Source organism: Bubalus kerabau, chromosome 23 (genome assembly GCF_029407905.1).
Source record: "Bubalus kerabau isolate K-KA32 ecotype Philippines breed swamp buffalo chromosome 23, PCC_UOA_SB_1v2, whole genome shotgun sequence".
Classification (NCBI taxonomy): Eukaryota; Metazoa; Chordata; class Mammalia; order Artiodactyla; family Bovidae; genus Bubalus; species Bubalus kerabau.
Window position 1 is genome coordinate 43,487,428 of NC_073646.1, and position 67,273 is coordinate 43,554,700.

Below are 67,273 nucleotides of genomic sequence, written 5' to 3' on the forward strand. Positions count from 1 at the left end.
GACTAAGGATTGCAGAGAAAAAAAGATGTTTGTCCTTTCCTCCTCCTTGAGAACTCCAGACCCCTCTCTCCTCGGCTTCCCCCGGACTTCTTATCAACCTGCCTAGGAATTGACTCACTTTGAGCACCTCTTCAGCCTGTGAGCTCCATGAGAACATCAGGCCAGAAAGAGAAAAGACCTTGAGTAAATGTTATGATGACTGAATAACTGTACAGATAAAATGACTAAACAGAGTCCATGTGAGGGTCACATTCACTGAAGATCAGCTTTTTCTTCCTCCTCTGTCCGTCATTCCAGAACAGAAGTTCAAGGGACCTTATATCATCCTCACCTCATAAGGAACTCCAGTGGTCTGGGTGATTTTTATCTTTTCTTTATTTGTACACTGGAAGACATTTCATGACTATACCCCTCAAAACTGAGAAAATCACTACTTGAGGGGCAGGGACCCTCCATGTTGTCTGAGTCAAAACAGAACACTACATGAACACAGGATATTGAGGAGGTGGCTGGGCCCCTGGGCAGCTGGAAGGAGGGAGACAAAGGCCCAGGGGTGTTGTTTCCACCTCGCTCCTCCCAACATGACACACTTGTCCCTCTTTGTACTTAATCAATCTGATCCTGATTATCTGGAAATTGACATGTCTGCTGGCAGATGGTGTGGTCTTAGATCACGGCATTAAAGGCCACCAGACCTCAGTTCTGAGCTGTTTGCAAGACCTAGGACAAGTCTTCAGTGTCTTAGGTCTGCTGTTTTTATCCCTAAGCATTGATAGCAGTACTACCTATGTGAGGGTCCAGAGGTAGAGGCATAGGCACTTGGGATTGGTCACTGGGAAAGGCTGCAACCCTATGAAGGCTGCCCCTAGAATTCCAGCCTGGAACACAAGTGGTATGTGGAGTATCTGGATGAAGCAGTGAAGATGTCAGCGAGAGACACTCAGTTGTGCCAGGACAGCATTGAATTAGAGCACTGGGCTTTTCTCCACTCACTTCCAGAGGGTCAGGCCCTATTGCCACTGGCCACATACCCTGAGTGATAACCATCTCCTGGGAACTCCAAGTCACAGCCTGATGGCTGAGCCTCCACAGGGCTGAAGGATGTGTCAGGAGCAGTTGGCCCACAAATGCTGGGCACCCCAAGGCTCTAACAGGGGCTGGTGAGGCTGGCATGGCAGGCCCCACAGCACAGGATATTGGGGTGCCTGGTCGGGGCTGCCATCATCTAGGGCCATGCCACCATGAAGGCACCTGGTAATTTCTGAGCTCAGAAGCTAAAGCAAGGTTGAGCCTGATTAATACTTGGTTGCAAGACCACCTGGAAAGACCAGGTGCTGTGGACTTTCCCGCTTGTCTCTCCTTTCATCTCTCTCACCCTTGGCCACCGCCCCCTCCCCTGGCAGAGACGGGCTCTCCTTTGGCCATGGGGAGGTGCACCTATTGTTGAGTCTTGGCCTGGGTGGGTGTTGTGGGGGTTCTGAGAATGGGCAGAACAGTGGGGCTAGCGTCCTCTGTGCTTGCTGGCCGCTGTGGGTTGGTGGGCAGGTTGAGTGCCCACAGGAAGGCAGTACTTTATGCCATGGAACTGTGTGCATAAAATGGTTCTAATGGTGACATTGGACCTCTGTGCATTTTCCACATATTAAAAAATGTAGCATGCCTGTGTGTGTGTGTGTGTGTGCGTGCATGTGTTAAAGACTTAGGAAAATTCTGAAGCCAAACAAAAAATTGGATCCATGATAAAATATGAATAAGCTTCAAAAACATGACACTGTGTAAGAAACTGGACATAAATGGCCACAGTTGTACAAACCCATGTGCTTGAAATACACAGAATAGGCAATTCCATGAGGATGAAAGAGTGAGGAATGTGGAATTTAAAGTCACTGATTAGGGAACACTAGGTGTTTTTGTAGGGAGATAAAATATAAACTATTCTGGATCATAGTGATAATGGCTATACAATATAGAGATAGGCAATCACTAAAATACAGTGCTCAAAGGAGAATTTTTTGGCATATGAAATATATCTCAACTTAAAATGATTAATTTGATTTTTTCCCCCCAAAATAACAAAACCCACATATTTCCTCAGTGCTGTATTTGGTTCGAACTCTAAGCTCTGTAGACAGAAAAGAAGACGCCTGTGTCTGTGTGTGCATGCACAGTCGTGTTTGACTCGTTGTGACACCACGGCCTGTATATGGCCAGGCTCCTCTGTTCATGGAATTTTCCAGGCATGAATACTGGAGTGGGTGGCCATTTCCTTCTCCAGGATATTTTCCCGATCCTTCACTGTTTCTTCAGAATTTGTCTCCAGAGCAAGGAGTCAGACACCACCACTCGCCTAGGCTGAGACTCAGGGCACACTTAGGAGTGGGGACGCGCTCTGGTGGGAAAGAGGGGAAGCGTGTCCTGCTCAGAGTGTGTAATATGGGGTAGCCGGAGGCAGGCTGGCAGGAAGAGGGCCGTCCCAGGTGACTGCTTAGATGACAGATTTGGTTTCCCCCATATTGTACTAAATTGAAAGGAAGGAAAATAAGTAAGGTGGCAGTCACTGACCACGCACTGAATCCTGGAGCCCATTGCTTCAGGGGCTGGGTCTGGTTTTCCAGGTCGGTTGCTGCAGGGCAGGGCGTCATGGCTGGAAGGAGAGTTTCCCCGACTTCCCAGTGTGTTAAGAAAGTTCTTCATTTCAACATCCTTCTCTGGTCGTCTTCAATTGGATACTCTGTGGATAAACTTGAAACAGTGTTTCTTAGATTAACTGCAAACAAAGAATAATTACGTTATTGTTGAGTAACAATGATAACGGTGATTTTTATTTTAATTAATTTCAAGATTTCTCACTAAATACCCACATTACAGTACATATATTAAGAAAAATCCACAGCAACCTGTCAGGCCATCTGGTCGACCTCGCCACAGCAGCCACCAATCTGTCGGCTTTGTGATCTTCACACAGATGTATCCGTGTCTCACACCCGCGAAACACAGCGCCTCCACACGGACACCATCCTTTCTACTTCTGAGCCCGAGGAGAATAGAAGGGACGCCTGGCGCCCCTCGAATAGATGCAACCCGACCCGCAGGAAACCCGTCTGCAGAGTCCTGAGCACGTCACCGGGAACCGTGGCCGCCTGGGAGCAGCCTCAGCGCCACGAAGGCAGCGGACGGCCTTTCCCCCAAGGTAGCAGGGGAGCGCTTCTGGGCGCCCTTTGGGGAGGAGGAAGGGCGGCCCGTGGTCCCTTGCGGTGCCTCCTGTTCTGGACACCAGGGCCGGCCCTCTCCGGGGAGAGGACACACGTTGTGAATCGGGACTATCGGGGTCCATGGGGGAGGCTGGGAAGACTGGCCATGTCTGCGTGCGTCCCTGCGGCCCGCACCTCCGGATGAGTGAAACATCGAGAAGGTGTAACCCCGCGGACGCTGGCGCCGTGCCCTTTCCTGCTCGCGGTCAGCTGCCCCGGATGTGCCGGCGGGCAGAAGGGGCCCGACGGCGCGCTGGTCCACCGTGCCGGGCAGCGACACCGACCGACACCGCCCGCCGCCGCCCGCCCAGGCCGCGGACCTGCAGCCCGAATCTCCGGCGACAGCAGGCTCTTCTCCGGTCTCATGGCACCGGGAACGTTGCCGCTGTCCCCGCTGGCCTCTGGAGCTCTGCCCCTAGCTCGGCGGCCGAACCGTAGCTTTCGCGGGAGTCGCCAACGTTCCCCAGGAAGGGACCGGCTCACGGCGGCCGCGGAGTGGCTCCCGACGGGCGGCGCACACGTTCCCGGGCTGACCCCGACCGCCGCGCCGCCCTGACGCTCCGCTTGTCCCGGGCGTCCGCCTGGGAGCCGGCTCCCGGCCCGGCAGGGCGTGGAGACCCAGACACCAGACGGGAGGGCGGGAGCTGGGAAGACCTCCCCGGGCAGCTGCAGGAGAAGGCGCGCTCCTCAGCGGCTCCCGAGGCTGGGACCCAGGCGGCCCAGAGGGCAGGCCCTGCTCCCGGGCCAACTTAGGAATTTAGTGAGACTTAGACTGTGGGGACTGTAAAACTGAAACCATGAAAGGATTCGGTAAAAACATGTATGAATGATTTTTATTCTGTGGAATAAAAAGAGTGGAATCTTGATACAACATTAAAAAAAAAAAATCCAGAAGCCATTAAAGAAATGAATGATAAACAGCTATATATCCACCTTTTCATATTCCACACGGAAGGTCCAATGATAATTCAGCGTGGGAGGAACATTTGTGCAAATACTTGTGTAATAAGATTATTGATATTAGTATCACTCAGTATAAAAACAGAACATTCAGGAAACAGCCATTAAGAGGGATCTGGTAAGGAAAGTTTTATTGGTACTGACTTGGAAAGATCTATATGATGAATTGTTGGATAAAAATAGCCAAATTATAGGATTTCCATTGGTGCTAAAGAAAAAATATATACATTTGTACATTTATCTTTTAAATGAACTAAGATGGAACGGCAAATGAATTAGAACAGCTAAAGCAGTTTTATAAAAAGAATCTTTCCCATAGCTTGGCACCTGGTGCCAGAAAGAAGTGTCTTCAGAAACCAAGACGAGCCACACCGCCTGCTTTTCTGCCCCCTCCTCCTGTGGCCTCCAGGCAAGCAGCTGGCATCCTAGCCCCTTAAAGTCACTGCTCCACTCAGTCAGACGCAGATCCAAGGAGGGGTTGGTATGACCTTGGCTCTGCAGACTTGGGCTCCTCAGCCTCTTGCCTCATCCTGGGAGCCCCCAGCAAGTCAGTCATCACCCCAGTCTTCCCCACCAGAGGCTACTGGCCCCACTCTGCAGGGGAGAGCCCATGTCTTTATGAGCTCTGAGCTGTTTTCCCAAAGGAAGGATTTTCCCTTTGCACAGCAGGTATGAAGCAAGGGGATAACTGATTTTTGCACCTGGACCCATCGCACACTTTGTCCTCACATCTGGCCCCAATTATCCCGATGAGGGTAAAAGAAGGTCCTTCCCTTTGCATAGGAGGTGTGAGTCAATGGGACGCCTGAGCTTTCACATCTGGACCTTTCATGCACATTTGGTATGCACTCAGCTTCTGAAGACACAAGACAGAGACAGGGTTAGGCCTCTTAGCGAGGTATGGCCATTGATTCCATGAAATATCCAGGGTCCTAAGCACCTCCAGGGTGGCAAGAATAAAGAAGCATGCAATCATTCAAGCCACACACACACACACACACACACACACACACACTCAGGCGAGGCTATAGAATTCACCTGATCCTAAGGGAAAATCCAACTCTGGAATCAACCATGTCAATAAGTCATGTAGAAGTAAGATCATCTAATGACTTCATTCTTTAACAAATTTTCAATTATCAATAAATATTTAATGTCCTTGTGTTTATTCTGAGATTACTGAGAGTAACGTGATCAGTTTAACATTACTTAAAAAATATTTATTTCATGGGGCAAAATTTACAAAATTTTTACATTCTTCAAGCAAAACTCGAGCATAGAGTATTTAAAATACTACTAATTGGGTGGAGTTGTGAGCGAGGACACTACTTCTGTTACGTCCGAGCGGGCAACGGCCAATGGTATAAGATGGACGATGCCAAGGTGACGGCCTGTGACGAGACCGCTGCCCTGAGCCAGAGAGCCTACGTCCTGTTCTACGCCCGGGAGGGTGCGTGGGAAGGGGGCGCTGGGCGAGAGGCAGCGGCCCCCGTCGGGGCTGACCCCACAGACCCCGGGCAGCCTGCAGGAGACGCCGGCGGCAGAGCTCCTGGTTCGGAGGAGTCCCCGGGGGACACAGAGGCCGAAGGGATGAGCTTAGAGCAGTGGAGACGCCTGCAAGAACTCAACCGACCGAAGCCGGCCTTGGAGCTCCGGAAGGTCCAGTCTGCCCTGCCTGCCGGCGCAGTCGTGATTCACCAGTCCAAACACGGAGGAGGGAGAAACCGCACGCCGCCCCAACAGGAGCACGAGCGGCTCGACCGTCCCAGCACGGACACCCCGCCTCCGGGGCCGAAGAACGTCGGCAACGGCCCTTGTGCCAGCGGGAGGGCCAGAGCGACCAAGGGGAAGAACAAGAAGCCGCGGCCATCTCTGGGGCTGTGGCGGTAGGTCGGCTCTGACGCACATGCGTGCAGACGCCCAGGCACACGCTGTGTGCGGCACGCCCTGTGTGACGCACCAAGAGTTCCGACGAGGAGCGAGTTCCTCTCGGCCGTGTGCATGATGCAGCCTCCTGGGAAAAGGCAGGGCCTGGAGTGTGCCCGGGGTCTCGCTGTTCACTTGGAACGGGCTCGTGCCTGAGCGGCTGAGCTCTCGAGGGCTGGCTCTGCTGGGAAGTCGCTGGAGAGGATGGGGGGATGGGGTGCACGAGCGGGTCTGGGCACGGGCCGAGGGCCTCGCACTTCCGCGAGGGTGGGAGAGTCCTCTCTGGATGGGACTTCGGGTGTGGGTTTGCCTTTCTTTCCCCGTCTCCGTTCCCTGGCCGCACCGCTGGCCTCGGGTGAGTGGCGCGGCCTGGAGACGCCTCGCAGAACGCCCCCAGCCAGCCGAGCAAGGAGACGATCTCCGGAGCCCTTCGGGGGGCAGGGAAGAGCGGGTGCAGGTCCACGCACCGACTCCTTCCGGCCGGTCAGGCTCTCGAAAAGGCCCCAAACGTCCGGAGGCGTCCGGGGAGGAGATGGGCAAGCAGTCTTTATGGGTGGCTGTCCTTTGGGAGGCCTCGTGCTACTTGGCAGAGGGTCCGGCAGGAATGAGGCGGGGATGCGTGCGTCCCCGGCACCACGCTCGTCCGCAGAGATCCCTGGGGCTCCATGTCCGGTGCGAGGAGTATGCCGGAGAAGCTCCAAGTGCCAACAAAGGAGAAGCGATCCACAAGGCCGTGAGCACCGCCACCAGGCCGCCCAACCAGTCCCAAAGAAACTTCTCCACCAGCATCGCACTGGTGCCTAAGTGGAGGTATGTCGCGCCACGTTCGTTTCTGAAAGCAAAGGTCCTCCCCGCACTGAGGAAAGACCCAAGCCTACCCTACATCGTGATAGCAAGACAACTGGACTTCCGACTCTGCCCGTCCTGTCTGGCAGAATCAGCCCGCTGGGCCCCGGACAAACGCCTCTGGACGCCAGGAGATGCGGCCGGCCTCCAAAGTGCCTGGGGCGGTGGGGAAGCTGTCCTCCCCTGGCCGCTTTCTCGACTGCCTCATGAGCCCGTGACGCGCTGGAGGGGCACCTGAGGCCCCTTATCGACCACCTCTTGCGTTTTCTTTCTTTTGCTTGGCTGCTGGCTTCAAACCCCAAACCCTCCATCAAACGGCAAACCGGGAATTTGCGATGTAGCATCTCAGACCTCGAGGGGGCAACTCTGGCTCCTGACTGCGCTAGTCGGCGTGGCAAGGAACAGAGAACGTTCCGATGGCTTGTTTCCCCCTCACGGGTACCTACACCGCAATTGCCCTCCACACGTAGAGAGGACAAAGAATGATGCGCGGTATCTTCCCCCAAGAACATGTACAGGCGTGCCCTGCACGAGGAAGTGGAGCCACCTACAGCCCGCCCTCATCAGCACCACCCATCTTCCTCTGCCCCATCGTCTCAAATGGACTTACTGCTTACCCCATCCACACCCTCTGAAGAAGGAGGAGGAGGAGGAGGAGGAGGAGAAAAAGGAGAAGAATGTCGATTGCAGCTGCGGGGCAGAGGGAATGGGAAGGTGGCCTTATGCTGGGTGAAATCCGGGCAAAAGAGAGAAAAATCCTGGCTGATCTGGCTTCTCTGTGCCACGGGAAGGAGGCAAGAGGACAGGAAGGGTGTGAGCACTTGGATCATAAATCACAAAGCGGTAGGCTCCTAGAATGGGATGGGGGAGCGGAAGGTGGGAGGGGTGCAATAGGCTAAGGAAGAAAGCAGGGTCAGGGCTCTCCTTTCCTAGTGAGGATCAACAGAATCAACACTTCAGCTACGGTAAACCCGTGGACGGTCAAACCCCCATAGTCCTGGAAGGCAAGCATAATGTCCAGGACGGGAGAGCAAACAAACACACATGTCACACACCGAGAAGGAAAGCAACAGTCATCCTCCTCCAGGAGGGAAACCTTTTTTATACCTTGAGTTATAGCGCATTTTGAGCCCTGGCGTTTGAAAGACGACTGTATGAGTCAACTGGTGTATATAAAATAGAGAAAGAGAATAAAAGCAACAAAAAAAATTACAAAATGAACACAAAATAAAAAAAAAAAGTTAAAAAATAAATGGAAAAAAAAAAAACTCAAAAAACCCGAAAACACCAACCAGAAAAATAAATAAATAAATAAATAAATAAATAAATGAAGAAAAAAGGCAACGGAGAGAGAAAAGGAGCTGCAGAAATGAATCCAAAGTTGCAGGGAGCCTATGCCTTTCCAAATGAGCTCGCTTTGGATCTTGACCAACGGCCCTGAAGGAAGAAAAGCGTATGTGCCACTCTGTCGGCATGTTTCGGTGCTAGGACCCTGAACGCTAGAAGAGTGTCCAGTGAGAACGCATCGAAATTGGGGAGGGCCTCACTGGAGTGCAAAGTTGAGGCGAGGGTTTATTGTCGTCCGGGGAGGGGTTGTTCAGGCCGGGGTCGGGGGTGGGGAGACCCCTAAAGGGGAGAGGGTCGGTGGGCAGACATATGTGTCCACAAGTGTGTTAGGATGTGAATGGTGAGCCCACGGAAGTCCTGTCCAGCCGGCATTTGTGTGCTGAACTTGGAAGCCCCGCAGTGACTGTCCAGCGGGCAAGGCTGGAAGGCCCAATGCCCCCGAATCATTTGCATCCTGAGCCCTTTGGTCCAGGGGGTCAGGTCGGAAGTGCGTGTGGGGCCCGGTCAAGGGGAATTCCCCGAGAAAAGTGTGGGTGGTTGGATGGCGGGAGTGGGAGTGGCCACGCCCTCGGCCGCCTCAGCCAATGAGGAGCTTGCAGGTGCGGGGGTGGGGCTGTGGGGAAACCCCCAGAGGCCCGAGGGGGCGGGGCCCAGGCCCTTTTTTGGAGCCGGACCGTCTGAGGGAAGGAGGCGTCGGCGTGCAGCTGCAGGTAGGAGATGGAAACCCTCGTGGGCCTCGTGTGCAGAGCCCCGGGCGCTGCTTCTGAGCACGGGGGAGCTGTGTGTCCGTCTCCCTTCGACGTCTTCCCCGGAGGGCAAGGTGGTGGGCCCAGCGCCGCTGGTGCGGATGCCCTTCGGGGACCCTCTGTCCCTGAGGGGCCGTCGCCGGCGCTTGGGCGTCCGCAGCGGGGTGACTTGGCTCCTGGGTCGGCAGGGCTGAGGCCTGGCCAGACAGGCGCCCTGAGTTGGAAGGGGCCGTGGGGGGTGGGGGCTGGGCTTCAGAATCTGGGGAACACCTGCTACGTGAACGCGGCGCTGCAGTGTCTGAGCCACACGCCGCCCCTGGCCAGCTGGATGGTGTCCCAGCCGCACGCCACCCTCTGTCCGGCCCGCAGCGCCTGCACGCTCTGTGCCATGCGCGCTCACGTGACCCGAGCCCTCCTTCACGCGGGAGAGGTGATCCGGCCCCGCAAGGACCTGCTGGCGGGCTTCCACAGACACCAGCAGGAGGATGCCCACGAGTTTCTGATGTTCACTCTGAATGCCATGCAGCAAGGGTGCTTGAGTGCATCCCAGCCGTCGGGCCATGCCTCGGGGGACACCACCGTCATCCGTCAGATCTTCGGCGGGACGTGGAGGTCTCAGATCCAGTGTCTCCACTGCCTCGGTGTCTCGGACACGTTCGACCCTTATCTGGACATCAGCCTGGATATCACGGCGGCTCAGAGTGTGGAGCAAGCTCTGAGCGAGCTGGTGAAGCCCGAGAAGCTGGACGCGGACAATGCCTATGACTGCGGCGTCTGTCTCCGGAAGGTGCCTGCCACCAAGAGGTTGACTGTGCACAGCACCTCCCAGGTCCTGGTGCTGGTGCTGAAGCGGTTCACACCGGTGAGCGGGGCCAAAAGGGCTCAGGAGGTGCGCTATCCCCAGTGCTTGGACCTGCAGCCCTACACGTCTGAGCGGAAGGCAGGGCCACTGGGCTACGTGCTCTATGCCGTGCTGGTGCACTCCGGGTGGAGCTGTGAGCGAGGACACTACTTCTGTTACGTCCGAGCGGGCAACGGCCAATGGTATAAGATGGACGATGCCAAGGTGACCGCCTGTGACGAGACCGCTGCCCTGAGCCAGAGCGCCTACGTCCTGTTCTACGCCCGGGAGGGTGCGTGGGAAGGGGGCGCTGGGCGAGGGGCAGCGGCCCCCGTCGGGGCTGACCCCACAGACCCCGGGCAGCCTGCAGGAGACGCCGGCGGCAGAGCTCCTGGGTCGGAGGAGTCCCCGGGGGACACAGAGGCCGAAGGGATGAGCTTAGAGCAGTGGAGACGCCTGCAAGAACTCAACCGACCGAAGCCGGCCTTGGAGCTCCGGAAGGTCCAGTCTGCCCTGCCTGCCGGCGCAGTCGTGATTCACCAGTCCAAACACGGAGGAGGGAGAAACCGCACGCCGCCCCAACAGGAGCACGAGCGGCTCGACCGTCCCAGCACGGACACCCCGCCTCCGGGGCCGAAGAACGTCGGCAACGGCCCTTGTGCCAGCGGGAGGGCCAGAGCGACCAAGGGGAAGAACAAGAAGCCGCGGCCATCTCTGGGGCTGTGGCGGTAGGTCGGCTCTGACGCACATGCGTGCAGACGCCCAGGCACACGCTGTGTGCGGCACGCCCTGTGTGACGCACCAAGAGTTCCGACGAGGAGCGAGTTCCTCTCGGCCGTGTGCATGATGCAGCCTCCTGGGAAAAGGCAGGGCCTGGAGTGTGCCCGGGGTCTCGCTGTTCACTTGGAACGGGCTCGTGCCTGAGCGGCTGAGCTCTCGAGGGCTGGCTCTGCTGGGAAGTCGCTGGAGAGGATGGGGGGATGGGGTGCACGAGCGGGTCTGGGCACGGGCCGAGGGCCTCGCACTTCCGCGAGGGTGGGAGAGTCCTCTCTGGATGGGACTTCGGGTGTGGGTTTGCCTTTCTTTCCCCGTCTCCGTTCCCTGGCCGCACCGCTGGCCTCGGGTGAGTGGCGCGGCCTGGAGACGCCTCGCAGAACGCCCCCAGCCAGCCGAGCAAGGAGACGATCTCCGGAGCCCTTCGGGGGGGCAGGGAAGAGCGGGTGCAGGTCCACGCACCGACTCCTTCCGGCCGGTCAGGCTCTCGAAAAGGCCCCAAACGTCCGGAGGCGTCCGGGGAGGAGATGGGCAAGCAGTCTTTATGGGTGGCTGTCCTTTGGGAGGCCTCGTGCTACTTGGCAGAGGGTCCGGCAGGAATGAGGCGGGGATGCGTGCGTCCCCGGCACCACGCTCGTCCGCAGAGATCCCTGGGGCTCCATGTCCGGTGCGAGGAGTATGCCGGAGAAGCTCCAAGTGCCAACAAAGGAGAAGCGATCCACAAGGCCGTGAGCACCGCCACCAGGCCGCCCAACCAGTCCCAAAGAAACTTCTCCACCAGCATCGCACTGGTGCCTAAGTGGAGGTATGTCGCGCCACGTTCGTTTCTGAAAGCAAAGGTCCTCCCCGCACTGAGGAAAGACCCAAGCCTACCCTACATCGTGATAGCAAGACAACTGGACTTCCGACTCTGCCCGTCCTGTCTGGCAGAATCAGCCCGCTGGGCCCCGGACAAACGCCTCTGGACGCCAGGAGATGCGGCCGGCCTCCAAAGTGCCTGGGGCGGTGGGGAAGCTGTCCTCCCCTGGCCGCTTTCTCGACTGCCTCATGAGCCCGTGACGCGCTGGAGGGGCACCTGAGGCCCCTTATCGACCACCTCTTGCGTTTTCTTTCTTTTGCTTGGCTGCTGGCTTCAAACCCCAAACCCTCCATCAAACGGCAAACCGGGAATTTGCGATGTAGCATCTCAGACCTCGAGGGGGCAACTCTGGCTCCTGACTGCGCTAGTCGGCGTGGCAAGGAACAGAGAACGTTCCGATGGCTTGTTTCCCCCTCACGGGTACCTACACCGCAATTGCCCTCCACACGTAGAGAGGACAAAGAATGATGCGCGGTATCTTCCCCCAAGAACATGTACAGGCGTGCCCTGCACGAGGAAGTGGAGCCACCTACAGCCCGCCCTCATCAGCACCACCCATCTTCCTCTGCCCCATCGTCTCAAATGGACTTACTGCTTACCCCATCCACACCCTCTGAAGAAGAAGGAGGAGGAGGAGGAGGAGGAGGAGGAGGAGGAGAAAAAGGAGAAGAATGTCGATTGCAGCTGCGGGGCAGAGGGAATGGGAAGGTGGCCTTATGCTGGGTGAAATCCGGGCAAAAGAGAGAAAAATCCTGGCTGATCTGGCTTCTCTGTGCCACGGGAAGGAGGCAAGAGGACAGGAAGGGTGTGAGCACTTGGATCATAAATCACAAAGCGGTAGGCTCCTAGAATGGGATGGGGGAGCGGGAGGTGGGAGGGGTGCAATAGGCTAAGGAAGAAAGCAGGGTCAGGGCTCTCCTTTCCTAGTGAGGATCAACAGAATCAACACTTCAGCTACGGTAAACCCGTGGACGGTCAAACCCCCATAGTCCTGGAAGGCAAGCATAATGTCCAGGACGGGAGAGCAAACAAACACACATGTCACACACCGAGAAGGAAAGCAACAGTCATCCTCCTCCAGGAGGGAAACCTTTTTTATACCTTGAGTTATAGCGCATTTTGAGCCCTGGCGTTTGAAAGACGACTGTATGAATCAACTGGTGTATATAAAATAGAGAAAGAGAATAAAAGCAACAAAAAAAATTACAAAATGAACACAAAATAAAAAAAAAAGTTAAAAGATAAATGGAAAAAAAAAAAACACTCAAAAAACCCGAAAACACCAACCAGAAAAATAAATAAATAAATAAATAAATAAATAAAGGAAGAAAAAAGGCAACGGAGAGAGAAAAGGAGCTGCAGAAATGAATCCAAAGTTGCAGGGAGCCTATGCCTTTCCAAATGAGCTCGCTTTGGATCTTGACCAACGGCCCTGAAGGAAGAAAAGCGTATGTGCCACTCTGTCGGCATGTTTCGGTGCTAGGACCCTGAACGCTAGAAGAGTGTCCAGTGAGAACGCATCGAAATTGGGGAGGGCCTCACTGGAGTGCAAAGTTGAGGCGAGGGTTTATTGTCGTCCGGGGAGGGGTTGTTCAGGCCGGGGTCGGGGGTGGGGAGACCCCTAAAGGGGAGAGGGTCGGTGGGCAGACATATGTGTCCACAAGTGTGTTAGGATGTGAATGGTGAGCCCACGGAAGTCCTGTCCAGCCGGCATTTGTGTGCTGAACTTGGAAGCCCCGCAGTGACTGTCCAGCGGGCAAGGCTGGAAGGCCCAATGCCCCCGAATCATTTGCATCCTGAGCCCTTTGGTCCAGGGGGTCAGGTCGGAAGTGCGTGTGGGGCCCGGTCAAGGGGAATTCCCCGAGAAAAGTGTGGGTGGTTGGATGGCGGGAGTGGGAGTGGCCACGCCCTCGGCCGCCTCAGCCAATGAGGAGCTTGCAGGTGCGGGGGTGGGGCTGTGGGGAAACCCCCAGAGGCCCGAGGGGGCGGGGCCCAGGCCCTTTTTTGGAGCCGGACCGTCTGAGGGAAGGAGGCGTCGGCGTGCAGCTGCAGGTAGGAGATGGAAACCCTCGTGGGCCTCGTGTGCAGAGCCCCGGGCGCTGCTTCTGAGCACGGGGGAGCTGTGTGTCCGTCTCCCTTCGACGTCTTCCCCGGAGGGCAAGGTGGTGGGCCCAGCGCCGCTGGTGCGGATGCCCTTCGGGGACCCTCTGTCCCTGAGGGGCCGTCGCCGGCGCTTGGGCGTCCGCAGCGGGGTGACTTGGCTCCTGGGTCGGCAGGGCTGAGGCCTGGCCAGACAGGCGCCCTGAGTTGGAAGGGGCCGTGGGGGGTGGGGGCTGGGCTTCAGAATCTGGGGAACACCTGCTACGTGAACGCGGCGCTGCAGTGTCTGAGCCACACGCCGCCCTTGGCCAGCTGGATGGTGTCCCAGCCGCACGCCACCCTCTGTCCGGCCCGCAGCGCCTGCACGCTCTGTGCCATGCGCGCTCACGTGACCCGAGCCCTCCTTCACGCGGGAGAGGTGATCCGGCCCCGCAAGGACCTGCTGGCGGGCTTCCACAGACACCAGCAGGAGGATGCCCACGAGTTTCTGATGTTCACTCTGAATGCCATGCAGCAAGGGTGCTTGAGTGCATCCCAGCCGTCGGGCCATGCCTCGGGGGACACCACCGTCATCCGTCAGATCTTCGGCGGGACGTGGAGGTCTCAGATCCAGTGTCTCCACTGCCTCGGTGTCTCGGACACGTTCGACCCTTATCTGGACATCAGCCTGGATATCACGGCGGCTCAGAGTGTGGAGCAAGCTCTGAGCGAGCTGGTGAAGCCCGAGAAGCTGGACGCGGACAATGCCTATGACTGCGGCGTCTGTCTCCGGAAGGTGCCTGCCACCAAGAGGTTGACTGTGCACAGCACCTCCCAGGTCCTGGTGCTGGTGCTGAAGCGGTTCACACCGGTGAGCGGGGCCAAAAGGGCTCAGGAGGTGCGCTATCCCCAGTGCTTGGACCTGCAGCCCTACACGTCTGAGCGGAAGGCAGGGCCACTGGGCTACGTGCTCTATGCCGTGCTGGTGCACTCCGGGTGGAGCTGTGAGCGAGGACACTACTTCTGTTACGTCCGAGCGGGCAACGGCCAATGGTATAAGATGGACGATGCCAAGGTGACCGCCTGTGACGAGACCGCTGCCCTGAGCCAGAGCGCCTACGTCCTGTTCTACGCCCGGGAGGGTGCGTGGGAAGGGGGCGCTGGGCGAGGGGCAGCGGCCCCCGTCGGGGCTGACCCCACAGACCCCGGGCAGCCTGCAGGAGACGCCGGCGGCAGAGCTCCTGGGTCGGAGGAGTCCCCGGGGGACACAGAGGCCGAAGGGATGAGCTTAGAGCAGTGGAGACGCCTGCAAGAACTCAACCGACCGAAGCCGGCCTTGGAGCTCCGGAAGGTCCAGTCTGCCCTGCCTGCCGGCGCAGTCGTGATTCACCAGTCCAAACACGGAGGAGGGAGAAACCGCACGCCGCCCCAACAGGAGCACGAGCGGCTCGACCGTCCCAGCACGGACACCCCGCCTCCGGGGCCGAAGAACGTCGGCAACGGCCCTTGTGCCAGCGGGAGGGCCAGAGCGACCAAGGGGAAGAACAAGAAGCCGCGGCCATCTCTGGGGCTGTGGCGGTAGGTCGGCTCTGACGCACATGCGTGCAGACGCCCAGGCACACGCTGTGTGCGGCACGCCCTGTGTGACGCACCAAGAGTTCCGACGAGGAGCGAGTTCCTCTCGGCCGTGTGCATGATGCAGCCTCCTGGGAAAAGGCAGGGCCTGGAGTGTGCCCGGGGTCTCGCTGTTCACTTGGAACGGGCTCGTGCCTGAGCGGCTGAGCTCTCGAGGGCTGGCTCTGCTGGGAAGTCGCTGGAGAGGATGGGGGGATGGGGTGCACGAGCGGGTCTGGGCACGGGCCGAGGGCCTCGCACTTCCGCGAGGGTGGGAGAGTCCTCTCTGGATGGGACTTCGGGTGTGGGTTTGCCTTTCTTTCCCCGTCTCCGTTCCCTGGCCGCACCGCTGGCCTCGGGTGAGTGGCGCGGCCTGGAGACGCCTCGCAGAACGCCCCCAGCCAGCCGAGCAAGGAGACGATCTCCGGAGCCCTTCGGGGGGGCAGGGAAGAGCGGGTGCAGGTCCACGCACCGACTCCTTCCGGCCGGTCAGGCTCTCGAAAAGGCCCCAAACGTCCGGAGGCGTCCGGGGAGGAGATGGGCAAGCAGTCTTTATGGGTGGCTGTCCTTTGGGAGGCCTCGTGCTACTTGGCAGAGGGTCCGGCAGGAATGAGGCGGGGATGCGTGCGTCCCCGGCACCACGCTCGTCCGCAGAGATCCCTGGGGCTCCATGTCCGGTGCGAGGAGTATGCCGGAGAAGCTCCAAGTGCCAACAAAGGAGAAGCGATCCACAAGGCCGTGAGCACCGCCACCAGGCCGCCCAACCAGTCCCAAAGAAACTTCTCCACCAGCATCGCACTGGTGCCTAAGTGGAGGTATGTCGCGCCACGTTCGTTTCTGAAAGCAAAGGTCCTCCCCGCACTGAGGAAAGACCCAAGCCTACCCTACATCGTGATAGCAAGACAACTGGACTTCCGACTCTGCCCGTCCTGTCTGGCAGAATCAGCCCGCTGGGCCCCGGACAAACGCCTCTGGACGCCAGGAGATGCGGCCGGCCTCCAAAGTGCCTGGGGCGGTGGGGAAGCTGTCCTCCCCTGGCCGCTTTCTCGACTGCCTCATGAGCCCGTGACGCGCTGGAGGGGCACCTGAGGCCCCTTATCGACCACCTCTTGCGTTTTCTTTCTTTTGCTTGGCTGCTGGCTTCAAACCCCAAACCCTCCATCAAACGGCAAACCGGGAATTTGCGATGTAGCATCTCAGACCTCGAGGGGGCAACTCTGGCTCCTGACTGCGCTAGTCGGCGTGGCAAGGAACAGAGAACGTTCCGATGGCTTGTTTCCCCCTCACGGGTACCTACACCGCAATTGCCCTCCACACGTAGAGAGGACAAAGAATGATGCGCGGTATCTTCCCCCAAGAACATGTACAGGCGTGCCCTGCACGAGGAAGTGGAGCCACCTACAGCCCGCCCTCATCAGCACCACCCATCTTCCTCTGCCCCATCGTCTCAAATGGACTTACTGCTTACCCCATCCACACCCTCTGAAGAAGGAGGAGGAGGAGGAGGAGGAGGAGGAGGAGAAAAAGGAGAAGAATGTCGATTGCAGCTGCGGGGCAGAGGGAATGGGAAGGTGGCCTTATGCTGGGTGAAATCCGGGCAAAAGAGAGAAAAATCCTGGCTGATCTGGCTTCTCTGTGCCACGGGAAGGAGGCAAGAGGACAGGAAGGGTGTGAGCACTTGGATCATAAATCACAAAGCGGTAGGCTCCTAGAATGGGATGGGGGAGCGGGAGGTGGGAGGGGTGCAATAGGCTAAGGAAGAAAGCAGGGTCAGGGCTCTCCTTTCCTAGTGAGGATCAACAGAATCAACACTTCAGCTACGGTAAACCCGTGGACGGTCAAACCCCCATAGTCCTGGAAGGCAAGCATAATGTCCAGGACGGGAGAGCAAACAAACACACATGTCACACACCGAGAAGGAAAGCAACAGTCATCCTCCTCCAGGAGGGAAACCTTTTTTATACCTTGAGTTATAGCGCATTTTGAGCCCTGGCGTTTGAAAGACGACTGTATGAGTCAACTGGTGTATATAAAATAGAGAAAGAGAATAAAAGCAACAAAAAAAATTACAAAATGAACACAAAATAAAAAAAAAAGTTAAAAGATAAATGGAAAAAAAAAAAAACACTCAAAAAACCCGAAAACACCAACCAGAAAAATAAATAAATAAATAAATAAATAAAGGAAGAAAAAAGGCAACGGAGAGAGAAAAGGAGCTGCAGAAATGAATCCAAAGTTGCAGGGAGCCTATGCCTTTCCAAATGAGCTCGCTTTGGATCTTGACCAACGGCCCTGAAGGAAGAAAAGCGTATGTGCCACTCTGTCGGCATGTTTCGGTGCTAGGACCCTGAACGCTAGAAGAGTGTCCAGTGAGAACGCATCGAAATTGGGGAGGGCCTCACTGGAGTGCAAAGTTGAGGCGAGGGTTTATTGTCGTCCGGGGAGGGGTTGTTCAGGCCGGGGTCGGGGGTGGGGAGACCCCTAAAGGGGAGAGGGTCGGTGGGCAGACATATGTGTCCACAAGTGTGTTAGGATGTGAATGGTGAGCCCACGGAAGTCCTGTCCAGCCGGCATTTGTGTGCTGAACTTGGAAGCCCCGCAGTGACTGTCCAGCGGGCAAGGCTGGAAGGCCCAATGCCCCCGAATCATTTGCATCCTGAGCCCTTTGGTCCAGGGGGTCAGGTCGGAAGTGCGTGTGGGGCCCGGTCAAGGGGAATTCCCTGAGAAAAGTGTGGGTGGTTGGATGGCGGGAGTGGGAGTGGCCACGCCCTCGGCCGCCTCAGCCAATGAGGAGCTTGCAGGTGCGGGGGTGGGGCTGTGGGGAAACCCCCAGAGGCCCGAGGGGGCGGGGCCCAGGCCCTTTTTTGGAGCCGGACCGTCTGAGGGAAGGAGGCGTCGGCGTGCAGCTGCAGGTAGGAGATGGAAACCCTCGTGGGCCTCGTGTGCAGAGCCCCGGGCGCTGCTTCTGAGCACGGGGGAGCTGTGTGTCCGTCTCCCTTCGACGTCTTCCCCGGAGGGCAAGGTGGTGGGCCCAGCGCCGCTGGTGCGGATGCCCTTCGGGGACCCTCTGTCCCTGAGGGGCCGTCGCCGGCGCTTGGGCGTCCGCAGCGGGGTGACTTGGCTCCTGGGTCGGCAGGGCTGAGGCCTGGCCAGACAGGCGCCCTGAGTTGGAAGGGGCCGTGGGGGGTGGGGGCTGGGCTTCAGAATCTGGGGAACACCTGCTACGTGAACGCGGCGCTGCAGTGTCTGAGCCACACGCCGCCCTTGGCCAGCTGGATGGTGTCCCAGCCGCACGCCACCCTCTGTCCGGCCCGCAGCGCCTGCACGCTCTGTGCCATGCGCGCTCACGTGACCCGAGCCCTCCTTCACGCGGGAGAGGTGATCCGGCCCCGCAAGGACCTGCTGGCGGGCTTCCACAGACACCAGCAGGAGGATGCCCACGAGTTTCTGATGTTCACTCTGAATGCCATGCAGCAAGGGTGCTTGAGTGCATCCCAGCCGTCGGGCCATGCCTCGGGGGACACCACCGTCATCCGTCAGATCTTCGGCGGGACGTGGAGGTCTCAGATCCAGTGTCTCCACTGCCTCGGTGTCTCGGACACGTTCGACCCTTATCTGGACATCAGCCTGGATATCACGGCGGCTCAGAGTGTGGAGCAAGCTCTGAGCGAGCTGGTGAAGCCCGAGAAGCTGGACGCGGACAATGCCTATGACTGCGGCGTCTGTCTCCGGAAGGTGCCTGCCACCAAGAGGTTGACTGTGCACAGCACCTCCCAGGTCCTGGTGCTGGTGCTGAAGCGGTTCACACCGGTGAGCGGGGCCAAAAGGGCTCAGGAGGTGCGCTATCCCCAGTGCTTGGACCTGCAGCCCTACACGTCTGAGCGGAAGGCAGGGCCACTGGGCTACGTGCTCTATGCCGTGCTGGTGCACTCCGGGTGGAGCTGTGAGCGAGGACACTACTTCTGTTACGTCCGAGCGGGCAACGGCCAATGGTATAAGATGGACGATGCCAAGGTGACCGCCTGTGACGAGACCGCTGCCCTGAGCCAGAGCGCCTACGTCCTGTTCTACGCCCGGGAGGGTGCGTGGGAAGGGGGCGCTGGGCGAGGGGCAGCGGCCCCCGTCGGGGCTGACCCCACAGACCCCGGGCAGCCTGCAGGAGACGCCGGCGGCAGAGCTCCTGGGTCGGAGGAGTCCCCCGGGGACACAGAGGCCGAAGGGATGAGCTTAGAGCAGTGGAGACGCCTGCAAGAACTCAACCGACCGAAGCCGGCCTTGGAGCTCCGGAAGGTCCAGTCTGCCCTGCCTGCCGGCGCAGTCGTGATTCACCAGTCCAAACACGGAGGAGGGAGAAACCGCACGCCGCCCCAACAGGAGCACGAGCGGCTCGACCGTCCCAGCACGGACACCCCGCCTCCGGGGCCGAAGAACGTCGGCAACGGCCCTTGTGCCAGCGGGAGGGCCAGAGCGACCAAGGGGAAGAACAAGAAGCCGCGGCCATCTCTGGGGCTGTGGCGGTAGGTCGGCTCTGACGCACATGCGTGCAGACGCCCAGGCACACGCTGTGTGCGGCACGCCCTGTGTGACGCACCAAGAGTTCCGACGAGGAGCGAGTTCCTCTCGGCCGTGTGCATGATGCAGCCTCCTGGGAAAAGGCAGGGCCTGGAGTGTGCCCGGGGTCTCGCTGTTCACTTGGAACGGGCTCGTGCCTGAGCGGCTGAGCTCTCGAGGGCTGGCTCTGCTGGGAAGTCGCTGGAGAGGATGGGGGGATGGGGTGCACGAGCGGGTCTGGGCACGGGCCGAGGGCCTCGCACTTCCGCGAGGGTGGGAGAGTCCTCTCTGGATGGGACTTCGGGTGTGGGTTTGCCTTTCTTTCCCCGTCTCCGTTCCCTGGCCGCACCGCTGGCCTCGGGTGAGTGGCGCGGCCTGGAGACGCCTCGCAGAACGCCCCCAGCCAGCCGAGCAAGGAGACGATCTCCGGAGCCCTTCGGGGGGGCAGGGAAGAGCGGGTGCAGGTCCACGCACCGACTCCTTCCGGCCGGTCAGGCTCTCGAAAAGGCCCCAAACGTCCGGAGGCGTCCGGGGAGGAGATGGGCAAGCAGTCTTTATGGGTGGCTGTCCTTTGGGAGGCCTCGTGCTACTTGGCAGAGGGTCCGGCAGGAATGAGGCGGGGATGCGTGCGTCCCCGGCACCACGCTCGTCCGCAGAGATCCCTGGGGCTCCATGTCCGGTGCGAGGAGTATGCCGGAGAAGCTCCAAGTGCCAACAAAGGAGAAGCGATCCACAAGGCCGTGAGCACCGCCACCAGGCCGCCCAACCAGTCCCAAAGAAACTTCTCCACCAGCATCGCACTGGTGCCTAAGTGGAGGTATGTCGCGCCACGTTCGTTTCTGAAAGCAAAGGTCCTCCCCGCACTGAGGAAAGACCCAAGCCTACCCTACATCGTGATAGCAAGACAACTGGACTTCCGACTCTGCCCGTCCTGTCTGGCAGAATCAGCCCGCTGGGCCCCGGACAAACGCCTCTGGACGCCAGGAGATGCGGCCGGCCTCCAAAGTGCCTGGGGCGGTGGGGAAGCTGTCCTCCCCTGGCCGCTTTCTCGACTGCCTCATGAGCCCGTGACGCGCTGGAGGGGCACCTGAGGCCCCTTATCGACCACCTCTTGCGTTTTCTTTCTTTTGCTTGGCTGCTGGCTTCAAACCCCAAACCCTCCATCAAACGGCAAACCGGGAATTTGCGATGTAGCATCTCAGACCTCGAGGGGGCAACTCTGGCTCCTGACTGCGCTAGTCGGCGTGGCAAGGAACAGAGAACGTTCCGATGGCTTGTTTCCCCCTCACGGGTACCTACACCGCAATTGCCCTCCACACGTAGAGAGGACAAAGAATGATGCGCGGTATCTTCCCCCAAGAACATGTACAGGCGTGCCCTGCACGAGGAAGTGGAGCCACCTACAGCCCGCCCTCATCAGCACCACCCATCTTCCTCTGCCCCATCGTCTCAAATGGACTTACTGCTTACCCCATCCACACCCTCTGAAGAAGGAGGAGGAGGAGGAGGAGGAGGAGGAGGAGAAAAAGGAGAAGAATGTCGATTGCAGCTGCGGGGCAGAGGGAATGGGAAGGTGGCCTTATGCTGGGTGAAATCCGGGCAAAAGAGAGAAAAATCCTGGCTGATCTGGCTTCTCTGTGCCACGGGAAGGAGGCAAGAGGACAGGAAGGGTGTGAGCACTTGGATCATAAATCACAAAGCGGTAGGCTCCTAGAATGGGATGGGGGAGCGGGAGGTGGGAGGGGTGCAATAGGCTAAGGAAGAAAGCAGGGTCAGGGCTCTCCTTTCCTAGTGAGGATCAACAGAATCAACACTTCAGCTACGGTAAACCCGTGGACGGTCAAACCCCCATAGTCCTGGAAGGCAAGCATAATGTCCAGGACGGGAGAGCAAACAAACACACATGTCACACACCGAGAAGGAAAGCAACAGTCATCCTCCTCCAGGAGGGAAACCTTTTTTATACCTTGAGTTATAGCGCATTTTGAGCCCTGGCGTTTGAAAGACGACTGTATGAGTCAACTGGTGTATATAAAATAGAGAAAGAGAATAAAAGCAACAAAAAAAATTACAAAATGAACACAAAATAAAAAAAAAAGTTAAAAGATAAATGGAAAAAAAAAAAAACACTCAAAAAACCCGAAAACACCAACCAGAAAAATAAATAAATAAATAAATAAATAAATAAAGGAAGAAAAAAGGCAACGGAGAGAGAAAAGGAGCTGCAGAAATGAATCCAAAGTTGCAGGGAGCCTATGCCTTTCCAAATGAGCTCGCTTTGGATCTTGACCAACGGCCCTGAAGGAAGAAAAGCGTATGTGCCACTCTGTCGGCATGTTTCGGTGCTAGGACCCTGAACGCTAGAAGAGTGTCCAGTGAGAACGCATCGAAATTGGGGAGGGCCTCACTGGAGTGCAAAGTTGAGGCGAGGGTTTATTGTCGTCCGGGGAGGGGTTGTTCAGGCCGGGGTCGGGGGTGGGGAGACCCCTAAAGGGGAGAGGGTCGGTGGGCAGACATATGTGTCCACAAGTGTGTTAGGATGTGAATGGTGAGCCCACGGAAGTCCTGTCCAGCCGGCATTTGTGTGCTGAACTTGGAAGCCCCGCAGTGACTGTCCAGCGGGCAAGGCTGGAAGGCCCAATGCCCCCGAATCATTTGCATCCTGAGCCCTTTGGTCCAGGGGGTCAGGTCGGAAGTGCGTGTGGGGCCCGGTCAAGGGGAATTCCCCGAGAAAAGTGTGGGTGGTTGGATGGCGGGAGTGGGAGTGGCCACGCCCTCGGCCGCCTCAGCCAATGAGGAGCTTGCAGGTGCGGGGGTGGGGCTGTGGGGAAACCCCCAGAGGCCCGAGGGGGCGGGGCCCAGGCCCTTTTTTGGAGCCGGACCGTCTGAGGGAAGGAGGCGTCGGCGTGCAGCTGCAGGTAGGAGATGGAAACCCTCGTGGGCCTCGTGTGCAGAGCCCCGGGCGCTGCTTCTGAGCACGGGGGAGCTGTGTGTCCGTCTCCCTTCGACGTCTTCCCCGGAGGGCAAGGTGGTGGGCCCAGCGCCGCTGGTGCGGATGCCCTTCGGGGACCCTCTGTCCCTGAGGGGCCGTCGCCGGCGCTTGGGCGTCCGCAGCGGGGTGACTTGGCTCCTGGGTCGGCAGGGCTGAGGCCTGGCCAGACAGGCGCCCTGAGTTGGAAGGGGCCGTGGGGGGTGGGGGCTGGGCTTCAGAATCTGGGGAACACCTGCTACGTGAACGCGGCGCTGCAGTGTCTGAGCCACACGCCGCCCTTGGCCAGCTGGATGGTGTCCCAGCCGCACGCCACCCTCTGTCCGGCCCGCAGCGCCTGCACGCTCTGTGCCATGCGCGCTCACGTGACCCGAGCCCTCCTTCACGCGGGAGAGGTGATCCGGCCCCGCAAGGACCTGCTGGCGGGCTTCCACAGACACCAGCAGGAGGATGCCCACGAGTTTCTGATGTTCACTCTGAATGCCATGCAGCAAGGGTGCTTGAGTGCATCCCAGCCGTCGGGCCATGCCTCGGGGGACACCACCGTCATCCGTCAGATCTTCGGCGGGACGTGGAGGTCTCAGATCCAGTGTCTCCACTGCCTCGGTGTCTCGGACACGTTCGACCCTTATCTGGACATCAGCCTGGATATCACGGCGGCTCAGAGTGTGGAGCAAGCTCTGAGCGAGCTGGTGAAGCCCGAGAAGCTGGACGCGGACAATGCCTATGACTGCGGCGTCTGTCTCCGGAAGGTGCCTGCCACCAAGAGGTTGACTGTGCACAGCACCTCCCAGGTCCTGGTGCTGGTGCTGAAGCGGTTCACACCGGTGAGCGGGGCCAAAAGGGCTCAGGAGGTGCGCTATCCCCAGTGCTTGGACCTGCAGCCCTACACGTCTGAGCGGAAGGCAGGGCCACTGGGCTACGTGCTCTATGCCGTGCTGGTGCACTCCGGGTGGAGCTGTGAGCGAGGACACTACTTCTGTTACGTCCGAGCGGGCAACGGCCAATGGTATAAGATGGACGATGCCAAGGTGACCGCCTGTGACGAGACCGCTGCCCTGAGCCAGAGCGCCTACGTCCTGTTCTACGCCCGGGAGGGTGCGTGGGAAGGGGGCGCTGGGCGAGGGGCAGCGGCCCCCGTCGGGGCTGACCCCACAGACCCCGGGCAGCCTGCAGGAGACGCCGGCGGCAGAGCTCCTGGGTCGGAGGAGTCCCCGGGGGACACAGAGGCCGAAGGGATGAGCTTAGAGCAGTGGAGACGCCTGCAAGAACTCAACCGACCGAAGCCGGCCTTGGAGCTCCGGAAGGTCCAGTCTGCCCTGCCTGCCGGCGCAGTCGTGATTCACCAGTCCAAACACGGAGGAGGGAGAAACCGCACGCCGCCCCAACAGGAGCACGAGCGGCTCGACCGTCCCAGCACGGACACCCCGCCTCCGGGGCCGAAGAACGTCGGCAACGGCCCTTGTGCCAGCGGGAGGGCCAGAGCGACCAAGGGGAAGAACAAGAAGCCGCGGCCATCTCTGGGGCTGTGGCGGTAGGTCGGCTCTGACGCACATGCGTGCAGACGCCCAGGCACACGCTGTGTGCGGCACGCCCTGTGTGACGCACCAAGAGTTCCGACGAGGAGCGAGTTCCTCTCGGCCGTGTGCATGATGCAGCCTCCTGGGAAAAGGCAGGGCCTGGAGTGTGCCCGGGGTCTCGCTGTTCACTTGGAACGGGCTCGTGCCTGAGCGGCTGAGCTCTCGAGGGCTGGCTCTGCTGGGAAGTCGCTGGAGAGGATGGGGGGATGGGGTGCACGAGCGGGTCTGGGCACGGGCCGAGGGCCTCGCACTTCCGCGAGGGTGGGAGAGTCCTCTCTGGATGGGACTTCGGGTGTGGGTTTGCCTTTCTTTCCCCGTCTCCGTTCCCTGGCCGCACCGCTGGCCTCGGGTGAGTGGCGCGGCCTGGAGACGCCTCGCAGAACGCCCCCAGCCAGCCGAGCAAGGAGACGATCTCCGGAGCCCTTCGGGGGGGCAGGGAAGAGCGGGTGCAGGTCCACGCACCGACTCCTTCCGGCCGGTCAGGCTCTCGAAAAGGCCCCAAACGTCCGGAGGCGTCCGGGGAGGAGATGGGCAAGCAGTCTTTATGGGTGGCTGTCCTTTGGGAGGCCTCGTGCTACTTGGCAGAGGGTCCGGCAGGAATGAGGCGGGGATGCGTGCGTCCCCGGCACCACGCTCGTCCGCAGAGATCCCTGGGGCTCCATGTCCGGTGCGAGGAGTATGCCGGAGAAGCTCCAAGTGCCAACAAAGGAGAAGCGATCCACAAGGCCGTGAGCACCGCCACCAGGCCGCCCAACCAGTCCCAAAGAAACTTCTCCACCAGCATCGCACTGGTGCCTAAGTGGAGATATGTCGCGCCACGTTCGTTTCTGAAAGCAAAGGTCCTCCCCGCACTGAGGAAAGACCCAAGCCTACCCTACATCGTGATAGCAAGACAACTGGACTTCCGACTCTGCCCGTCCTGTCTGGCAGAATCAGCCCGCTGGGCCCCGGACAAACGCCTCTGGACGCCAGGAGATGCGGCCGGCCTCCAAAGTGCCTGGGGCGGTGGGGAAGCTGTCCTCCCCTGGCCGCTTTCTCGACTGCCTCATGAGCCCGTGACGCGCTGGAGGGGCACCTGAGGCCCCTTATCGACCACCTCTTGCGTTTTCTTTCTTTTGCTTGGCTGCTGGCTTCAAACCCCAAACCCTCCATCAAACGGCAAACCGGGAATTTGCGATGTAGCATCTCAGACCTCGAGGGGGCAACTCTGGCTCCTGACTGCGCTAGTCGGCGTGGCAAGGAACAGAGAACGTTCCGATGGCTTGTTTCCCCCTCACGGGTACCTACACCGCAATTGCCCTCCACACGTAGAGAGGACAAAGAATGATGCGCGGTATCTTCCCCCAAGAACATGTACAGGCGTGCCCTGCACGAGGAAGTGGAGCCACCTACAGCCCGCCCTCATCAGCACCACCCATCTTCCTCTGCCCCATCGTCTCAAATGGACTTACTGCTTACCCCATCCACACCCTCTGAAGAAGAAGGAGGAGGAGGAGGAGGAGGAGGAGGAGGAGGAGGAGGAGAAAAAGGAGAAGAATGTCGATTGCAGCTGCGGGGCAGAGGGAATGGGAAGGTGGCCTTATGCTGGGTGAAATCCGGGCAAAAGAGAGAAAAATCCTGGCTGATCTGGCTTCTCTGTGCCACGGGAAGGAGGCAAGAGGACAGGAAGGGTGTGAGCACTTGGATCATAAATCACAAAGCGGTAGGCTCCTAGAATGGGATGGGGGAGCGGGAGGTGGGAGGGGTGCAATAGGCTAAGGAAGAAAGCAGGGTCAGGGCTCTCCTTTCCTAGTGAGGATCAACAGAATCAACACTTCAGCTACGGTAAACCCGTGGACGGTCAAACCCCCATAGTCCTGGAAGGCAAGCATAATGTCCAGGACGGGAGAGCAAACAAACACACATGTCACACACCGAGAAGGAAAGCAACAGTCATCCTCCTCCAGGAGGGAAACCTTTTTTATACCTTGAGTTATAGCGCATTTTGAGCCCTGGCGTTTGAAAGACGACTGTATGAGTCAACTGGTGTATATAAAATAGAGAAAGAGAATAAAAGCAACAAAAAAAATTACAAAATGAACACAAAATAAAAAAAAAAGTTAAAAGATAAATGGAAAAAAAAAAAAACTCAAAAAACCCGAAAACACCAACCAGAAAAATAAATAAATAAATAAATAAATAAATAAATAAAGGAAGAAAAAAGGCAACGGAGAGAGAAAAGGAGCTGCAGAAATGAATCCAAAGTTGCAGGGAGCCTATGCCTTTCCAAATGAGCTCGCTTTGGATCTTGACCAACGGCCCTGAAGGAAGAAAAGCGTATGTGCCACTCTGTCGGCATGTTTCGGTGCTAGGACCCTGAACGCTAGAAGAGTGTCCAGTGAGAACGCATCGAAATTGGGGAGGGCCTCACTGGAGTGCAAAGTTGAGGCGAGGGTTTATTGTCGTCCGGGGAGGGGTTGTTCAGGCCGGGGTCGGGGGTGGGGAGACCCCTAAAGGGGAGAGGGTCGGTGGGCAGACATATGTGTCCACAAGTGTGTTAGGATGTGAATGGTGAGCCCACGGAAGTCCTGTCCAGCCGGCATTTGTGTGCTGAACTTGGAAGCCCCGCAGTGACTGTCCAGCGGGCAAGGCTGGAAGGCCCAATGCCCCCGAATCATTTGCATCCTGAGCCCTTTGGTCCAGGGGGTCAGGTCGGAAGTGCGTGTGGGGCCCGGTCAAGGGGAATTCCCCGAGAAAAGTGTGGGTGGTTGGATGGCGGGAGTGGGAGTGGCCACGCCCTCGGCCGCCTCAGCCAATGAGGAGCTTGCAGGTGCGGGGGTGGGGCTGTGGGGAAACCCCCAGAGGCCCGAGGGGGCGGGGCCCAGGCCCTTTTTTGGAGCCGGACCGTCTGAGGGAAGGAGGCGTCGGCGTGCAGCTGCAGGTAGGAGATGGAAACCCTCGTGGGCCTCGTGTGCAGAGCCCCGGGCGCTGCTTCTGAGCACGGGGGAGCTGTGTGTCCGTCTCCCTTCGACGTCTTCCCCGGAGGGCAAGGTGGTGGGCCCAGCGCCGCTGGTGCGGATGCCCTTCGGGGACCCTCTGTCCCTGAGGGGCCGTCGCCGGCGCTTGGGCGTCCGCAGCGGGGTGACTTGGCTCCTGGGTCGGCAGGGCTGAGGCCTGGCCAGACAGGCGCCCTGAGTTGGAAGGGGCCGTGGGGGGTGGGGGCTGGGCTTCAGAATCTGGGGAACACCTGCTACGTGAACGCGGCGCTGCAGTGTCTGAGCCACACGCCGCCCCTGGCCAGCTGGATGGTGTCCCAGCCGCACGCCACCCTCTGTCCGGCCCGCAGCGCCTGCACGCTCTGTGCCATGCGCGCTCACGTGACCCGAGCCCTCCTTCACGCGGGAGAGGTGATCCGGCCCCGCAAGGACCTGCTGGCGGGCTTCCACAGACACCAGCAGGAGGATGCCCACGAGTTTCTGATGTTCACTCTGAATGCCATGCAGCAAGGGTGCTTGAGTGCATCCCAGCCGTCGGGCCATGCCTCGGGGGACACCACCGTCATCCGTCAGATCTTCGGCGGGACGTGGAGGTCTCAGATCCAGTGTCTCCACTGCCTCGGTGTCTCGGACACGTTCGACCCTTATCTGGACATCAGCCTGGATATCACGGCGGCTCAGAGTGTGGAGCAAGCTCTGAGCGAGCTGGTGAAGCCCGAGAAGCTGGACGCGGACAATGCCTATGACTGCGGCGTCTGTCTCCGGAAGGTGCCTGCCACCAAGAGGTTGACTGTGCACAGCACCTCCCAGGTCCTGGTGCTGGTGCTGAAGCGGTTCACACCGGTGAGCGGGGCCAAAAGGGCTCAGGAGGTGCGCTATCCCCAGTGCTTGGACCTGCAGCCCTACACGTCTGAGCGGAAGGCAGGGCCACTGGGCTACGTGCTCTATGCCGTGCTGGTGCACTCCGGGTGGAGCTGTGAGCGAGGACACTACTTCTGTTACGTCCGAGCGGGCAACGGCCAATGGTATAAGATGGACGATGCCAAGGTGACCGCCTGTGACGAGACCGCTGCCCTGAGCCAGAGCGCCTACGTCCTGTTCTACGCCCGGGAGGGTGCGTGGGAAGGGGGCGCTGGGCGAGGGGCAGCGGCCCCCGTCGGGGCTGACCCCACAGACCCCGGGCAGCCTGCAGGAGACGCCGGCGGCAGAGCTCCTGGGTCGGAGGAGTCCCCGGGGGACACAGAGGCCGAAGGGATGAGCTTAGAGCAGTGGAGACGCCTGCAAGAACTCAACCGACCGAAGCCGGCCTTGGAGCTCCGGAAGGTCCAGTCTGCCCTGCCTGCCGGCGCAGTCGTGATTCACCAGTCCAAACACGGAGGAGGGAGAAACCGCACGCCGCCCCAACAGGAGCACGAGCGGCTCGACCGTCCCAGCACGGACACCCCGCCTCCGGGGCCGAAGAACGTCGGCAACGGCCCTTGTGCCAGCGGGAGGGCCAGAGCGACCAAGGGGAAGAACAAGAAGCCGCGGCCATCTCTGGGGCTGTGGCGGTAGGTCGGCTCTGACGCACATGCGTGCAGACGCCCAGGCACACGCTGTGTGCGGCACGCCCTGTGTGACGCACCAAGAGTTCCGACGAGGAGCGAGTTCCTCTCGGCCGTGTGCATGATGCAGCCTCCTGGGAAAAGGCAGGGCCTGGAGTGTGCCCGGGGTCTCGCTGTTCACTTGGAACGGGCTCGTGCCTGAGCGGCTGAGCTCTCGAGGGCTGGCTCTGCTGGGAAGTCGCTGGAGAGGATGGGGGGATGGGGTGCACGAGCGGGTCTGGGCACGGGCCGAGGGCCTCGCACTTCCGCGAGGGTGGGAGAGTCCTCTCTGGATGGGACTTCGGGTGTGGGTTTGCCTTTCTTTCCCCGTCTCCGTTCCCTGGCCGCACCGCTGGCCTCGGGTGAGTGGCGCGGCCTGGAGACGCCTCGCAGAACGCCCCCAGCCAGCCGAGCAAGGAGACGATCTCCGGAGCCCTTCGGGGGGGCAGGGAAGAGCGGGTGCAGGTCCACGCACCGACTCCTTCCGGCCGGTCAGGCTCTCGAAAAGGCCCCAAACGTCCGGAGGCGTCCGGGGAGGAGATGGGCAAGCAGTCTTTATGGGTGGCTGTCCTTTGGGAGGCCTCGTGCTACTTGGCAGAGGGTCCGGCAGGAATGAGGCGGGGATGCGTGCGTCCCCGGCACCACGCTCGTCCGCAGAGATCCCTGGGGCTCCATGTCCGGTGCGAGGAGTATGCCGGAGAAGCTCCAAGTGCCAACAAAGGAGAAGCGATCCACAAGGCCGTGAGCACCGCCACCAGGCCGCCCAACCAGTCCCAAAGAAACTTCTCCACCAGCATCGCACTGGTGCCTAAGTGGAGGTATGTCGCGCCACGTTCGTTTCTGAAAGCAAAGGTCCTCCCCGCACTGAGGAAAGACCCAAGCCTACCCTACATCGTGATAGCAAGACAACTGGACTTCCGACTCTGCCCGTCCTGTCTGGCAGAATCAGCCCGCTGGGCCCCGGACAAACGCCTCTGGACGCCAGGAGATGCGGCCGGCCTCCAAAGTGCCTGGGGCGGTGGGGAAGCTGTCCTCCCCTGGCCGCTTTCTCGACTGCCTCATGAGCCCGTGACGCGCTGGAGGGGCACCTGAGGCCCCTTATCGACCACCTCTTGCGTTTTCTTTCTTTTGCTTGGCTGCTGGCTTCAAACCCCAAACCCTCCATCAAACGGCAAACCGGGAATTTGCGATGTAGCATCTCAGACCTCGAGGGGGCAACTCTGGCTCCTGACTGCGCTAGTCGGCGTGGCAAGGAACAGAGAACGTTCCGATGGCTTGTTTCCCCCTCACGGGTACCTACACCGCAATTGCCCTCCACACGTAGAGAGGACAAAGAATGATGCGCGGTATCTTCCCCCAAGAACATGTACAGGCGTGCCCTGCACGAGGAAGTGGAGCCACCCACAGCCCGCCCTCATCAGCACCACCCATCTTCCTCTGCCCCATCGTCTCAAATGGACTTACTGCTTACCCCATCCACACCCTCTGAAGAAGAAGGAGGAGGAGGAGGAGGAGGAGGAGGAGGAGGAGGAGAAAAAGGAGAAGAATGTCGATTGCAGCTGCGGGGCAGAGGGAATGGGAAGGTGGCCTTATGCTGGGTGAAATCCGGGCAAAAGAGAGAAAAATCCTGGCTGATCTGGCTTCTCTGTGCCACGGGAAGGAGGCAAGAGGACAGGAAGGGTGTGAGCACTTGGATCATAAATCACAAAGCGGTAGGCTCCTAGAATGGGATGGGGGAGCGGGAGGTGGGAGGGGTGCAATAGGCTAAGGAAGAAAGCAGGGTCAGGGCTCTCCTTTCCTAGTGAGGATCAACAGAATCAACACTTCAGCTACGGTAAACCCGTGGACGGTCAAACCCCCATAGTCCTGGAAGGCAAGCATAATGTCCAGGACGGGAGAGCAAACAAACACACATGTCACACACCGAGAAGGAAAGCAACAGTCATCCTCCTCCAGGAGGGAAACCTTTTTTATACCTTGAGTTATAGCGCATTTTGAGCCCTGGCGTTTGAAAGACGACTGTATGAGTCAACTGGTGTATATAAAATAGAGAAAGAGAATAAAAGCAACAAAAAAAATTACAAAATGAACACAAAATAAGAAAAAAAGTTAAAAGATAAATGGAAAAAAAAAAAACACTCAAAAAACCCGAAAACACCAACCAGAAAAATAAATAAATAAATAAATAAAGGAAGAAAAAAGGCAACGGAGAGAGAAAAGGAGCTGCAGAAATGAATCCAAAGTTGCAGGGAGCCTATGCCTTTCCAAATGAGCTCGCTTTGGATCTTGACCAACGGCCCTGAAGGAAGAAAAGCGTATGTGCCACTCTGTCGGCATGTTTCGGTGCTAGGACCCTGAACGCTAGAAGAGTGTCCAGTGAGAACGCATCGAAATTGGGGAGGGCCTCACTGGAGTGCAAAGTTGAGGCGAGGGTTTATTGTCGTCCGGGGAGGGGTTGTTCAGGCCGGGGTCGGGGGTGGGGAGACCCCTAAAGGGGAGAGGGTCGGTGGGCAGACATATGTGTCCACAAGTGTGTTAGGATGTGAATGGTGAGCCCACGGAAGTCCTGTCCAGCCGGCATTTGTGTGCTGAACTTGGAAGCCCCGCAGTGACTGTCCAGCGGGCAAGGCTGGAAGGCCCAATGCCCCCGAATCATTTGCATCCTGAGCCCTTTGGTCCAGGGGGTCAGGTCGGAAGTGCGTGTGGGGCCCGGTCAAGGGGAATTCCCCGAGAAAAGTGTGGGTGGTTGGATGGCGGGAGTGGGAGTGGCCACGCCCTCGGCCGCCTCAGCCAATGAGGAGCTTGCAGGTGCGGGGGTGGGGCTGTGGGGAAACCCCCAGAGGCCCGAGGGGGCGGGGCCCAGGCCCTTTTTTGGAGCCGGACCGTCTGAGGGAAGGAGGCGTCGGCGTGCAGCTGCAGGTAGGAGATGGAAACCCTCGTGGGCCTCGTGTGCAGAGCCCCGGGCGCTGCTTCTGAGCACGGGGGAGCTGTGTGTCCGTCTCCCTTCGACGTCTTCCCCGGAGGGCAAGGTGGTGGGCCCAGCGCCGCTGGTGCGGATGCCCTTCGGGGACCCTCTGTCCCTGAGGGGCCGTCGCCGGCGCTTGGGCGTCCGCAGCGGGGTGACTTGGCTCCTGGGTCGGCAGGGCTGAGGCCTGGCCAGACAGGCGCCCTGAGTTGGAAGGGGCCGTGGGGGGTGGGGGCTGGGCTTCAGAATCTGGGGAACACCTGCTACGTGAACGCGGCGCTGCAGTGTCTGAGCCACACGCCGCCCCTGGCCAGCTGGATGGTGTCCCAGCCGCACGCCACCCTCTGTCCGGCCCGCAGCGCCTGCACGCTCTGTGCCATGCGCGCTCACGTGACCCGAGCCCTCCTTCACGCGGGAGAGGTGATCCGGCCCCGCAAGGACCTGCTGGCGGGCTTCCACAGACACCAGCAGGAGGATGCCCACGAGTTTCTGATGTTCACTCTGAATGCCATGCAGCAAGGGTGCTTGAGTGCATCCCAGCCGTCGGGCCATGCCTCGGGGGACACCACCGTCATCCGTCAGATCTTCGGCGGGACGTGGAGGTCTCAGATCCAGTGTCTCCACTGCCTCGGTGTCTCGGACACGTTCGACCCTTATCTGGACATCAGCCTGGATATCACGGCGGCTCAGAGTGTGGAGCAAGCTCTGAGCGAGCTGGTGAAGCCCGAGAAGCTGGACGCGGACAATGCCTATGACTGCGGCGTCTGTCTCCGGAAGGTGCCTGCCACCAAGAGGTTGACTGTGCACAGCACCTCCCAGGTCCTGGTGCTGGTGCTGAAGCGGTTCACACCGGTGAGCGGGGCCAAAAGGGCTCAGGAGGTGCGCTATCCCCAGTGCTTGGACCTGCAGCCCTACACGTCTGAGCGGAAGGCAGGGCCACTGGGCTACGTGCTCTATGCCGTGCTGGTGCACTCCGGGTGGAGCTGTGAGCGAGGACACTACTTCTGTTACGTCCGAGCGGGCAACGGCCAATGGTATAAGATGGACGATGCCAAGGTGACCGCCTGTGACGAGACCGCTGCCCTGAGCCAGAGCGCCTACGTCCTGTTCTACGCCCGGGAGGGTGCGTGGGAAGGGGGCGCTGGGCGAGGGGCAGCGGCCCCCGTCGGGGCTGACCCCACAGACCCCGGGCAGCCTGCAGGAGACGCCGGCGGCAGAGCACCTGGGTCGGAGGAGTCCCCGGGGGACACAGAGGCCGAAGGGATGAGCTTAGAGCAGTGGAGACGCCTGCAAGAACTCAACCGACCGAAGCCGGCCTTGGAGCTCCGGAAGGTCCAGTCTGCCCTGCCTGCCGGCGCAGTCGTGATTCACCAGTCCAAACACGGAGGAGGGAGAAACCGCACGCCGCCCCAACAGGAGCACGAGCGGCTCGACCGTCCCAGCACGGACACCCCGCCTCCGGGGCCGAAGAACGTCGGCAACGGCCCTTGTGCCAGCGGGAGGGCCAGAGCGACCAAGGGGAAGAACAAGAAGCCGCGGCCATCTCTGGGGCTGTGGCGGTAGGTCGGCTCTGACGCACATGCGTGCAGACGCCCAGGCACACGCTGTGTGCGGCACGCCCTGTGTGACGCACCAAGAGTTCCGACGAGGAGCGAGTTCCTCTCGGCCGTGTGCATGATGCAGCCTCCTGGGAAAAGGCAGGGCCTGGAGTGTGCCCGGGGTCTCGCTGTTCACTTGGAACGGGCTCGTGCCTGAGCGGCTGAGCTCTCGAGGGCTGGCTCTGCTGGGAAGTCGCTGGAGAGGATGGGGGGATGGGGTGCACGAGCGGGTCTGGGCACGGGCCGAGGGCCTCGCACTTCCGCGAGGGTGGGAGAGTCCTCTCTGGATGGGACTTCGGGTGTGGGTTTGCCTTTCTTTCCCCGTCTCCGTTCCCTGGCCGCACCGCTGGCCTCGGGTGAGTGGCGCGGCCTGGAGACGCCTCGCAGAACGCCCCCAGCCAGCCGAGCAAGGAGACGATCTCCGGAGCCCTTCGGGGGGGCAGGGAAGAGCGGGTGCAGGTCCACGCACCGACTCCTTCCGGCCGGTCAGGCTCTCGAAAAGGCCCCAAACGTCCGGAGGCGTCCGGGGAGGAGATGGGCAAGCAGTCTTTATGGGTGGCTGTCCTTTGGGAGGCCTCGTGCTACTTGGCAGAGGGTCCGGCAGGAATGAGGCGGGGATGCGTGCGTCCCCGGCACCACGCTCGTCCGCAGAGATCCCTGGGGCTCCATGTCCGGTGCGAGGAGTATGCCGGAGAAGCTCCAAGTGCCAACAAAGGAGAAGCGATCCACAAGGCCGTGAGCACCGCCACCAGGCCGCCCAACCAGTCCCAAAGAAACTTCTCCACCAGCATCGCACTGGTGCCTAAGTGGAGGTATGTCGCGCCACGTTCGTTTCTGAAAGCAAAGGTCCTCCCCGCACTGAGGAAAGACCCAAGCCTACCCTACATCGTGATAGCAAGACAACTGGACTTCCGACTCTGCCCGTCCTGTCTGGCAGAATCAGCCCGCTGGGCCCCGGACAAACGCCTCTGGACGCCAGGAGATGCGGCCGGCCTCCAAAGTGCCTGGGGCGGTGGGGAAGCTGTCCTCCCCTGGCCGCTTTCTCGACTGCCTCATGAGCCCGTGACGCGCTGGAGGGGCACCTGAGGCCCCTTATCGACCACCTCTTGCGTTTTCTTTCTTTTGCTTGGCTGCTGGCTTCAAACCCCAAACCCTCCATCAAACGGCAAACCGGGAATTTGCGATGTAGCATCTCAGACCTCGAGGGGGCAACTCTGGCTCCTGACTGCGCTAGTCGGCGTGGCAAGGAACAGAGAACGTTCCGATGGCTTGTTTCCCCCTCACGGGTACCTACACCGCAATTGCCCTCCACACGTAGAGAGGACAAAGAATGATGCGCGGTATCTTCCCCCAAGAACATGTACAGGCGTGCCCTGCACGAGGAAGTGGAGCCACCCACAGCCCGCCCTCATCAGCACCACCCATCTTCCTCTGCCCCATCGTCTCAAATGGACTTACTGCTTACCCCATCCACACCCTCTGAAGAAGAAGGAGGAGGAGGAGGAGGAGGAGGAGGAGGAGGAGGAGAAAAAGGAGAAGAATGTCGATTGCAGCTGCGGGGCAGAGGGAATGGGAAGGTGGCCTTATGCTGGGTGAAATCCGGGCAAAAGAGAGAAAAATCCTGGCTGATCTGGCTTCTCTGTGCCACGGGAAGGAGGCAAGAGGACAGGAAGGGTGTGAGCACTTGGATCATAAATCACAAAGCGGTAGGCTCCTAGAATGGGATGGGGGAGCGGGAGGTGGGAGGGGTGCAATAGGCTAAGGAAGAAAGCAGGGTCAGGGCTCTCCTTTCCTAGTGAGGATCAACAGAATCAACACTTCAGCTACGGTAAACCCGTGGACGGTCAAACCCCCATAGTCCTGGAAGGCAAGCATAATGTCCAGGACGGGAGAGCAAACAAACACACATGTCACACACCGAGAAGGAAAGCAACAGTCATCCTCCTCCAGGAGGGAAACCTTTTTTATACCTTGAGTTATAGCGCATTTTGAGCCCTGGCGTTTGAAAGACGACTGTATGAGTCAACTGGTGTATATAAAATAGAGAAAGAGAATAAAAGCAACAAAAAAAATTACAAAATGAACACAAAATAAGAAAAAAAGTTAAAAGATAAATGGAAAAAAAAAAAACACTCAAAAAACCCGAAAACACCAACCAGAAAAATAAATAAATAAATAAATAAAGGAAGAAAAAAGGCAACGGAGAGAGAAAAGGAGCTGCAGAAATGAATCCAAAGTTGCAGGGAGCCTATGCCTTTCCAAATGAGCTCGCTTTGGATCTTGACCAACGGCCCTGAAGGAAGAAAAGCGTATGTGCCACTCTGTCGGCATGTTTCGGTGCTAGGACCCTGAACGCTAGAAGAGTGTCCAGTGAGAACGCATCGAAATTGGGGAGGGCCTCACTGGAGTGCAAAGTTGAGGCGAGGGTTTATTGTCGTCCGGGGAGGGGTTGTTCAGGCCGGGGTCGGGGGTGGGGAGACCCCTAAAGGGGAGAGGGTCGGTGGGCAGACATATGTGTCCACAAGTGTGTTAGGATGTGAATGGTGAGCCCACGGAAGTCCTGTCCAGCCGGCATTTGTGTGCTGAACTTGGAAGCCCCGCAGTGACTGTCCAGCGGGCAAGGCTGGAAGGCCCAATGCCCCCGAATCATTTGCATCCTGAGCCCTTTGGTCCAGGGGGTCAGGTCGGAAGTGCGTGTGGGGCCCGGTCAAGGGGAATTCCCCGAGAAAAGTGTGGGTGGTTGGATGGCGGGAGTGGGAGTGGCCACGCCCTCGGCCGCCTCAGCCAATGAGGAGCTTGCAGGTGCGGGGGTGGGGCTGTGGGGAAACCCCCAGAGGCCCGAGGGGGCGGGGCCCAGGCCCTTTTTTGGAGCCGGACCGTCTGAGGGAAGGAGGCGTCGGCGTGCAGCTGCAGGTAGGAGATGGAAACCCTCGTGGGCCTCGTGTGCAGAGCCCCGGGCGCTGCTTCTGAGCACGGGGGAGCTGTGTGTCCGTCTCCCTTCGACGTCTTCCCCGGAGGGCAAGGTGGTGGGCCCAGCGCCGCTGGTGCGGATGCCCTTCGGGGACCCTCTGTCCCTGAGGGGCCGTCGCCGGCGCTTGGGCGTCCGCAGCGGGGTGACTTGGCTCCTGGGTCGGCAGGGCTGAGGCCTGGCCAGACAGGCGCCCTGAGTTGGAAGGGGCCGTGGGGGGTGGGGGCTGGGCTTCAGAATCTGGGGAACACCTGCTACGTGAACGCGGCGCTGCAGTGTCTGAGCCACACGCCGCCCCTGGCCAGCTGGATGGTGTCCCAGCCGCACGCCACCCTCTGTCCGGCCCGCAGCGCCTGCACGCTCTGTGCCATGCGCGCTCACGTGACCCGAGCCCTCCTTCACGCGGGAGAGGTGATCCGGCCCCGCAAGGACCTGCTGGCGGGCTTCCACAGACACCAGCAGGAGGATGCCCACGAGTTTCTGATGTTCACTCTGAATGCCATGCAGCAAGGGTGCTTGAGTGCATCCCAGCCGTCGGGCCATGCCTCGGGGGACACCACCGTCATCCGTCAGATCTTCGGCGGGACGTGGAGGTCTCAGATCCAGTGTCTCCACTGCCTCGGTGTCTCGGACACGTTCGACCCTTATCTGGACATCAGCCTGGATATCACGGCGGCTCAGAGTGTGGAGCAAGCTCTGAGCGAGCTGGTGAAGCCCGAGAAGCTGGACGCGGACAATGCCTATGACTGCGGCGTCTGTCTCCGGAAGGTGCCTGCCACCAAGAGGTTGACTGTGCACAGCACCTCCCAGGTCCTGGTGCTGGTGCTGAAGCGGTTCACACCGGTGAGCGGGGCCAAAAGGGCTCAGGAGGTGCGCTATCCCCAGTGCTTGGACCTGCAGCCCTACACGTCTGAGCGGAAGGCAGGGCCACTGGGCTACGTGCTCTATGCCGTGCTGGTGCACTCCGGGTGGAGCTGTGAGCGAGGACACTACTTCTGTTACGTCCGAGCGGGCAACGGCCAATGGTATAAGATGGACGATGCCAAGGTGACCGCCTGTGACGAGACCGCTGCCCTGAGCCAGAGCGCCTACGTCCTGTTCTACGCCCGGGAGGGTGCGTGGGAAGGGGGCGCTGGGCGAGGGGCAGCGGCCCCCGTCGGGGCTGACCCCACAGACCCCGGGCAGCCTGCAGGAGACGCCGGCGGCAGAGCTCCTGGGTCGGAGGAGTCCCCGGGGGACACAGAGGCCGAAGGGATGAGCTTAGAGCAGTGGAGACGCCTGCAAGAACTCAACCGACCGAAGCCGGCCTTGGAGCTCCGGAAGGTCCAGTCTGCCCTGCCTGCCGGCGCAGTCGTGATTCACCAGTCCAAACACGGAGGAGGGAGAAACCGCACGCCGCCCCAACAGGAGCACGAGCGGCTCGACCGTCCCAGCACGGACACCCCGCCTCCGGGGCCGAAGAACGTCGGCAACGGCCCTTGTGCCAGCGGGAGGGCCAGAGCGACCAAGGGGAAGAACAAGAAGCCGCGGCCATCTCTGGGGCTGTGGCGGTAGGTCGGCTCTGACGCACATGCGTGCAGACGCCCAGGCACACGCTGTGTGCGGCACGCCCTGTGTGACGCACCAAGAGTTCCGACGAGGAGCGAGTTCCTCTCGGCCGTGTGCATGATGCAGCCTCCTGGGAAAAGGCAGGGCCTGGAGTGTGCCCGGGGTCTCGCTGTTCACTTGGAACGGGCTCGTGCCTGAGCGGCTGAGCTCTCGAGGGCTGGCTCTGCTGGGAAGTCGCTGGAGAGGATGGGGGGATGGGGTGCACGAGCGGGTCTGGGCACGGGCCGAGGGCCTCGCACTTCCGCGAGGGTGGGAGAGTCCTCTCTGGATGGGACTTCGGGTGTGGGTTTGCCTTTCTTTCCCCGTCTCCGTTCCCTGGCCGCACCGCTGGCCTCGGGTGAGTGGCGCGGCCTGGAGACGCCTCGCAGAACGCCCCCAGCCAGCCGAGCAAGGAGACGATCTCCGGAGCCCTTCGGGGGGGCAGGGAAGAGCGGGTGCAGGTCCACGCACCGACTCCTTCCGGCCGGTCAGGCTCTCGAAAAGGCCCCAAACGTCCGGAGGCGTCCGGGGAGGAGATGGGCAAGCAGTCTTTATGGGTGGCTGTCCTTTGGGAGGCCTCGTGCTACTTGGCAGAGGGTCCGGCAGGAATGAGGCGGGGATGCGTGCGTCCCCGGCACCACGCTCGTCCGCAGAGATCCCTGGGGCTCCATGTCCGGTGCGAGGAGTATGCCGGAGAAGCTCCAAGTGCCAACAAAGGAGAAGCGATCCACAAGGCCGTGAGCACCGCCACCAGGCCGCCCAACCAGTCCCAAAGAAACTTCTCCACCAGCATCGCACTGGTGCCTAAGTGGAGGTATGTCGCGCCACGTTCGTTTCTGAAAGCAAAGGTCCTCCCCGCACTGAGGAAAGACCCAAGCCTACCCTACATCGTGATAGCAAGACAACTGGACTTCCGACTCTGCCCGTCCTGTCTGGCAGAATCAGCCCGCTGGGCCCCGGACAAACGCCTCTGGACGCCAGGAGATGCGGCCGGCCTCCAAAGTGCCTGGGGCGGTGGGGAAGCTGTCCTCCCCTGGCCGCTTTCTCGACTGCCTCATGAGCCCGTGACGCGCTGGAGGGGCACCTGAGGCCCCTTATCGACCACCTCTTGCGTTTTCTTTCTTTTGCTTGGCTGCTGGCTTCAAACCCCAAACCCTCCATCAAACGGCAAACCGGGAATTTGCGATGTAGCATCTCAGACCTCGAGGGGGCAACTCTGGCTCCTGACTGCGCTAGTCGGCGTGGCAAGGAACAGAGAACGTTCCGATGGCTTGTTTCCCCCTCACGGGTACCTACACCGCAATTGCCCTCCACACGTAGAGAGGACAAAGAATGATGCGCGGTATCTTCCCCCAAGAACATGTACAGGCGTGCCCTGCACGAGGAAGTGGAGCCACCCACAGCCCGCCCTCATCAGCACCACCCATCTTCCTCTGCCCCATCGTCTCAAATGGACTTACTGCTTACCCCATCCACACCCTCTGAAGAAGAAGGAGGAGGAGGAGGAGGAGGAGGAGGAGGAGGAGGAGAAAAAGGAGAAGAATGTCGATTGCAGCTGCGGGGCAGAGGGAATGGGAAGGTGGCCTTATGCTGGGTGAAATCCGGGCAAAAGAGAGAAAAATCCTGGCTGATCTGGCTTCTCTGTGCCACGGGAAGGAGGCAAGAGGACAGGAAGGGTGTGAGCACTTGGATCATAAATCACAAAGCGGTAGGCTCCTAGAATGGGATGGGGGAGCGGGAGGTGGGAGGGGTGCAATAGGCTAAGGAAGAAAGCAGGGTCAGGGCTCTCCTTTCCTAGTGAGGATCAACAGAATCAACACTTCAGCTACGGTAAACCCGTGGACGGTCAAACCCCCATAGTCCTGGAAGGCAAGCATAATGTCCAGGACGGGAGAGCAAACAAACACACATGTCACACACCGAGAAGGAAAGCAACAGTCATCCTCCTCCAGGAGGGAAACCTTTTTTATACCTTGAGTTATAGCGCATTTTGAGCCCTGGCGTTTGAAAGACGACTGTATGAGTCAACTGGTGTATATAAAATAGAGAAAGAGAATAAAAGCAACAAAAAAAATTACAAAATGAACACAAAATAAGAAAAAAAGTTAAAAGATAAATGGAAAAAAAAAAAAACACTCAAAAAACCCGAAAACACCAACCAGAAAAATAAATAAATAAATAAATAAAGGAAGAAAAAAGGCAACGGAGAGAGAAAAGGAGCTGCAGAAATGAATCCAAAGTTGCAGGGAGCCTATGCCTTTCCAAATGAGCTCGCTTTGGATCTTGACCAACGGCCCTGAAGGAAGAAAAGCGTATGTGCCACTCTGTCGGCATGTTTCGGTGCTAGGACCCTGAACGCTAGAAGAGTGTCCAGTGAGAACGCATCGAAATTGGGGAGGGCCTCACTGGAGTGCAAAGTTGAGGCGAGGGTTTATTGTCGTCCGGGGAGGGGTTGTTCAGGCCGGGGTCGGGGGTGGGGAGACCCCTAAAGGGGAGAGGGTCGGTGGGCAGACATATGTGTCCACAAGTGTGTTAGGATGTGAATGGTGAGCCCACGGAAGTCCTGTCCAGCCGGCATTTGTGTGCTGAACTTGGAAGCCCCGCAGTGACTGTCCAGCGGGCAAGGCTGGAAGGCCCAATGCCCCCGAATCATTTGCATCCTGAGCCCTTTGGTCCAGGGGGTCAGGTCGGAAGTGCGTGTGGGGCCCGGTCAAGGGGAATTCCCCGAGAAAAGTGTGGGTGGTTGGATGGCGGGAGTGGGAGTGGCCACGCCCTCGGCCGCCTCAGCCAATGAGGAGCTTGCAGGTGCGGGGGTGGGGCTGTGGGGAAACCCCCAGAGGCCCGAGGGGGCGGGGCCCAGGCCCTTTTTTGGAGCCGGACCGTCTGAGGGAAGGAGGCGTCGGCGTGCAGCTGCAGGTAGGAGATGGAAACCCTCGTGGGCCTCGTGTGCAGAGCCCCGGGCGCTGCTTCTGAGCACGGGGGAGCTGTGTGTCCGTCTCCCTTCGACGTCTTCCCCGGAGGGCAAGGTGGTGGGCCCAGCGCCGCTGGTGCGGATGCCCTTCGGGGACCCTCTGTCCCTGAGGGGCCGTCGCCGGCGCTTGGGCGTCCGCAGCGGGGTGACTTGGCTCCTGGGTCGGCAGGGCTGAGGCCTGGCCAGACAGGCGCCCTGAGTTGGAAGGGGCCGTGGGGGGTGGGGGCTGGGCTTCAGAATCTGGGGAACACCTGCTACGTGAACGCGGCGCTGCAGTGTCTGAGCCACACGCCGCCCTTGGCCAGCTGGATGGTGTCCCAGCCGCACGCCACCCTCTGTCCGGCCCGCAGCGCCTGCACGCTCTGTGCCATGCGCGCTCACGTGACCCGAGCCCTCCTTCACGCGGGAGAGGTGATCCGGCCCCGCAAGGACCTGCTGGCGGGCTTCCACAGACACCAGCAGGAGGATGCCCACGAGTTTCTGATGTTCACTCTGAATGCCATGCAGCAAGGGTGCTTGAGTGCATCCCAGCCGTCGGGCCATGCCTCGGGGGACACCACCGTCATCCGTCAGATCTTCGGCGGGACGTGGAGGTCTCAGATCCAGTGTCTCCACTGCCTCGGTGTCTCGGACACGTTCGACCCTTATCTGGACATCAGCCTGGATATCACGGCGGCTCAGAGTGTGGAGCAAGCTCTGAGCGAGCTGGTGAAGCCCGAGAAGCTGGACGCGGACAATGCCTATGACTGCGGCGTCTGTCTCCGGAAGGTGCCTGCCACCAAGAGGTTGACTGTGCACAGCACCTCCCAGGTCCTGGTGCTGGTGCTGAAGCGGTTCACACCGGTGAGCGGGGCCAAAAGGGCTCAGGAGGTGCGCTATCCCCAGTGCTTGGACCTGCAGCCCTACACGTCTGAGCGGAAGGCAGGGCCACTGGGCTACGTGCTCTATGCCGTGCTGGTGCACTCCGGGTGGAGCTGTGAGCGAGGACACTACTTCTGTTACGTCCGAGCGGGCAACGGCCAATGGTATAAGATGGACGATGCCAAGGTGACCGCCTGTGACGAGACCGCTGCCCTGAGCCAGAGCGCCTACGTCCTGTTCTACGCCCGGGAGGGTGCGTGGGAAGGGGGCGCTGGGCGAGGGGCAGCGGCCCCCGTCGGGGCTGACCCCACAGACCCCGGGCAGCCTGCAGGAGACGCCGGCGGCAGAGCTCCTGGGTCGGAGGAGTCCCCGGGGGACACAGAGGCCGAAGGGATGAGCTTAGAGCAGTGGAGACGCCTGCAAGAACTCAACCGACCGAAGCCGGCCTTGGAGCTCCGGAAGGTCCAGTCTGCCCTGCCTGCCGGCGCAGTCGTGATTCACCAGTCCAAACACGGAGGAGGGAGAAACCGCACGCCGCCCCAACAGGAGCACGAGCGGCTCGACCGTCCCAGCACGGACACCCCGCCTCCGGGGCCGAAGAACGTCGGCAACGGCCCTTGTGCCAGCGGGAGGGCCAGAGCGACCAAGGGGAAGAACAAGAAGCCGCGGCCATCTCTGGGGCTGTGGCGGTAGGTCGGCTCTGACGCACATGCGTGCAGACGCCCAGGCACACGCTGTGTGCGGCACGCCCTGTGTGACGCACCAAGAGTTCCGACGAGGAGCGAGTTCCTCTCGGCCGTGTGCATGATGCAGCCTCCTGGGAAAAGGCAGGGCCTGGAGTGTGCCCGGGGTCTCGCTGTTCACTTGGAACGGGCTCGTGCCTGAGCGGCTGAGCTCTCGAGGGCTGGCTCTGCTGGGAAGTCGCTGGAGAGGATGGGGGGATGGGGTGCACGAGCGGGTCTGGGCACGGGCCGAGGGCCTCGCACTTCCGCGAGGGTGGGAGAGTCCTCTCTGGATGGGACTTCGGGTGTGGGTTTGCCTTTCTTTCCCCGTCTCCGTTCCCTGGCCGCACCGCTGGCCTCGGGTGAGTGGCGCGGCCTGGAGACGCCTCGCAGAACGCCCCCAGCCAGCCGAGCAAGGAGACGATCTCCGGAGCCCTTCGGGGGGCAGGGAAGAGCAGGTGCAGGTCCACGCACCGACTCCTTCCGGCCGGTCAGGCTCTCGAAAAGGCCCCAAACGTCCGGAGGCGTCCGGGGAGGAGATGGGCAAGCAGTCTTTATGGGTGGCTGTCCTTTGGGAGGCCTCGTGCTACTTGGCAGAGGGTCCGGCAGGAATGAGGCGGGGATGCGTGCGTCCCCGGCACCACGCTCGTCCGCAGAGATCCCTGGGGCTCCATGTCCGGTGCGAGGAGTATGCCGGAGAAGCTCCAAGTGCCAACAAAGGAGAAGCGATCCACAAGGCCGTGAGCACCGCCACCAGGCCGCCCAACCAGTCCCAAAGAAACTTCTCCACCAGCATCGCACTGGTGCCTAAGTGGAGATATGTCGCGCCACGTTCGTTTCTGAAAGCAAAGGTCCTCCCCGCACTGAGGAAAGACCCAAGCCTACCCTACATCGTGATAGCAAGACAACTGGACTTCCGACTCTGCCCGTCCTGTCTGGCAGAATCAGCCCGCTGGGCCCCAGACAAACGCCTCTGGACGCCAGGAGATGCGGCCGGCCTCCAAAGTGCCTGGGGCGGTGGGGAAGCTGTCCTCCCCTGGCCGCTTTCTCGACTGCCTCATGAGCCCGTGACGCGCTGGAGGGGCACCTGAGGCCCCTTATCGACCACCTCTTGCGTTTTCTTTCTTTTGCTTGGCTGCTGGCTTCAAACCCCAAACCCTCCATCAAACGGCAAACCGGGAATTTGCGATGTAGCATCTCAGACCTCGAGGGGGCAACTCTGGCTCCTGACTGCGCTAGTCGGCGTGGCAAGGAACAGAGAACGTTCCGATGGCTTGTTTCCCCCTCACGGGTACCTACACCGCAATTGCCCTCCACACGTAGAGAGGACAAAGAATGATGCGCGGTATCTTCCCCCAAGAACATGTACAGGCGTGCCCTGCACGAGGAAGTGGAGCCACCTACAGCCCGCCCTCATCAGCACCACCCATCTTCCTCTGCCCCATCGTCTCAAATGGACTTACTGCTTACCCCATCCACACCCTCTGAAGAAGAAGGAGGAGGAGGAGGAGGAGGAGGAGGAGGAGGAGAAAAAGGAGAAGAATGTCGATTGCAGCTGCGGGGCAGAGGGAATGGGAAGGTGGCCTTATGCTGGGTGAAATCCGGGCAAAAGAGAGAAAAATCCTGGCTGATCTGGCTTCTCTGTGCCACGGGAAGGAGGCAAGAGGACAGGAAGGGTGTGAGCACTTGGATCATAAATCACAAAGCGGTAGGCTCCTAGAATGGGATGGGGGAGCGGGAGGTGGGAGGGGTGCAATAGGCTAAGGAAGAAAGCAGGGTCAGGGCTCTCCTTTCCTAGTGAGGATCAACAGAATCAACACTTCAGCTACGGTAAACCCGTGGACGGTCAAACCCCCATAGTCCTGGAAGGCAAGCATAATGTCCAGGACGGGAGAGCAAACAAACACACATGTCACACACCGAGAAGGAAAGCAACAGTCATCCTCCTCCAGGAGGGAAACCTTTTTTATACCTTGAGTTATAGCGCATTTTGAGCCCTGGCGTTTGAAAGACGACTGTATGAGTCAACTGGTGTATATAAAATAGAGAAAGAGAATAAAAGCAACAAAAAAAATTACAAAATGAACACAAAATAAGAAAAAAAGTTAAAAGATAAATGGAAAAAAAAAAACACTCAAAAAACCCGAAAACACCAACCAGAAAAATAAATAAATAAATAAATAAAGGAAGAAAAAAGGCAACGGAGAGAGAAAAGGAGCTGCAGAAATGAATCCAAAGTTGCAGGGAGCCTATGCCTTTCCAAATGAGCTCGCTTTGGATCTTGACCAACGGCCCTGAAGGAAGAAAAGCGTATGTGCCACTCTGTCGGCATGTTTCGGTGCTAGGACCCTGAACGCTAGAAGAGTGTCCAGTGAGAACGCATCGAAATTGGGGAGGGCCTCACTGGAGTGCAAAGTTGAGGCGAGGGTTTATTGTCGTCCGGGGAGGGGTTGTTCAGGCCGGGGTCGGGGGTGGGGAGACCCCTAAAGGGGAGAGGGTCGGTGGGCAGACATATGTGTCCACAAGTGTGTTAGGATGTGAATGGTGAGCCCACGGAAGTCCTGTCCAGCCGGCATTTGTGTGCTGAACTTGGAAGCCCCGCAGTGACTGTCCAGCGGGCAAGGCTGGAAGGCCCAATGCCCCCGAATCATTTGCATCCTGAGCCCTTTGGTCCAGGGGGTCAGGTCGGAAGTGCGTGTGGGGCCCGGTCAAGGGGAATTCCCCGAGAAAAGTGTGGGTGGTTGGATGGCGGGAGTGGGAGTGGCCACGCCCTCGGCCGCCTCAGCCAATGAGGAGCTTGCAGGTGCGGGGGTGGGGCTGTGGGGAAACCCCCAGAGGCCCGAGGGGGCGGGGCCCAGGCCCTTTTTTGGAGCCGGACCGTCTGAGGGAAGGAGGCGTCGGCGTGCAGCTGCAGGTAGGAGATGGAAACCCTCGTGGGCCTCGTGTGCAGAGCCCCGGGCGCTGCTTCTGAGCACGGGGGAGCTGTGTGTCCGTCTCCCTTCGACGTCTTCCCCGGAGGGCAAGGTGGTGGGCCCAGCGCCGCTGGTGCGGATGCCCTTCGGGGACCCTCTGTCCCTGAAGGGCCGTCGCCGGCGCTTGGGCGTCCGCAGCGGGGTGACTTGGCTCCTGGGTCGGCAGGGCTGAGGCCTGGCCAGACAGGCGCCCTGAGTTGGAAGGGGCCGTGGGGGGTGGGGGCTGGGCTTCAGAATCTGGGGAACACCTGCTACGTGAACGCGGCGCTGCAGTGTCTGAGCCACACGCCGCCCCTGGCCAGCTGGATGGTGTCCCAGCCGCACGCCACCCTCTGTCCGGCCCGCAGCGCCTGCACGCTCTGTGCCATGCGCGCTCACGTGACCCGAGCCCTCCTTCACGCGGGAGAGGTGATCCGGCCCCGCAAGGACCTGCTGGCGGGCTTCCACAGACACCAGCAGGAGGATGCCCACGAGTTTCTGATGTTCACTCTGAATGCCATGCAGCAAGGGTGCTTGAGTGCATCCCAGCCGTCGGGCCATGCCTCGGGGGACACCACCGTCATCCGTCAGATCTTCGGCGGGACGTGGAGGTCTCAGATCCAGTGTCTCCACTGCCTCGGTGTCTCGGACACGTTCGACCCTTATCTGGACATCAGCCTGGATATCACGGCGGCTCAGAGTGTGGAGCAAGCTCTGAGCGAGCTGGTGAAGCCCGAGAAGCTGGACGCGGACAATGCCTATGACTGCGGCGTCTGTCTCCGGAAGGTGCCTGCCACCAAGAGGTTGACTGTGCACAGCACCTCCCAGGTCCTGGTGCTGGTGCTGAAGCGGTTCACACCGGTGAGCGGGGCCAAAAGGGCTCAGGAGGTGCGCTATCCCCAGTGCTTGGACCTGCAGCCCTACACGTCTGAGCGGAAGGCAGGGCCACTGGGCTACGTGCTCTATGCCGTGCTGGTGCACTCCGGGTGGAGCTGTGAGCGAGGACACTACTTCTGTTACGTCCGAGCGGGCAACGGCCAATGGTATAAGATGGACGATGCCAAGGTGACCGCCTGTGACGAGACCGCTGCCCTGAGCCAGAGCGCCTACGTCCTGTTCTACGCCCGGGAGGGTGCGTGGGAAGGGGGCGCTGGGCGAGGGGCAGCGGCCCCCGTCGGGGCTGACCCCACAGACCCCGGGCAGCCTGCAGGAGACGCCGGCGGCAGAGCTCCTGGGTCGGAGGAGTCCCCGGGGGACACAGAGGCCGAAGGGATGAGCTTAGAGCAGTGGAGACGCCTGCAAGAACTCAACCGACCGAAGCCGGCCTTGGAGCTCCGGAAGGTCCAGTCTGCCCTGCCTGCCGGCGCAGTCGTGATTCACCAGTCCAAACACGGAGGAGGGAGAAACCGCACGCCGCCCCAACAGGAGCACGAGCGGCTCGACCGTCCCAGCACGGACACCCCGCCTCCGGGGCCGAAGAACGTCGGCAACGGCCCTTGTGCCAGCGGGAGGGCCAGAGCGACCAAGGGGAAGAACAAGAAGCCGCGGCCATCTCTGGGGCTGTGGCGGTAGGTCGGCTCTGACGCACATGCGTGCAGACGCCCAGGCACACGCTGTGTGCGGCACGCCCTGTGTGACGCACCAAGAGTTCCGACGAGGAGCGAGTTCCTCTCGGCCGTGTGCATGATGCAGCCTCCTGGGAAAAGGCAGGGCCTGGAGTGTGCCCGGGGTCTCGCTGTTCACTTGGAACGGGCTCGTGCCTGAGCGGCTGAGCTCTCGAGGGCTGGCTCTGCTGGGAAGTCGCTGGAGAGGATGGGGGGATGGGGTGCACGAGCGGGTCTGGGCACGGGCCGAGGGCCTCGCACTTCCGCGAGGGTGGGAGAGTCCTCTCTGGATGGGACTTCGGGTGTGGGTTTGCCTTTCTTTCCCCGTCTCCGTTCCCTGGCCGCACCGCTGGCCTCGGGTGAGTGGCGCGGCCTGGAGACGCCTCGCAGAACGCCCCCAGCCAGCCGAGCAAGGAGACGATCTCCGGAGCCCTTCGGGGGGGCAGGGAAGAGCGGGTGCAGGTCCACGCACCGACTCCTTCCGGCCGGTCAGGCTCTCGAAAAGGCCCCAAACGTCCGGAGGCGTCCGGGGAGGAGATGGGCAAGCAGTCTTTATGGGTGGCTGTCCTTTGGGAGGCCTCGTGCTACTTGGCAGAGGGTCCGGCAGGAATGAGGCGGGGATGCGTGCGTCCCCGGCACCACGCTCGTCCGCAGAGATCCCTGGGGCTCCATGTCCGGTGCGAGGAGTATGCCGGAGAAGCTCCAAGTGCCAACAAAGGAGAAGCGATCCACAAGGCCGTGAGCACCGCCACCAGGCCGCCCAACCAGTCCCAAAGAAACTTCTCCACCAGCATCGCACTGGTGCCTAAGTGGAGGTATGTCGCGCCACGTTCGTTTCTGAAAGCAAAGGTCCTCCCCGCACTGAGGAAAGACCCAAGCCTACCCTACATCGTGATAGCAAGACAACTGGACTTCCGACTCTGCCCGTCCTGTCTGGCAGAATCAGCCCGCTGGGCCCCGGACAAACGCCTCTGGACGCCAGGAGATGCGGCCGGCCTCCAAAGTGCCTGGGGCGGTGGGGAAGCTGTCCTCCCCTGGCCGCTTTCTCGACTGCCTCATGAGCCCGTGACGCGCTGGAGGGGCACCTGAGGCCCCTTATCGACCACCTCTTGCGTTTTCTTTCTTTTGCTTGGCTGCTGGCTTCAAACCCCAAACCCTCCATCAAACGGCAAACCGGGAATTTGCGATGTAGCATCTCAGACCTCGAGGGGGCAACTCTGGCTCCTGACTGCGCTAGTCGGCGTGGCAAGGAACAGAGAACGTTCCGATGGCTTGTTTCCCCCTCACGGGTACCTACACCGCAATTGCCCTCCACACGTAGAGAGGACAAAGAATGATGCGCGGTATCTTCCCCCAAGAACATGTACAGGCGTGCCCTGCACGAGGAAGTGGAGCCACCCACAGCCCGCCCTCATCAGCACCACCCATCTTCCTCTGCCCCATCGTCTCAAATGGACTTACTGCTTACCCCATCCACACCCTCTGAAGAAGAAGGAGGAGGAGGAGGAGGAGGAGGAGGAGGAGGAGGAGGAGGAGGAGAAAAAGGAGAAGAATGTCGATTGCAGCTGCGGGGCAGAGGGAATGGGAAGGTGGCCTTATGCTGGGTGAAATCCGGGCAAAAGAGAGAAAAATCCTGGCTGATCTGGCTTCTCTGTGCCACGGGAAGGAGGCAAGAGGACAGGAAGGGTGTGAGCACTTGGATCATAAATCACAAAGCGGTAGGCTCCTAGAATGGGATGGGGGAGCGGGAGGTGGGAGGGGTGCAATAGGCTAAGGAAGAAAGCAGGGTCAGGGCTCTCCTTTCCTAGTGAGGATCAACAGAATCAACACTTCAGCTACGGTAAACCCGTGGACGGTCAAACCCCCATAGTCCTGGAAGGCAAGCATAATGTCCAGGACGGGAGAGCAAACAAACACACATGTCACACACCGAGAAGGAAAGCAACAGTCATCCTCCTCCAGGAGGGAAACCTTTTTTATACCTTGAGTTATAGCGCATTTTGAGCCCTGGCGTTTGAAAGACGACTGTATGAGTCAACTGGTGTATATAAAATAGAGAAAGAGAATAAAAGCAACAAAAAAAATTACAAAATGAACACAAAATAAGAAAAAAAGTTAAAAGATAAATGGAAAAAAAAAAAAACACTCAAAAAACCCGAAAACACCAACCAGAAAAATAAATAAATAAATAAATAAAGGAAGAAAAAAGGCAACGGAGAGAGAAAAGGAGCTGCAGAAATGAATCCAAAGTTGCAGGGAGCCTATGCCTTTCCAAATGAGCTCGCTTTGGATCTTGACCAACGGCCCTGAAGGAAGAAAAGCGTATGTGCCACTCTGTCGGCATGTTTCGGTGCTAGGACCCTGAACGCTAGAAGAGTGTCCAGTGAGAACGCATCGAAATTGGGGAGGGCCTCACTGGAGTGCAAAGTTGAGGCGAGGGTTTATTGTCGTCCGGGGAGGGGTTGTTCAGGCCGGGGTCGGGGGTGGGGAGACCCCTAAAGGGGAGAGGGTCGGTGGGCAGACATATGTGTCCACAAGTGTGTTAGGATGTGAATGGTGAGCCCACGGAAGTCCTGTCCAGCCGGCATTTGTGTGCTGAACTTGGAAGCCCCGCAGTGACTGTCCAGCGGGCAAGGCTGGAAGGCCCAATGCCCCCGAATCATTTGCATCCTGAGCCCTTTGGTCCAGGGGGTCAGGTCGGAAGTGCGTGTGGGGCCCGGTCAAGGGGAATTCCCCGAGAAAAGTGTGGGTGGTTGGATGGCGGGAGTGGGAGTGGCCACGCCCTCGGCCGCCTCAGCCAATGAGGAGCTTGCAGGTGCGGGGGTGGGGCTGTGGGGAAACCCCCAGAGGCCCGAGGGGGCGGGGCCCAGGCCCTTTTTTGGAGCCGGACCGTCTGAGGGAAGGAGGCGTCGGCGTGCAGCTGCAGGTAGGAGATGGAAACCCTCGTGGGCCTCGTGTGCAGAGCCCCGGGCGCTGCTTCTGAGCACGGGGGAGCTGTGTGTCCGTCTCCCTTCGACGTCTTCCCCGGAGGGCAAGGTGGTGGGCCCAGCGCCGCTGGTGCGGATGCCCTTCGGGGACCCTCTGTCCCTGAGGGGCCGTCGCCGGCGCTTGGGCGTCCGCAGCGGGGTGACTTGGCTCCTGGGTCGGCAGGGCTGAGGCCTGGCCAGACAGGCGCCCTGAGTTGGAAGGGGCCGTGGGGGGTGGGGGCTGGGCTTCAGAATCTGGGGAACACCTGCTACGTGAACGCGGCGCTGCAGTGTCTGAGCCACACGCCGCCCCTGGCCAGCTGGATGGTGTCCCAGCCGCACGCCACCCTCTGTCCGGCCCGCAGCGCCTGCACGCTCTGTGCCATGCGCGCTCACGTGACCCGAGCCCTCCTTCACGCGGGAGAGGTGATCCGGCCCCGCAAGGACCTGCTGGCGGGCTTCCACAGACACCAGCAGGAGGATGCCCACGAGTTTCTGATGTTCACTCTGAATGCCATGCAGCAAGGGTGCTTGAGTGCATCCCAGCCGTCGGGCCATGCCTCGGGGGACACCACCGTCATCCGTCAGATCTTCGGCGGGACGTGGAGGTCTCAGATCCAGTGTCTCCACTGCCTCGGTGTCTCGGACACGTTCGACCCTTATCTGGACATCAGCCTGGATATCACGGCGGCTCAGAGTGTGGAGCAAGCTCTGAGCGAGCTGGTGAAGCCCGAGAAGCTGGACGCGGACAATGCCTATGACTGCGGCGTCTGTCTCCGGAAGGTGCCTGCCACCAAGAGGTTGACTGTGCACAGCACCTCCCAGGTCCTGGTGCTGGTGCTGAAGCGGTTCACACCGGTGAGCGGGGCCAAAAGGGCTCAGGAGGTGCGCTATCCCCAGTGCTTGGACCTGCAGCCCTACACGTCTGAGCGGAAGGCAGGGCCACTGGGCTACGTGCTCTATGCCGTGCTGGTGCACTCCGGGTGGAGCTGTGAGCGAGGACACTACTTCTGTTACGTCCGAGCGGGCAACGGCCAATGGTATAAGATGGACGATGCCAAGGTGACCGCCTGTGACGAGACCGCTGCCCTGAGCCAGAGCGCCTACGTCCTGTTCTACGCCCGGGAGGGTGCGTGGGAAGGGGGCGCTGGGCGAGGGGCAGCGGCCCCCGTCGGGGCTGACCCCACAGACCCCGGGCAGCCTGCAGGAGACGCCGGCGGCAGAGCTCCTGGGTCGGAGGAGTCCCCGGGGGACACAGAGGCCGAAGGGATGAGCTTAGAGCAGTGGAGACGCCTGCAAGAACTCAACCGACCGAAGCCGGCCTTGGAGCTCCGGAAGGTCCAGTCTGCCCTGCCTGCCGGCGCAGTCGTGATTCACCAGTCCAAACACGGAGGAGGGAGAAACCGCACGCCGCCCCAACAGGAGCACGAGCGGCTCGACCGTCCCAGCACGGACACCCCGCCTCCGGGGCCGAAGAACGTCGGCAACGGCCCTTGTGCCAGCGGGAGGGCCAGAGCGACCAAGGGGAAGAACAAGAAGCCGCGGCCATCTCTGGGGCTGTGGCGGTAGGTCGGCTCTGACGCACATGCGTGCAGACGCCCAGGCACACGCTGTGTGCGGCACGCCCTGTGTGACGCACCAAGAGTTCCGACGAGGAGCGAGTTCCTCTCGGCCGTGTGCATGATGCAGCCTCCTGGGAAAAGGCAGGGCCTGGAGTGTGCCCGGGGTCTCGCTGTTCACTTGGAACGGGCTCGTGCCTGAGCGGCTGAGCTCTCGAGGGCTGGCTCTGCTGGGAAGTCGCTGGAGAGGATGGGGGGATGGGGTGCACGAGCGGGTCTGGGCACGGGCCGAGGGCCTCGCACTTCCGCGAGGGTGGGAGAGTCCTCTCTGGATGGGACTTCGGGTGTGGGTTTGCCTTTCTTTCCCCGTCTCCGTTCCCTGGCCGCACCGCTGGCCTCGGGTGAGTGGCGCGGCCTGGAGACGCCTCGCAGAACGCCCCCAGCCAGCCGAGCAAGGAGACGATCTCCGGAGCCCTTCGGGGGGCAGGGAAGAGCGGGTGCAGGTCCACGCACCGACTCCTTCCGGCCGGTCAGGCTCTCGAAAAGGCCCCAAACGTCCGGAGGCGTCCGGGGAGGAGATGGGCAAGCAGTCTTTATGGGTGGCTGTCCTTTGGGAGGCCTCGTGCTACTTGGCAGAGGGTCCGGCAGGAATGAGGCGGGGATGCGTGCGTCCCCGGCACCACGCTCGTCCGCAGAGATCCCTGGGGCTCCATGTCCGGTGCGAGGAGTATGCCGGAGAAGCTCCAAGTGCCAACAAAGGAGAAGCGATCCACAAGGCCGTGAGCATCGCCACCAGGCCGCCCAACCAGTCCCAAAGAAACTTCTCCACCAGCATCGCACTGGTGCCTAAGTGGAGGTATGTCGCGCCACGTTCGTTTCTGAAAGCAAAGGTCCTCCCCGCACTGAGGAAAGACCCAAGCCTACCCTACGTCGTGATAGCAAGACAACTGGACTTCCGACTCTGCCCGTCCTGTCTGGCAGAATCAGCCCGCTGGGCCCCGGACAAACGCCTCTGGACGCCAGGAGATGCGGCCGGCCTCCAAAGTGCCTGGGGCGGTGGGGAAGCTGTCCTCCCCTGGCCGCTTTCTCGACTGCCTCATGAGCCCGTGACGCGCTGGAGGGGCACCTGAGGCCCCTTATCGACCACCTCTTGCGTTTTCTTTCTTTTGCTTGGCTGCTGGCTTCAAACCCCAAACCCTCCATCAAACGGCAAACCGGGAATTTGCGATGTAGCATCTCAGACCTCGAGGGGGCAACTCTGGCTCCTGACTGCGCTAGTCGGCGTGGCAAGGAACAGAGAACGTTCCGATGGCTTGTTTCCCCCTCACGGGTACCTACACCGCAATTGCCCTCCACACGTAGAGAGGACAAAGAATGATGCGCGGTATCTTCCCCCAAGAACATGTACAGGCGTGCCCTGCACGAGGAAGTGGAGCCACCTACAGCCCGCCCTCATCAGCACCACCCATCTTCCTCTGCCCCATCGTCTCAAATGGACTTACTGCTTACCCCATCCACACCCTCTGAAGAAGGAGGAGGAGGAGGAGGAGGAGGAGGAGAAAAAGGAGAAGAATGTCGATTGCAGCTGCGGGGCAGAGGGAATGGGAAGGTGGCTTTATGCTGGGGGAATTCCGTGCAAAAGAGAGGAAAATACTGTGTTATCTCGCTTCTGCATGCCATGGGAAGGAGGCAAGAGTACAAGGATTTGAGCACTTGGCTCATAGTGCACAAAGCAGTAGGTTACTGGAAAGGGATTGGGGAACGGGAAGTGGGACGGATGGAATAGGCTAAGGAGAAATCAGGGTCAAGGCCCTTCTTTCCTAGTAAGCATCAACGGAATCAACACTGCATCTATGGTAAACCGGTGGACGCTTAAACCCCCATAGTCCTGGATGGCAAGCATAATGTCCTGAACGGGAGAGGAAACAAACACACATATCACACTCCGAGAAGGAAAGCAACAGTCATCCTCCTTCAGGAGGGAATTTCATTTACTTCATTATAGTTCAGTCTGTAACTCGTATTCCTCTCTTTTCAGCTGCATGTACTGCAACTTGCCAGGATTGTATATCCATTGGGTCGTCTCCAAATTTAATGTGTCTAATATCCTTTGTGTTGGTGGTACCATCCAGGCATCTCATTGTGAATTGTCTCCTTTTCCTGCCTTCAATTTTTCTCAACCTCAGGGTCTTTTCAAATGAATCATTTCTTTTCATCAGATGTCCAAGTTATTGGAGTTTCACCTTCAGTATCTGTCCTTCCAGTGAACATCTAAGACTGATTTCCTTTAGGAAGGACTGGTTTTATCTCTTTGCAGCCAAGGTACTCTCAACAGTCTTCTACAACACCACAGTTCACAAACATCAGTTCTTCGGTGCTCAGCTTTCTTTATAGTCCATTTCTCTCTTTCAATCATGCCTATTGGGCAAACCACAGCCTTAACTAAAAGTACCTTTGTTGGCAAAGTATTGTCTTTGCTTTTTCATATGCTGAGTTGATTAGTCATAACTTTTTTTTTCCCCAAGGAGCAAGCATCTTTTAATTTCATGGCTACAGTCACCATCTGCAATGATTTTGAAGCCCCAATGTAATATAAGCTGATTCCTCCTCCATAGCAGCAGAGAGACTTTGAGGCAGAAAAGCCCAGATAAGCCATTTCTAGCTCACAGACTCTGAGGAGTTTAATAGGCAAGGTTTAGTAGTGCAGTCTTGGAGTAATGCTGCCAGAGAGGAACAGAAAGCACAGTCTACCAGGAACCAGGAACTGAACTCACCACCCACCACCATCTCCTACCAGCCTCCCTCCAGAGACAATGCTCACATTCCGAGCCTCACCTGGCCAGCTCACTTCTGCCTTCATGTTTCTGTGTAAGGGCTGCCTGCTCTCAGACGTGCTTCTCCTAGAATTGTGCAGGCCCAGCTCCTTCCTTTCATCCTGGTCACCACAGCAAGGCCTTTTAGACCCTCCTGACTACTGACTCCAAGCCCTCCCTCACAACGCCCTTTTTTATTTTCAGTAGGGCACTTGTTCTTTTCCTTCCCCTGTCTGGCTTCCATACTTTTCTCTTTCTTCACTATAGACCGAAAGCTCCTTGAAAGGCAGGGGCCGCTGGTCATTTTCAGCACTGTTCTTGGTACCACTGAGTCACCTGGCATAGAGTGAGTACTCACAGCCTGGGTGCTGAGTAAATAAACGGGAAGATCCTGGGGCTCCCCTTCCTCTTCTGTCCAGGTCAGTCTCTTGAGATGATCACTCTTACTAGGAAGCGCATGCTGTTTCTGAGGCGGGAGCATGGCCAGAATGACCTCCGCTATGCTTTTTCTCTCTCCAGTTGCTCCAGCAAAGCTCAGCCAGCAACCCCGACCCGGTGCCTCCTGGTGGCCCGCGCTAGCATTGCAGGACTAACCGGAACCTTCATTCAGGTCTTCAAGGCGGAGGCTCTCCAGAGTTCCAGAGGTGAAAGTGTACTTCAGGCAGGCTTCCAGGGCTATGGAAAGACCCAGGAATCTCCTTCTCATTTTTCATTTCCTCTCCTCTCTGTGGGGTTTACTTCGTTCATGTTGCCTCCTCGGCTCAGAAAGGGCAATAATTTCCTCCTACTTTCAAATTAGAACCTCTAGAATCCGGTTAGGGCTGGTCTTCTTTCTGGAACCCTGACTCTGGGTCCACAACTGTGTCCTCTCCTGCTCACCACAAGCCCTTGTTCCTTCAGCTCCTCTCTCCTCTGAGGGACCTCTGTGAGTGGAAAGCATTTTTCCAAGCTCTCAGAACACAGCGGGTCAATGGTGGAGAACCAAGGTCGACAGATTTCCCAAGCATACTGAGTGAACCCTTGGGGGAGCGGAGGGTCCAATAGCAAGCACACAATGTTTAGGAAAGGAAAGCATGTCCTTCTGTCCTGTAGCACCGTCTATACTGGGGAACGGGGTGTGTGCTCAGCCTGGTTTTAACAGCCCAGAAAAGTGGACTGTGGGGCTGAGACCGTGTTCACTGGAGAACACTGAGGAGGGGGCCCACACCCAGGCAGAACTCAGGGAACGTGGAGAATCCCCCTCACGCTTTGGACTTCTGAACGCATTGCCCGTTGCCAGGAGCAGGGTGTGGAGGCCCCTGCTCCATGGCAGAGCTGTCTCCAGCCCTTCCTGCTCTCCCAGCCCTGACACTGTGTGTTCTCTTCCTTTACCATCTCACATCGTCCCCCAGTATGGACCCTATTTCTGTCTGTGCCTGCTTGTGTGGGCATGAAAATGCAGAGAGAATAATGGCCCAAATGGGGCCAGGTTGGTAGAGTTCACCAGGAACTTAGGGTCTCTCACTTCCAAACCAAGCATGATGGATAGGACTGCGAACTGGCTTAGGGAGCTGGGGTCCTCACTTTCCTACTGGCCTGTGCTCACATACTGTGTTCCAGACAAGCCTGCCTCTTTCTAGGCTTTAGTTTTCAAATTATACCAAGAGAGCTTGGATAAAAAGCTGCATAAGCGCATGCGCAGGCAAACGTGTTCTCTGACTCCAGCAGCAATAGGTGTGTGGTTGGCATAGTGGTCTCAGGAGGCCTGTGCTCCTGATGTGGGCAGAGGCGGGCGGGCTTGTAGCAGGAGTGGCCAGGACACCTGCCCTGTCCCAGCACCAGCCAGAGCGCATGTGCAGGCCCAGGGACAGTGGGCGCACCTGTGCCCACCTCCCTGCACAGTCACCGACACTGGACCAAGGGCTCTGCTCAGAAGGGGAGTTCTTTCTGATACCCCACCTGCAGCCTTTAATAGGCCCGCATTTTCTGGAGCCCTAAGGACAGATAATTCACATGGAAGTGGTTCCCAGCAAGTAAATGGAATGTGGGAGGATATTTGCCATGTATACGTTCAGGCTGTGAAAACACACGCCGTGATGTGCCGTACATTTCCCCTTTACAACGGAGTGAAATAAGCCCACGGAACATGCCTGTATTTGAAAGCACATGTTGATGATGGAAATCCACAGATTAAGGTTGCTGAGTCCCAGAATCTCTGACTGGAGGAAAATCAACAAGAAGAATCGCTTGCTATTTGAAAGCGATTTTTCTTTTCTTTGTATTGAGCTGTTAAATGAAGAGAGCCTGCCAGGTGGCGCTAATGGTAACAACTGAGAATGTTAGCAGCCTGGGAAGGGAGGCCAGAGGCCCCAAAGCAGCAGGAAGAAGTGAGCTGCAAGTGGCAGACTTCTTTCCCTTCTCTGTTGGGGACACCTGGTTTCTCTGAACTTGACTTTTCTCAAACCTTGAGCCAACCAATGCGTTTTTCTTACGGAAATGTTTTTCTTAAGCTATGCTAATGAAACTATGTACTTGCTTTGGGATCTCACTTTCTTCAAATCAGTTCTGCCTAAGAGTAACTTTTGTCTCAAACCTTGGGCTGATAATGGCTCAACAGATCAGTATTCATGTCAATTGTTTCCTGGCTGGGGAAGACACACCTTGTGCCATTCTATCTCAAAAATGCTTATTGTGGGAGAGGGGCCTGGTGACGCTCCCTCAGCCTTGAGGCGTCTCTCTACCCGAGATGGGTCCAAACCCATGTCCATTGAGTATGTGATGCCATCCAACCATCTCATCCTCTGTCGTCCCCTCCTGCCCTCAATCTTTCCCAACATCAGGGTCTTTGCAAATGACAGCTCTTCTCATCAGGTGGCCAAAGTATTGGAGTTTTAGCTTCAGCATCAGTCCTTCCAATGGATAATCAGGACTGATTTCCTTTAGGGTGGACTGGTCGGATCTCCTTGCAGTCCAAGGGACTCTCAAGAGTCTTCTCTCTCAGGACTACGTGTCTGGTAGCCATGGGGATAAGATGTCTTTGGCTGAACTGGCCTCCCAGACTGACAAACATGAAATTCCATGCCAAGATTTCCCATTTCCAAAAGGATTGTAATAATCCGCTATGTAGTCAGTCACCTTTGTAAGCTTTATGGCATGCATTGGTGTAGGCTACAATGTCTAACCAGCTGACTCTTCCGATTATGAGTCATGACTGTAACCTGACTGTATCTCCCTTTAACACTTTCCAGGCTAGGTTTAAGGAATTTGGGGATGAGTACAATTAAGGTATATGAGGTTTTCACAAAAGTCAGTCAGGGCCATTGGCTAAGTGGAGACTCTGCCTTGGGCCTGCCGGTGTAATAAACTGCACTCTACTATCTGCACGCCAAAGCCTTTGACTGTGTGGATCACAATATATGTGGAAAATTCTGAAGCAGATGGGAATTCCAGACCACTTGCCCTGCCCTTGAGAAACCTGTATGCAGGTCAGGAATCAACAGTTAGAACTGGACATGGAACAACAGACTGGTTCCAAATAGGAAAAGGAGTACGTCAAGGCTGTGTATTGTCACCCTGTTTATTTAACTTATATGCAGAGTACATCATGAAAAACGCTGAGCTGGAGGAAGCACAAGCTGGAATCAAGATTACCGGGAGAAATATCAATAACCTCAGATATGCAGATGACACCACCCTTATGGCAGAAAGTGACGAAGAACTAAAAAGCCTCTTGATGAAAGTGAAAGAGGAGAGTGAAAAAGTTGTCTTAAAGCTCAACATTCAGAAAACTAAGATCATGGCATGTGGGCCCATCACTTCTTGGGAAATAGATGGGGAAACGGTGAAAACGGTGTCAGACTTTATTTTTTGGGGCTCCAAAATCACTACAGATGATGATTGCAGCCATGAAATTAAAAGATGCTTACTCCTGGAAGGAAAGTTATGACCAACATAGATAGCATTATTAAAAAGCAGAGACATTACTTTTTCAACAAAGGTCCATCTAGTCAAGGCTATGGTTTTTCCAGTATTCATATATGGAGGTGAGAGTTGGACTATAAAGAAAGCTGAGCGCTGAAGAATTGATGCTTTTGAACTGTGGTGTTGGAGAAGACTCTTGAGAGTCCTTTGGACTGCAAGGAGATCCAACCAGTCCACCCCAAAGGAGATCAGTCCTGGGTGCTCATGGGAAGGACTCTGAAACTCCAATACTTTGGCCACCTGATGCAAAGAGGTGAGTCATTTGACAAGCCCCTGATGGTGGAAAAGATTGAGGGCAGGAGGGGAAGGGGACGACAGAGGATGAGATGGTTGGATGGCATCACCAACTCAATGGACATGGGTTTGGGTAGACTTGGGAGTTGGTTATGGACAGGGAGGCCTGACGTGCTGCAGTTCGTGGGGTCACAAAGAGTCGGACACGACTGAGCGACTGAACTGAACTGAGTATCTGCATTGTCCTTCTGAGTGAGTTTGTTTCCCAAAACGCGTGGCTACAACAGATTTGCTAAATGAGGGAAAAGCACAGTTTGATTCCCTGCCTGACAAGCTCCAAGGTATGCCGGCCGTATCCCATTGCTTCGGATAGCTATTGATTCCTTGGAATTAACTCTGAACTCCTATTCTGAAATGGCAAAAAGTCCATAGATTTTCCACTTCCATCTTCTGTTTCAGTTATTTGTGATTGTGATCAAGACTGGATAGTAGTTTAGAAAATTTTATTCCAAGCAGAGCAGCTGTCCTCTGTGTCTAATGGGTTAAACATCCAGTGCAGAATCTGATGGTGGATACTGGGGGCTCTTTTCTAGGAATTGAAATGGATATGGTCACTGTGGAACAGAATAGAGGCATTCCCTCCCCCTGCCCAGAAGACCTAAAAGCCAGATGACACTCTTATTCTTCAAGCATGGCTCCAAGGAGCTGGGCACACCCTAGGCATGAGAGCAGGTGTGGATGGATCAGAGCATCACAAGTGCCATCTGCAGATAGGCTGAGCACTGAGATTTTCCATGACTTAGCATTCATAAACAGTATGAAAAAGCAAAAAGATATGACACTGAAAACCCCTTCAGGTCAGTGGGAGTCGGTGTGCTACTGGAGAAGAGTGGAGAAATAGCTCCAGAAAGAATGAAGAGGCTGAGCCAGAGTGGACCCGGCGCCCAGTTGTGGAGGTGTCTCGTGGTGCAAGTAAAGTCGGATGCTGTAAAGAACGATATTGCCTAGGAACCTGGAATGTTAGGTCCATGAATCAAGGTACATTGGAAGTGGTCAAACAGGAGATGGCAAGAGTGAACATTGACATTTTAATCAGTGAACTAAAATGGGTGGGAATAGACGAATTTAATTCAGGTGACCATTATATTTATTATCATGGGCAAGAATCCCTTAGAAGAAATGGAGTAGTCCTCAAAGTCAACAAAAGAGTCTGAAATGCGGTACTTGGGTGCAGTCTCAAAAATGACAGAAAGATCTCGGTTCATTTCCAAGACAAACCATTCAGCATCAAAATAATTCAAATCTATGCCCCAACCACTAATGCAAGAGAAGAACAAGACCTTCCAGAATTAACAACAACAAAAAAGTTCTTTTCATCATAGGGGTTGTTGTTCAGTCGCTCAGTCGTGTCTGACTCGTTTGTGACCCTATGGACTGAAGTACAGACTCTCTGTCCTTCAACATCTCCCAAAGTTTGCTCAAACTTATGTCTATTGAGTAAGTGATGCCATGCAACTGTCTCATCCTCCGTCATCCCCTTCTCCTCCTGCCCGCAGTCGTTCCCAGCATCAGGGTCTTTTCTAATGAGTCAGCTCTTTGCATCAGGTGGCCAAAGCATCGGAGGTTCAGTTTTAGCATCAGTCCTTCCAGTGAATATTCCAGGTTGATTTCCTGTCAGATAGACTGGTTTCATGTCCTTGCTGTCCAGGAGACTTTCAAGAGTCTCCTCTAGCACAACAGTTCGAAGGCATCAATTCTTTTGTGCTCAGTCTTTTTTATTGTCCAACTCTCACATCCATACACGACTACTGGGAAAACCACAGATTTGACCATATGGACCTTTGTAGGCAAAGTCTCTCTGCTTTTTAATATGCTGTCTAGGTTCATCCTAGCTTTTCTTCTAAGGAGCAAGCATCTTTTAATTTCATGGCTGCAGTCAACAAACTACAGTGATTTTGGAAACCAAGAAAATAAAGTCTGTTACTGTGTCTGTTTTCCATTCTATTTGCCATGAAGTGAATATGCCGTGATCCTCATTTTTTTTTTTTTTTTTATGTTGAGCTTTAAGCCAGCTTTTTCAGTCTCCTCTTTCACCTTCAACAAGAGACTCTTTTGTTCCTCTTTGCTTTCTGCCATATGGGTGGTGTCATCTGCATATCTGAGGTTATTGATATTTCTCCCGGGAAATCTTGATTCCAGCTTGTGATTCATCCAGCCCGGCATTTTGCATGATGTATTCTGCATATAAGTTAAATAAGCAGGGTGACGATATACAGCCTTGACATACTCCTTTCCCAATTTTGTACCAGTCAGTTGGTTCCATTTCATGTTCAAACTGTTGCTTCTTGACCTGCATACAGCTTTCTCAGGAGGCAGGTGACATTATGTGGCATTCCCATATTTTGAAGAATTTTCCACAGTTTGTTGTGATCCACACAGTCGAAGCCTTTAGCATAGTCAAGAAAGCAGAAGTAGATGTCTTTCTGGAACTCTCTTGCTTTTTCTATGATCCAACGGATGTTGGGAATTTGATCTCTGGTTTCTCTGTTTTTTCTAAATTCAGCTTGAACATCTGGAAGTTCTTGGTTCACATACTCTTGAGCCTGGCTTGGAGAATTTTGAGCATTACTTTGCTAGCATGTGAAATAAGTGCCATTGTGCAGTAGTTTGAATATTCTTTGGCATTGCTCTTCTTTGGGATTGGAATGAAAACTGACTTTTTCTAGTCCTGGGGCCACTGCTGAGTTTTCCAAATTTGGGGGGCATATTGAGTGCAGCACTTTCACAGCATCATCTTTCAGGATTTCAAATAGCTCAGTTGGAATTCCATCACCTCCACTAGCTTTGTTTGTAGTGACTGGAATGCAAAAGTAGGAAGTGAAGTGATATCTGGAGCAACAGGCAGGTTTGGTCTTGGAATACAAAATGAAACAGGGCAAAGGCTAACAGAGTTTTGCCAAGAGAACGCGTGGTCATAGCAAACACCCTCTTCCAACAACACAAGAGATGACTACACATGGACATCACCAGACTCTCAATACCAAAATCAGATTGATTATATTCTTTGCATCCAAAGATGGAAAAGCTCTATACAGTCAGCAAAAACAAGACCAGGAGTTAACTACGGCTCAGATTATGAGCTCGTTATTGCAAAATTAAAACTTAAATTGAAGAAAGTAGAGAAAACCATTAGGCCATTCAGGTATGATGTTATCAAATCCCCACCCCACTCCAGTGTTCTTGCCTGGAGAATCCCAGGGACGGGGTAGCCTGGTGGGCTGCTGTCTATGGGGTTGCACAGAGTCGGACACGACTGAAGCGACTTAGCAGCCGCAGCAGCCTGGTTATACAGTGGAGGTGACAAATAAATTCAAGGGATTTAGGTCTGATAGAGTGTCTGAAGAACTATGGATGGAAGTTCATAAAATTTTACAGGAGCAGTGACAAAAACCATCCCCCAAAGAAAGAAATGGTTGTCAGAGGAGGCCTTACAAAGAGCTGAGAAAAGAAGAGAAGTGAAAGCAAAAGAGAAAAGGAAAGATATACCCATCTGAAGGCAGAGCTCCAAAGATAGAAAGGAGAGATGAGAAAATCTTCTTAACTGAACAATGCAAAGAAAAGGGGGAAAGCAATAGAATGGGAAAGACTAGAGAGGTCATTGAGAAAGCTGGAGATACGCACCATGTGATAGTTGCCAAGCTACATTTTATTTGGGGCAAAATGAGGACTGAGCACAGGAGACAGCACCTCAGATAACTCTCAGAGACTGCTCCAAAGAGGCAGTGGGGGGAGGTCAATATATAGGATTTTGGTGAATGGGGAGTTCAATGCAATCAAGCAGTTATTTTGCAAAAGGTTTTCTGCTGGTCACGAGGAGCTGATGTCACCATGAAGGGATTCAGTGATTTTCTAGATATGAAGAAATGTAAGAGTTGGGATCAAGAAATCAGTTCCTGAAAATATCTGACTATGTAAAAGACCCGTTCCACCAGTTTCCCTGGAGCATGCCTGGTTCTGCACCCTGAATTCCCCTCAGCGGATGTTGAAGGTCGGCAGCTTCAGCAGCACAGGGGTCAATCTCCGCTGAGGCTGTTGCAGGTCAGTCTCTGGCCAATGCTCGTCACAAGTGCCAATTTGTAGCTGACATAGATATCACGTGGACGTAGTTGAGGAAATACTGAAAAGGTAAAGCAGAGATGTATTAAAGCGTGCTAGGTTAGGTTTGTCCGCCGCAAATTGGCACTTGCAATGGTCACTTGCCTTCCACCTCTACAAGGTCAAATAGTGTGCTGCTGCAGCTGCTGACTTTCAACACCCCTGAAAGGAGTTCAGGCTGGAGAGCAGAAATGAAGCCCCCTGTGCTGTGGGAAAACTGGTGGAACAAGTCTTCAGATAGATATTTTCAGGAGTCAAGTTTATAAGGCCAATTCTTGTATCCCCTGGTATCTAGAAAGGGGCTAAAATCCTTCATGGTGGTTAAGTCGACAGGTTTTATATTTTAAGGAATCAGAGTTTACTATACTTCTGCTTTGCCATTGAGAAATGGAATGTTTCCTGCCATGTCAGTAACAAATGATTTCACAGTCCTCAGTGATTGCGGCCACCAGCCAAAGGTGAGCTGGTGAAGCCCTGAGGGGACTCAGGAGGGAAAGCCTATCTGCCCTCTGGCAGCCTTCAGACTGCAGCTATGCTCCATGGAGAGCCCCGAGGGAACTCAAGATGTGAAAATGCGGAAGGATGTAGATGGGTCCCAGGCTGGACACCTGGTGATTGTCAAGGGGAGTAAAGTTGAAGCTCTGCTCTCACCCAGACACTCCAAGGACAAAGCTAGTGGCAAACACTGAGCTCTGCTGAAGTAGAGATACAGCGCCCGCTCCTTAGGCCAAGGAGGACTTCTCTGTGCACGCAAGTGCAGGAAGGCTTGTTGAGGGTCAAAAAGGGAAGGGAGTCCCATCCCATAAGTGTGGACATACACCTACAGGCTTGTGTGGTGGAATCCGTATTAGCAAAAATTTGCACAAGCATCTTATGGTCGAAGGACCAGCCAGGTGTGAGAAAAGAAACAAAATAATTGGCCAAATGTAAACGAAAACCCTATATAAGGACACTCCTATATGAGTGCTTTAAATCAGCTTCTTACTGTGCTCCCTGTTCAGGACACCGTGCTCCTCTCCCAGTGTGTGTTACTGTCATGCTTCTGACGTAAATAAATTATTTCTCTGAGTGCTCTCCTATGTGTTGTGCTGTGTCTCTATATAAAAAACTTTGCACCTGTTCTGCAGTTTTTGCCTCCTTGAAATATTTTTGCTTTCAAATCAAGTAAGAATCAAGGAACTTCACTTGTAGCCTCTAGCCACTGGTGGACTGGCAGCTAGGTTCATTTCCTAGATGGGGAAATAAGATCCTACTTCAAGACTAAGACTGTGCCCCCAGTGCAGGGGGCCCGGGTTCCGTCCCTGGTCAGGGAATTAGGTCCCACATGCCTCAACTAAAATGTCCCACGTGCCACAGCCCAGTCTTGGCACAGCCAAATAAATAAATAAATAAAGACTCCTATTCCTTCCAGCACAAAACCACAGGATCCTGCCCCCAAACAGCTGAGATGCATATCAAAGGAATGATTTCAGTGAGCCCAGCCTCTTGCATCTTCCCACACACAGAAAAGTGCTAAATTCATTCACTTGAGATACCTGGTTTTCTTTTAATTAACAATAATCTTTGATGTTCTGACTACTTGCCCTTTGTGCAAAACTTCTATGTAACCTGGCTCCCCCCTCACCTCAGAGCAGTTCCCTCGGGTTTTCTTGAGGTGCTGTCTCCCTGTTTTGAAATCCTAAAAAATCCTGCTAAATAAAACATAACTCTAAACCTTTAGGTTGTGCATAATTTTTAAGCCAGCACTTTACTGTCTTTAAGGGAATAAAATTATTTGTACCATATGTAATATATACTTCTTAGGGGCTTCTGTAGTGGCTCAGATGGTAAAAAACCCACCTGCCAATGCAAGAGATTTGGGTTTGATCCCTGGGTCAGGAGGATCCCCTGGAGAAGGAAATGGCAACCCACTCCAGGACTCGTGCCTGGGGAATCCCATGGACAGAGGCTCAGAGACTCAGACGTACCTGAGTGACAGCAGCATCTGCAACAACGGCCTCCGCCTGAACGCGCCCGTGTCCCGTCCATCACCTTATCTGTCCAGGGGAGGTTTTGTGTAGACCTGGGAAGACGTGTATTCTGGTTCCATTGGGTGGAATGTTCTATATATGTCTCCTAATTTAATTTGGTCTCAAGTTTGGTTTAATTCCAACACGTCATTCTTGATTTTCTGTTGGATGATCTATCCATTGCTAAGAGTGAGATGTTGAACCCCCCTACATTGTTGTAATGCTGTCTATTTTTTTCTATAGATCTGTTATTATTTGCTTGAAATACTTAGGTGATCCAATGTTGTTTTATATCTTTGCATATGTATGTGTATGTGTGTGTGTGTGTACTTTTAGATGTATTAACCCTTTGTCATACAATGGCCTCCTTTGATGTTTGTTATCATTTTTTCTTAAAGTCTATTTTGTCCGATATAAGAATTACCACGCCCTCTTTCTTTCTGTTTTCATTCCTGTGAAATACCTTTATCTATCCCCTCACTTTGAGCCTTTGTGTATTCTTAAAGCTGAAGTGAGTTTCTTGTAGACAGCATATAGTTGGGTCTTTTTCTTTTTAAGCATCTGTGTCTTCTTATTGGTGAATCCACTCTCTTTGCATTTAGACTGCGTATTGATATGTAAGAGCTGACTCCTGCCATCTGAGTGATTGCTTTCTGGTGTTTTTTTTTTGTCTCCATTGATTCCCTTTCCCTTTGTTTCTGCCTACTTTTGTAAATTGGTGGCTTTTCATCGGGGTATTGTTTCCCCTTTCTATATTTCTTGCATCTACTTTAGATTTTTACTGTGGTTACCATGGAGCTTACATTAAAATTTTATACCTAAAACAGTTTGTCTTGTGCTGATTGCAACCTGGGTTTTTTAGCCAATTAAGTGGCTCCACCATGTAACTCTTCCTCTGCAATGTTCTGATGTTCCAGCTCTCTCTTTTATGCTGTGTGCTTGGTAATAAGGTATATTAGCTGTAGTTACTTTTAGTCATCCTTTCCTTGAACCTTTATACTTGAAGTTGTTAATATACCATTCTTCTAAGTAGCTGGAATTAACTAAATCTGACTATACATTTTTACCTGACCTAGTGTGTTATATACTTTTGTGTGTGTTCATGTGTTACTTTGTGTCTTTTTTATTCTGCTTGAACTTCAGCATTCTTTGCAAGACAGGTCTGGTGGTGATGAACTCCCTCAGCTTTTCTTTAGGAAAGCCTTTATTTTCCCTTCATATTTGAAGGATAACTTTGGTGAATAGAATTTTCCTGGTTGGCAATTTTTTTTTGCTCTACCCTTTGAATATTCATTTTACTCTCTCCTGGCCTGTACTTTTCTTTTGAGAAATCCCCTGATAGTCTCGTGGGATTTCCTGTGTCAGTTATAGTCATCCCTCTAAGTAAATCAGACATTCTTATTTTAGATAGGAAAATTTAATCAGCATTTTGTAACAACAGTAAGGAAGATTGTCGTGGTCTGGTCACTGGTTAGAAAATAATTTCCTGACATGAGACAGAGTGAGAGGGAAATAAAGTTCATTAGCGTTGAGACACTATTAGAACAGCGGCCAGCTCAAGAGAGAACCGTTTTTGAACAGGGGCCCTTAGTCCAATTTTATACCCAGAGTACAGGGAGCAGGATAGGGGTCTTGCGGGTCATTGCTGATTGGATGAGAAAGGGGGTGGGGCGGAGAGTAAAGCAAAGACCTTCTCCCTATGGGCTAGGAGGGGAGACAGGTTATACTGCTCAGGAGAACCTGAAATCCGTTAGTAGTGACACCATGGGGGAGGGAGGACGATCAGGGTCTGGTTCTCTGTTCCTGTATTCCGTTCCCCCTTGGTTTTCTCTGCACTTTCGTCTTTGGGTCTCCACCTTCCTCCCTCTCTTTATTTTTAGGGCCAATTCTTTGGCCCCTTTTGACACCCTGCTCACGTCTAACCATTGGTCTATTTCCCATCTGAGGGATTTGGAAACCCGGTCTCAGGGGAAAAGGGGTGATGACCGCTCTGGCTTCTTCAGGCTATAGGGGCATCGTGGGGCTCTAGGGTCCCTTTGCCTGCTCTCTGCCAGGATGCATTTACGGAAGGAGATGAGAGTCCATGGAATGATAAGGCAGGTTGCTTCAGTGTTGTCTGGGTGTTGGCCAGGGAATATTGTTGTCAAACTATCACTTGGAGATTTGTTGTATTCTAGAAGAAACAAACTTAACAAGAAAGTTAAAGATACCTGTCCCAAGGACTGAGAGAAGCAGAAAAGCTCCCGAGGAGCTAGACAGGAGAACCAGGACTAGACACTGGATCATGACATTAGTGTTTCTGTAGGTGCAAGAAGAGATGAGAAGCTGGGCTCATAAAAACCTTTACCTGAAAACATCCGACTCTCTGAAGGCCGGTTCTTCTGGGTTTTTCCCAGAGCACAGAGTGCCTTATTTCTGATCTCCACCCT

The 67,273-nt window shown here is 56.9% G+C and overlaps 10 protein-coding genes across 10 annotated transcripts; all 10 read left to right on the forward strand.

Annotated features, from left to right (window-relative positions):
- The first annotated feature begins 9,047 nt into the window (after positions 1–9,047).
- On the forward strand, positions 9,048–10,858 carry LOC129637691 (ubiquitin carboxyl-terminal hydrolase 17-like protein 6). The gene has a single exon (XM_055561907.1). It carries the CDS (start codon positions 9,048–9,050, stop codon positions 10,647–10,649), a length of 1,602 nt encoding a protein of 533 aa, XP_055417882.1. The 3' UTR covers positions 10,650–10,858.
- A 2,571-nt stretch (positions 10,859–13,429) lies between these two features.
- Positions 13,430–15,420, forward strand: LOC129637881 (ubiquitin carboxyl-terminal hydrolase 17-like protein 6). Its single transcript, XM_055562183.1, has one exon. The coding sequence runs from the start codon at positions 13,610–13,612 to the stop codon at positions 15,209–15,211; it is 1,602 nt and encodes a 533-aa protein (XP_055418158.1). The 5' UTR covers positions 13,430–13,609; the 3' UTR covers positions 15,212–15,420.
- Positions 15,421–18,030: 2,610 nt separating this feature from the next.
- Positions 18,031–19,973, forward strand: LOC129637894 (ubiquitin carboxyl-terminal hydrolase 17-like protein 6). The gene has a single exon (XM_055562199.1). It carries the CDS (start codon positions 18,163–18,165, stop codon positions 19,762–19,764), a length of 1,602 nt encoding a protein of 533 aa, XP_055418174.1. The 5' UTR covers positions 18,031–18,162; the 3' UTR covers positions 19,765–19,973.
- A 2,566-nt stretch (positions 19,974–22,539) lies between these two features.
- Positions 22,540–24,530, forward strand: LOC129637763 (ubiquitin carboxyl-terminal hydrolase 17-like protein 6). The gene has a single exon (XM_055562030.1). The coding sequence runs from the start codon at positions 22,720–22,722 to the stop codon at positions 24,319–24,321; it is 1,602 nt and encodes a 533-aa protein (XP_055418005.1). The 5' UTR covers positions 22,540–22,719; the 3' UTR covers positions 24,322–24,530.
- A 2,760-nt stretch (positions 24,531–27,290) lies between these two features.
- On the forward strand, positions 27,291–29,101 carry LOC129637692 (ubiquitin carboxyl-terminal hydrolase 17-like protein 6). Its single transcript, XM_055561908.1, has one exon. It carries the CDS (start codon positions 27,291–27,293, stop codon positions 28,890–28,892), a length of 1,602 nt encoding a protein of 533 aa, XP_055417883.1. The 3' UTR covers positions 28,893–29,101.
- Positions 29,102–31,847: 2,746 nt separating this feature from the next.
- On the forward strand, positions 31,848–33,658 carry LOC129637693 (ubiquitin carboxyl-terminal hydrolase 17-like protein 6). The gene has a single exon (XM_055561909.1). It carries the CDS (start codon positions 31,848–31,850, stop codon positions 33,447–33,449), a length of 1,602 nt encoding a protein of 533 aa, XP_055417884.1. The 3' UTR covers positions 33,450–33,658.
- A 2,746-nt stretch (positions 33,659–36,404) lies between these two features.
- Positions 36,405–38,215, forward strand: LOC129637694 (ubiquitin carboxyl-terminal hydrolase 17-like protein 6). The gene has a single exon (XM_055561910.1). It carries the CDS (start codon positions 36,405–36,407, stop codon positions 38,004–38,006), a length of 1,602 nt encoding a protein of 533 aa, XP_055417885.1. The 3' UTR covers positions 38,007–38,215.
- A 2,567-nt stretch (positions 38,216–40,782) lies between these two features.
- Positions 40,783–42,773, forward strand: LOC129637792 (ubiquitin carboxyl-terminal hydrolase 17-like protein 6). The gene has a single exon (XM_055562070.1). The coding sequence runs from the start codon at positions 40,963–40,965 to the stop codon at positions 42,562–42,564; it is 1,602 nt and encodes a 533-aa protein (XP_055418045.1). The 5' UTR covers positions 40,783–40,962; the 3' UTR covers positions 42,565–42,773.
- A 2,741-nt stretch (positions 42,774–45,514) lies between these two features.
- Positions 45,515–47,325, forward strand: LOC129637695 (ubiquitin carboxyl-terminal hydrolase 17-like protein 6). The gene has a single exon (XM_055561911.1). The coding sequence runs from the start codon at positions 45,515–45,517 to the stop codon at positions 47,114–47,116; it is 1,602 nt and encodes a 533-aa protein (XP_055417886.1). The 3' UTR covers positions 47,117–47,325.
- A 2,756-nt stretch (positions 47,326–50,081) lies between these two features.
- On the forward strand, positions 50,082–51,683 carry LOC129637696 (ubiquitin carboxyl-terminal hydrolase 17-like protein 6). Its single transcript, XM_055561912.1, has one exon. It carries the CDS (start codon positions 50,082–50,084, stop codon positions 51,681–51,683), a length of 1,602 nt encoding a protein of 533 aa, XP_055417887.1.
- The last annotated feature ends 15,590 nt before the right edge of the window (positions 51,684–67,273 follow it).

Coding starts and splice junctions, on each gene's coding strand:
- LOC129637691 (XM_055561907.1), top strand. CDS start 9,048: ATGGAAACCCTCGTGGGCCTCGTGTGCAGAGCCCCGGGCGCTGCTTCT.
- LOC129637881 (XM_055562183.1), top strand. CDS start 13,610: ATGGAAACCCTCGTGGGCCTCGTGTGCAGAGCCCCGGGCGCTGCTTCT.
- LOC129637894 (XM_055562199.1), top strand. CDS start 18,163: ATGGAAACCCTCGTGGGCCTCGTGTGCAGAGCCCCGGGCGCTGCTTCT.
- LOC129637763 (XM_055562030.1), top strand. CDS start 22,720: ATGGAAACCCTCGTGGGCCTCGTGTGCAGAGCCCCGGGCGCTGCTTCT.
- LOC129637692 (XM_055561908.1), top strand. CDS start 27,291: ATGGAAACCCTCGTGGGCCTCGTGTGCAGAGCCCCGGGCGCTGCTTCT.
- LOC129637693 (XM_055561909.1), top strand. CDS start 31,848: ATGGAAACCCTCGTGGGCCTCGTGTGCAGAGCCCCGGGCGCTGCTTCT.
- LOC129637694 (XM_055561910.1), top strand. CDS start 36,405: ATGGAAACCCTCGTGGGCCTCGTGTGCAGAGCCCCGGGCGCTGCTTCT.
- LOC129637792 (XM_055562070.1), top strand. CDS start 40,963: ATGGAAACCCTCGTGGGCCTCGTGTGCAGAGCCCCGGGCGCTGCTTCT.
- LOC129637695 (XM_055561911.1), top strand. CDS start 45,515: ATGGAAACCCTCGTGGGCCTCGTGTGCAGAGCCCCGGGCGCTGCTTCT.
- LOC129637696 (XM_055561912.1), top strand. CDS start 50,082: ATGGAAACCCTCGTGGGCCTCGTGTGCAGAGCCCCGGGCGCTGCTTCT.